Source organism: Vigna unguiculata, chromosome 11 (assembly GCF_004118075.2).
Source record: "Vigna unguiculata cultivar IT97K-499-35 chromosome 11, ASM411807v1, whole genome shotgun sequence".
NCBI classification, from domain to species: domain Eukaryota; kingdom Viridiplantae; phylum Streptophyta; class Magnoliopsida; order Fabales; family Fabaceae; genus Vigna; species Vigna unguiculata.
In genome coordinates, this window is record NC_040289.1 from 25883335 (window position 1) to 25955423 (window position 72089).

Consider the following 72089-nt stretch of genomic DNA (forward strand, 5'->3'; position numbering starts at 1 on the left):
TAATTATGGGCAACTTTCTAGAATTTAAGCACCTGCGAAAGACTCCCTGACAGTCTCCACTGCTCTCTTCTGCTTATCTCGGCCATTTCGCACATGACCATGGTAACAGTGCCACAATTATTTGATTTTCACAATCCCCAACAACAATTTTAGTGCAATCACAACTATTACATGCAATTCACCAAAACCCCCGATTCTATCAACCCTAACATTCCAATATCGCTACATTAACTTAATTCTCACGCACCACGTGAATTTTCACAACTTATCATCTCTATATTTATCAATCCATGATTACCACTTTATTTCCACTAATCCAAACAGCCTAGAAAATCAGCAAAATTCAAATCCAAGCCAATATGGCTCCCGTCGCCTGGCGGGTCAATTACCACCGCCAGGCTGTTCATAGGAAACCCAGAAACTGGATGGTGTGGCTTACGTCGCCTTGCGGCCAGGGATATGCCGCCAGGCGGCTCTTCTGCAGGAAACCAAAATTGCCTAGACTGTGATGCGTCGCCTAGCGGAAATTCATCACCTGCCAGGCGGTTTCTGAAATTTTTCAGAAACCCAAAAAATTAACATGAGCGTAGTCATGCAAAATAGAATTATTCATCATACAATTAATCCAGGCATCTGCTCCTACGCGTCACTCAATATTTCTTGCTAACTAATATAATTCGATAATTATGTCATCATTCAATATGCTCAATCATATTATTAAAACAATAATAATTAAATAACACACAATAGGCATACATAAGACTTGAACCCAAGTCCTCTCACACAATTAAGTACTCTTAACCACTTAAGCTAGTACTTTTCCACGTCACTTTTATAAACATTTAATGCCATAAAGGCTCCCACTACCCGTATTTATTAATTAATTATTTATCTAATTAATTAAATTCCACGGGTCTTACACGTTGAGCGGTGTGGGAACGACGTTGAGTGACACCTGTGCTGATGTGGCAAAATTTAACCTATTTCTTCTGGATTCTCGAGGGGAAACCATCTTTGGCAGTGGAAGGTGCGAGCAAACTCATTTTGGAGAGCATGGAGGTGTGCTAGGGCTATTGGGAACAACTTCTTCTTCCTCTTTGTATCTCGTTCTCTTCCATTTCTTCCATTTGTAAGCTTGAGCTCTCCATGACAATGGAGGGCTGAACCCATTTTTGTTGGGGTTAGATGTAGCCACTGCACTCTTATGTAATTGCAATGCTTTGAATATATAAATCCCTCTTTCATTGAATGCTAGTCTTCTTATTTCTTCACTTAATGCTTGCATTGATTTAGCCATCCATTGCATGATATTTGGTTCATTGGGTGTGGAAATATCTTTTGAAACCTTGATTTGGAATAAGAAAACTCAGTGGGGCTTGTATCTAGGAATGAGGCTTGACCCATTGGTTGTCTTAAACCCTAGTGCATAATGCAGATTTGCTTATTAAGAGTTCAAGGGATTAACTCTTAATAAGAAAATTTAGGCTCATTCCACAAAGGAATTAGGGTTTGAGTAGAATTGTGGGTTGACATTAACATATTGATGTAGAGGATGTAAAATTGTAGTTGCATGAGAGCATAGTTGGTGAATTCTAACCCTGATAATATCAATTCATATCATTTCTAATCTTTTCCATTCACTAAGTGCCTTTAACTTCCAAAGTTTAATTTTAATCATTTATGCAAAATTTAATTTCTTACATAAAACTCAAAATATGGATTCATTCTTTAGTTTAAATTAGTTATTAACTACGCAATTATTTAGTATACACGAGTCTCTTGGGACTCAAAATATGGATTCATTCTTTAGTTTAAATTAGTTATTAACTACGCAATTATTTAGTATACACGAGTCTCTTAAGAAATGATATTCCGATCTTACCGGTTACTACTTGCGCAATCTGGTACACTTGCTGGAGTCATAACATTTGTCAATCACACAAATACATTAAGCTCACACTAATAGTTATTAGTTCACCAAAATCAACTAACAATGTAACACAAATTATCTCGTCACAGATGCACTAGATATCATGAACCCACTTAGTCTCAAAGACCAAATGAGTTACTAAGACCAAATGCTTCATTACCTCTAGAGACTCCTACTCACACATGAATCAATATTTGAACATGGAAAGTTCATCTCAAAGATTTCTTCACATCCTAACAATCCAAATCGGACAAAGATTCATTTAGAGCCCTTAGATGACACATACAAAAACTCAACACCCCACATGTAACAAATCAATTTAAAGACTTAAAAGATAGACAAAAGATGAACTTATTCTATTTAAGAAATTGATCGGGTAGGATTGTAGACCATGCTGCCATGAATCCTATAACATACTCTGATATCCAAACAGGTAGATATAGGAGTTAGAATCTTGTAGAGATATAATGATTTTTTATAAAATGGAATTTCATTAGCTATTTTCTATTTATAACTCAAGATTTTTAATGATAAAATAACCGAGTGTATCTTATAAAAGTTACTTCTACCATAAAAGTATTTTCTAAGTCCTTCCAATTTATATGATTTTACCTGTGATGTATTTTCTAATTCGTTTCTATTTGTACGATTTTACCTTTTTCATAGAGTATATGATTTTCCTCAATGTAAAAAATGTTTTCAATGTGTCCAAGTGTACCTCTATAAGATATTATCTATGTCTCTTTGACCCATTATTGACTTGCAAATCTTGTGTGCCATTCTAAAGACATCCATTTTGTTTTGCTCCAAATTATGAAATAGAAACAAGATGAGAGAAGTGATGGAAAGAAATCATCATCTACTTACTTGACATTCATATATTTGTGTTGAATATTACTATTTCATTATTTTTTTACATAATAAATAAGCTTATTAGATTATTTTAATTATGGTAATATTATTATAAAAAGTGTGATTAAGTGAAAGTTTTAGCAGGTTTTTCTAGAAATTTAATAGACTTGGACGTATTGTTATTTTTTGTTTTTTTAAAGAATGAACCTCCTCTCCTTAAAAGAAAAAGGTGAAATATTATATTTTCTTTCTACTTATTCTACGAAAATAATTTTATTATATGTTTAAGAAAGAAAATGTCATTTACGTATATTTTATATAGTATTTTTATATATGCATCACTTTAATAATTTTATTCTAATTAAATCTAACCTAACGTTGATATGCATGTGATATCCATATCTATGGTACAAATTTATAATGTAAACATTTTATTTGAAAAATAATACAGCTTTATCTTATTTGAAATGACACATGAAATGCGCAAGGTGAACTATAGAAGATAAGCTAAATTCATCTTAAATTAGTCTCTTTTTTTTTTCAAAGTTGAAATATAATAACATCCCTCGCTTAATATGGTTATTTAATTAAAAATTTGGTTCCATGAATGCTTTTTATGACATATATAGAAATTATATTCTCTTTGATGTGTTAGAAATGAAATTTTCTATCTTTGGAGCAACGAGAATACTTCAAGAGTGTAATACTATTGTTAGAATTATTACATCTATGCATTAATCATTAATCATTAATCCTAAATATAGGTGTAGAGTGTTGGAAATCTCCGGCCGTATCTAGTTCTATACCTAAGGTTTTAGTGTAGTCTCTTAGTCTTCTATGTATCTTTGTATGAGATTTTCATTATAAGTAGAAGAAACTAAGAGGGGTCATTTAAGCCCTCTAATCATATATTTTTTGTTTTAATCTTAAGTAATATAAAAAGTTAAAATATCAACTATGATATAAATCTAGAGCTGTCATTTTAATTTTCAATCGCTGGTCAGCCTTCGCCCCCTTTGGAGCTAGGCTTCATTTTTGTGGCCTGCACATCAGGGGGTTTTCCAAAGCCCCGTACCCCAAACTGATGTGATCCCAACAAGGCTTATAGCTTGGATCAACGTCAAGGCCTATTCCATGACCCACATGCACCTCAATGCTCAAGTCCACTCAAAGGCTTAATAACAAGAGACATGTCAAGACATAAGATTAGACTTTATTTTTGGGTCCATTGTTTAGGCCATGCTTTAAAAATAAATTGTAAAATTACTAGAAGTAGTTTTAGGTCATAATTGATCTAGCTTTTGCAATTGTCAAGCCCAATTGCAAAAGTCTAGACCAAGTTTACATCTAGCCTTAGCCATGAGTTGCACATTTAGCACATGTGTTAAATGAGGAAAGTGTGACATGCCACATGGCATGTGATCCACTTTTTGTGGATCTTATATCTAGATCTAGATCTAGACACATGTGCTTCACATGGCCACCTTGCATTTGCATTTCATTTAGTCTTGCATTTGGTTTTCATTTTAGGAGATGCTCTCTACTATAAATGAGAGACTCCACACTCTTTGTAAGGTTACTCTTGAATTGTTAATGCAAATACATGTTGAGATCACTCCATGACTTGCATTTTTTAGAGTCCAAATTGCTGGAGCATTCTCCAAGATGTCTCCTCTAGCCCTCCTCCCTAATTTGGCCTAACCTCTTAGGAACCTTCACCAAACCACTTTCACAGCCACTACATCGGCAACCTTCGGTGTTTCATCCATTTTGCTACAAGGAAGCTTCAATCAACCATCAAATTCCACCATGGAGCTTCATTATATGGCATCTATAGCCATTTCAAGTCATCTCCATTGCGGTTTGAGATAAGTGTTCGATCCTTGCTTCAATTTTTGTCATGTTCATCACTTGTTTTTATTGTCTTGTTGTTTTCCATCCTTTGTTTTGAGTTATTCACTTGGTTAGTGATTCAAATCCATATTCTACTTGAATCAATCGGTGCATATCATAGGATTTCCATTGGTTTTCGAATCTACAACGTTTTTTTTTATTTCTAATTGATTTGTTCTTCATTTTAATCAGTGAAATCTTGTTTGTTTGGTTTCAGTTTTCGTTTAAGCATCTATACATGTTGTCTAAGTCATGTATTTCCTTAAATGTCATCTTTCCATATGTTTTTACCGTTTGAATTGAGTTCTACACTTTGAATCTTGGCATATAAGCAAAAGTGCTGACATAATTCACGTGCTGGAAAGCAATCTGTTTTGAAGCCATTGCTAGGCCATTTTCACTGAGTGGTTCATCTTTGATGTTTCTTATATTTTCTTGAATAGTTCATGCTTGATATTATATCATTATCAATTTCATATCCTTCCAATTTGTCAAGAACATTGCATTTTCCCAAGAGCAAATGTTCTTCTATTTTCTGAAATTCTCATTTCACTACACGAAAACTCTTTGTGTTTGAATTTCTGTGAGCAATTGGATGCATCAATTTTAGTTTTGATTTTTGCCTTTGAAAGCTAAGAGATAGACGAAGATTTAAAAAAAAATCAACGAAAAATTTTGAAGAATAAAAAAATGAAAAAAATGTGAAGTAGAGGTTGTGTTATGTGTTTTCTTTACTAGCAATGAACGATAAATCAAACTTAAGTGCATTTTGGAGCTGCTTTAGTCCTACTTCGATTAACCATGATTAAGGTGACTTAATTACCTTGCCTTGGGTTTAAAGTGAAGGATTAAACAAGTTTCATAGTTGTGATTTCAATCTACTTGCTGTTTTAAATTTATTATTCTCATTCTAGTGTCATTCATAGGTTTTATTTGATGTGCTATACTTTGTTGAATACTTTTAATTTTGTTGCTTGTCATTGTTGGCTAATCTTCCATATTGTCTCATATAAACTCCCATTTGGTTTAGCTTTTATTGTGTTTGTAACCTTTTTCTTGCTTTATCCCCAAGTAGTAGGTTGGGACAGAGCTAGTATCGGGTTAGCCCCTTCTCCTTCGTTCAAAACCTAAATATTATCTTTCTGCCAAATCTTCTTCTTCTTTATCATTCAAAAATTCTTCTTCTCCCTAAATATACTTCACCCAAGTTCAAATAAAACCTCATATTTTCCAACTGCCATCGTCTACGGTTAAGCTCGGCAGCAACATACAGTGGTACAAGGCGGTGGTGATAGCAACGACCCGAGTGATAGAATAAGAGAATTGATGATAAGGTTAGTGTTTCTTTCAAATACTTTATGCAATATTTGATTTATATTTATCAATCGGCAACATCGATTCTTTGTTTCATTATTGGGGTCTTGATATATATACTTGAATTTCTTCATTTCTCAAAGGCAACATCGATTCTTTATTTCATTATTGGGGTCTTGATATATATACTTGAATTTCTTCATTTCTCAAAAGCAGTATGGAATGATGAAAGAGAATGCAGTAGTTGTTGGGTGAGGCATAGTGATGATAGAGGAATAGGTGTAGCAGTTTTTCTTTTTTAATATCGTGGTTCAACATAAAGATTTGTAACTTTTAATGGAACTAGGATTATAGTATTTTTTTTTTAATGGTTGACTTTAAGTGCCATATGAGAAATTTTCCATTATTTTGGTGTATTCGTTTAGGTTAAATACCCTTTATTGTTGGTTAATAAGTATGCTGTAAAATATTTTGTAATATTTTTTATTTATTCATCTAGGTTCATCGCTTGAGGCTTTTTGGGGATTACCATCATTTAACTTGAATTACATTTGTTGAATTTGCACTGGTAATTACTTACTCACTTTTCAAATGTATTGTTTTCTTTTGAGTGAACTCTTGTTTACTTGGCTATTTTGTGTATTGCTTGTTGTGGGTACACTTATGTCAATAATTGTGATTCATATTTTCATAGTTAACTTATAATAATTGCACATTGCCAGTTGAAATAGCTCTAAAACAGTCTTTTTAAAGAAAAGAATCAAGAGTGTAAAGGGAGTCGTGAAGATCCTTCTAATTTTTTTTAGTAGAGTGTTAGTAAGTTATACCTTTAGAATCACCAAAACATTTTTTTAATGTTGGGTAATTTAGTATAACATTACTATTTATTAGTGTAAAATGAGAAACTAAAACTAAGATTGTAAGAGTTGTGGAATTGCCAATCTTATCAAGTGTTTGATTTGGCATCTACTACCATATATGCACATAAATGATGCAGATCTCAGAAACGATATAAATTTGCTTCTACGTTAAATTAGATAATGATATATTGTGGTTTTCCATGGACAAAAAACCACATACACATTTAATGTTGTAGTGAGATGCCATTTTGGTTGTGGGCCAAAACCAATTTGCAGAGAAAAGAAAACTATATCCATCTTAACACAATTCCTTGTTTGATGTCATCTCTCAATATGTGTTATATGATCGGTTTGTGGTTGATTTTTTCTTGTTGACGATGGACAGATGGAATGTGGTTGTTGGAATTTGTTTGTGTATCATAGTTGCAGTTTACCAATTATCTCCTTCAAAGTTTAAAATTAGTTGTTGTGGGCTGCTAGGTGTGGCCCATACTAGTTTGTTTTTTCTACATTTTTCCAAACAATATCTCCCTTTTTACTTGTAATTAGTTTATGGTTTTTTTTTTACTGTGTCAAACAACATTATACTAGTTATGGCTAATAGTTAACTATAGGAGGTGTAGAAAACATGTCCATTTCTTATGTTGTTTTGTAATGTATGACTATAGATAAATAAAATTTTCATTTATATTGGAGCTATAATTTTAACTTACTCATAGGTTTCAATTGACTTACGTATTTTTGATTGAAATTTAATTAAATCTTAGTAACGAACTAATGATTTTTAAGATTATTTTTCTTATTTGATATCTTATATATATACATATATTACTATAAATGTGCATAATAGGTAGGATCTTATGATCTTAAGGACTTAAAACACTTTAATCTAATCTAAGGTGAAGGTCAAAAGATCAACAATTATTTTTGTAAGCATTTTATATTTAGTGTTTAACTCTTTGGAAAGTATGGAATGATTAAAGAGAATGCAATAGTTGTTAGGTGAGGCATAGTGATGATATAGGAATAGGTGTAGCAGATTTACTTTTTTAATGTCGTGGCTGAACATAAATGAGACCCAATGAGGAAGTGAGCAGTTGAATACCAACCCCTACTCTGTTTTTGTTGTATACAATAAAATAAGAAAGAAATCAAGAAATTTAAGGTAGGATCAAATAAAAGAAAAAAAATTGAATTGATTTGAATCCTATATTTTTTGCATTTGTTTTGGTTTGAGTTACCAAACTAGATGTCCTTTTGTAGCGTGTAATCCTTATTATTGGTTGCATGTAACACTTTTGGCTACTCCAAAAGCATTTTTTATGCTTTGTCTATTCTATAATGTATTCTTATTCTAATTTATGGCAAAACAAATGTTATAAATCATATGGTTTCTTTTATGTCCACAAATCCATTCTAATTGCACATAACCCTTTCTCGTGTATATTATGTAGTGAATTTGAACCTGAAGTGGTTATTATTAAATATAATCTACTGTGGTTTTGTCTTTCTTATCAAATGGCCACAAACCAGGATGGCAATATATGCTAACACATGACCTTCAAGTTCAAGATGCATTAAATTATGCCATCAAGACAATCCAGCAAAAATCTAATTCATTGCTATCCTATGTACTTCATGAGGTTGTTGATGCAAAGGCTGAGGTTAATGCCTAGTTCTCTTGTTTAACTCTCACTCCTTTTTCCTTCTTTCTTAATCGCCTCAATTCTAATAATCCATTATTTCCCTCACATCACTTCTTCTATAATTATTATCATTTCCTAAAGGAAACTTTCTTTATAATGTTTTTGGTTTGGATAGTATTCTCATTACTAATATGGCATCAGAGTTAACTGTTAGCAATTGTGGGTGTGTACTTTCCAAATATAGATGCTCCATTCTTCTTGATCATGTGCAAATGTTGATTTGTACTCAAAGTTAGTTACACGGATTTTACGAAAATCCAGTGGTAAGTTTATATATATTTTTTTTAAAAATTATTATACATTAAATAATTAACTCTACACTAGTAGTTTGATTGTCTTTTAATTGTTTTTGAGATAGATGAAGTTGTGCATGATATTTTTGGATATAAGGGAATCACTTATGAGTTTAAACTTCTTGAAGATGTTGAAAATTGAAAGGTTTGATTACAACTTCACATGAACATGCTTTTAGCTTTTGTTTGCTTCCGAAAAACATTAGTGTTTAAGATTCATACATTTTACATAATGTTACAGTACATGTAAATGTGTAACGTATATGTTTAGTATTTCCTAAGGTTTTTTGGAAAGCTTGGAGAGTATGAATTTGTCGACATTTGTAGGTCACAATTGTATGTCTCATGGTTGAACAAACAACATGAAATTCATTCAAATGTTTGTGCGGGTCTTCTCTTGCTAATCCATAAAATTTGGGCAAAAAGGTGGATTAACTCATTTTAGCTCACTTTCTTCATATGGGCATTGGATGCACATGGTTGGGGTAGTCACATTTGGTGCAACTAACTGTCTTAAGGTCTTTTCTGCCATGTTGTTTATTTCAATTACAGATTCGGATAAAGGATCAAAAGATATGTTTATCACTGTAGGTGGTATAGTTTCAATGCTGGCTTTAGATGATGAAGATGCTCCCTCAGTAGAACACCCAAATGGAAATCTCCTACACAATTTATGCAAGTTCCTTTCAACCTTTAGGTCAATTTGATGGAATTCATCTGGGATGGCTCAAGTCATGCATTACGCAGTTCACTAAAAATTTTCTCTGATTTTGTTTGTTTTCTTATTCTTATTCTTTCTTTAGAGAAAGGTTTTTAAAAGAAATAAGTTAAGATGTCGTTAGGTTCACTCTCAGAAAAGATAGGTGTGTCACAATGGATAACTTAAATACCAAGTTTTTCCTAACCAGAGTATTCCCCAACTAGTCTAAAAAACTCCTCAAAAGAAATTCTTAATCAAAACAAAAACATAAATCTTACTAGCAATTTAAAATAAATAAAGACTACAAAAATACAAACTAAATTCAATGTATACACGTTAAACAACTAAAAATAAAGAAATAAAATAAATCTCCAAGTGGCAGAAGATAAATAAGAATGGAAATATTAAAAATAGTAATTGTATTGCTCGACAATGCTAAATTTGATAAGTTGTCGTTGATGCTATCAAATTAACAGTATTTAACTATAACAACTTCAGTATTGCTAAGTCGTATCCCAACGAATACAAAATCGGTTTTTAACAATTTAATTCTTACAAAACCTACAAAAATGATTACAAAACAAACACAATACAAATAATAAAAGATAAAAATAAAGATCTAGCCTAAAACAATTAAAATTAGTAAAAATTAATGATAAGCAAAAATATGCAAAAGATAATATGCCTAAATATCTACAAAAAATGAACCTTAAAGAATATGCAAATGCTTATGATATGTTAATATGAATATGTCTAATACTATTTTAAGGAAAATATGAGGTTTTGATACCCAAAAATATAAAGAGTGAATTTAATAACAATGAAGGGAACAACAAATTAATAAAAGACATTAAAACAATCATATTGAAATAGGTTGATTATCGTTTTAAAAATTATTGTTATGCATTTTAAAAATAGATTCATTACCGATTATTTAAATATTATTGTTTTAGATTTTCAAATCAATCAATGTAACTTCTCAATTAATTTGATAGTATCCTTACTTTTAACCAAAGTAACTTCTCAATTAAAACTGAAAAATTTAAATTATTCATATCAAATTTAACCAAAGTAATTCTCAATTAAATATTATTATGTCTAATCATTTCTATTATTTTCCCTCTTTTGTGAAGTAAAAGTTAACCAAATAAACTAACTTATTGATTAATTCTAATTAAAGTTTTCCCCAAAAATCAAGGTAACTTCTTAATTAACATTAAAAGTCCTTGAACTCATATGATTGTTATGCATATAGATTAAACACCGTGCTAACTAGCTACAATATAAAAAACCATTAATTTTACTTGATTTGGAGATAAAAGACATAGAAAAAATATAAACCACAACAATAATCAAAAGAACAAACTAATTATTGCATTCTAACTTCAAAATTTATTAACAAATTACAGCGGAATCAACCTTAAAATGATATAGATCATGAATGAAAGAAAAAATGAAAAAGATAATGGAAAGAAAGTGAGAGATGTTGTGGATGGCAGCTGCAAAAAATTCGAGTTGTTAAGACTCTCCCTTCTCTTCTCCTAGTTCTTTTTATATAGAACTTTGACTAGACTTTAGTTCCATCTTTTCTGTTGCTCAAATATACTTTCTGATATATTATCCAAATATCTTTTTTAAATAATCATAAATGTCATATATATTTTTTGTGATTAAGAATACCTAAAAGATTTGGTTGAAAATCTTCTAGAATTTTTCTAAATAAAAAACTTTGTTATCTGTATTTCCTTAGCTTCATATTCTAGTGGAGTCTTCTGTTGAAATAAATAAAATGCCTCTTACATTTTGGATGAACATGAATTTCATTGCCTTTTTATTAACATGAAAACAAATGTGAATGACATATAAGTGGTGGGTATATGGATCCAAATTTGCCAATCATTCTATGAACCTTAGAGATACTAAACCCTATCTTAAAAAAAAGTCATATAATTGTAGACAATTCATATAGACCCAGATCCAATTTGTTAAACCTGCAAATTTGGTTGGTTTAGTCGTCGTATTCGTTAGTTAGCTAGTGGAATTAAAACTATAATGTTTTAGATAAGAAGTTACAAAAGTGACAAAATAAAAATAGAAATTTCATTTATTTTGGTATATTTTAGTGTGATAGATTTTAATTTGGTAGATTTTTAGTTCAATAGATTTTATCTTTAACAAATCAAAGGAAAAATAACTTTCTTCACAACTAACAAGAAAAATATTCTTTTTGTTATGAAATAAAGTTAATAATAGAGGAGAGAAGAAAGGAAGAATAGAGATCGAGAGAATGGGAGATAACTTTTTTGTGTGTCTTATTATTGATAGGAAGAGTCATATTTATAGATATAATATGTAACCCATAAAGGATACAAATCAAATATTTAATACAAATATTTACATAAAAAGTAATGAATCATATGATTATCAATCATATCAATCATATGAGTAATTGTATCAAATCTGTAAGACCCACTAAATTTAAATAATTAAATAAATAATTATTTAATAAATGCGGGTAGGAGAAGCCTTTATGGCATTAAATGTTAACCTTCATGATGTGGAAAAGTGCTGGCTCATATGTGGTTGAGAGTACTTTGATTGTGTGAAAGGGTTTGGATTTGAGTCCTATGTATGCCAATTATGTGTTATTTATGTGATTTAATATTTTTATATATATAATCATGTTGGGAAATGATATAGTAATTAAATTATATTAGTTAGCAAGAAACATGAATTGGCATGATGGTTTGGCATTGATTTGGCATTTGCATAGTTGTGGGTTCAAACCTTGGGGAACCCAAATTTGAACTTCATTTTTGGCTATTTTGGCTTTGGAATGGAATTTGAAGGGTTAAAGGAAAACTCTAATGGACATGACAGCCAAGGGTGGCTGAAAAATAGAAGTTAATTAGGATATTGAATGGTAATAAACTTAGGATTAATGCCATTTTCGTTTTCTCACATTAAACCCACTTTAGTGATTTTGTGTAATCATGTAATGTATGAAACTAGTAAAGCCTGCATCCTTATTAAAATCAAGTTTTGCTCGCGTTTCTGGATTTTTCCAGAAACCGCCTGGCGGTAGGGCATGAGCCGCTAGGCGGCCTATGTGTTTTAGTCTGTTGTTTGGGTTCGCTTATGAACCGCCTGGCGGCTGAGGATGGCCCGCCAGGCGATACAACTTGTGTCTTCCCATTGTCGCGTTTTGATTGGTTTGTTAGTGATGTTGTGATATTTTGGGTTGTATTTCTATTGCACCAATTTAATTGGCATGATAAATTATGGTTTGTAGTTACTAAATTGATGGAAATTGCCTGAATTTTAGAATGAAATTGGGGGTGAGGGTTTATGCGGGAATTGGGGATAATATTCATGAGTTATTTCAATGATTGGTGCGTTGATTATCCAGAATTGACTGTAATATGAATATTGTATGAACCTTGTATGGTGTGTGTATATAGAAACACGTTAGGATGAAGGCGGGTACTGTAATTGGAAAATTGGGGTGAAATTCAATGTTGGAAAATCTGGGCGGAACCCAGATGTGTATGCACCGCCTGGCGGCGCATGAACTGCCGCCAGGCGGCCTAACAGTGCAGCCTATTTTGGTTGATTGACATGGATTTCGTGGTGTTGGCTCTTCAATTAGAAATACATTATAAATATATATGTCTAAAATGGAAAATTTAGATGAATATGGCATGTTAGGGATTAAGGAAGGTTAGAGATAGCGAAGGTGGGAAAAGTGATATAAGGAAATGGATGTCATAAATGTTTTGCCGTATGTGCTAAGATATATTCCAGAAAGTATGCTAATTTGGTAAAACAAGAAGTGTGAATTGCATGGGGCATTATTGTTAGAGAGAAGGTATGCTAATAAATGAGAAAAATGTCAAATGCAATGTGTGAATTTCAATTCAGTTTTATGAACATGTAGGGATGTATGAAAATTATGTTTATTGGGTGTTGTAGTTGATATGCTATATTGTTTGTGTTATTTTAAGAAGTTTGTGCGACATTGGTAATTACAATTTACTTGATTAAAAAGGCGTGTATGATATTCTAGTGATAGAACTATGCTTGGTGTGTCATAATTGTTCTATAAGTTGGTGTGTGGTATGATTTAAGGTCCACTGGGATCTGTTTTAAGTGCCAAAAACCAGTAGCATTGCGCTACTGGTATGGCGCCTGGCGGCGAGAGCGAGCCGTAGGCGGACGGAACACAAATCAGTGACAGTGGCCATTGTTGACGCGTGGCGCCTGGCGGTAGGGAGGGTTCCGCCAGGCGGAATGGAACAATAGAGGGGCTGGAAGGAGACTGGCGCTTGGCAGCGCGAGACGGGTGCGCTAGGCGATGGTGACGAGTGGCGCCTGGCGGCAGGGCGGAGTCCGCCAAGCGGTGATGGTGCAGTGATGATTTTGCAGGCGCCTGGTGCCTGGCAGTGTGTGATGCCCGCCAAGCGGTTTGGACCCAGTGTCCGCCTAGCGACGTGGGATGCGCGCTAGGCGGTTTTGGTTCAGTGATGGTGCGCGAGGAAAGGTTTCTACACAACTTTAGGTGATGTTCATGATGCGACGTTTTGGTTGGGGGTCCAGTTACGAGTGTAACCCGTATTGGAATAACACGTGACCACTCTAGGTTGTAGCCTGGTGGTTTAGGAAGTCCAGTGAAGTGTGCGAGTTGTGGCTCGTACGGCGAGGTTCGGGTGATTGCCCTCTTCAGAGTATTCTGATAGAGTTTTGGTAGTCTGGAACATCTACAAACTTTATGTTTGTTTCGGGGAGCTCCACTTGGTGTCACAGTGAGATGTTGTGGCAAGGTTATTCCCACGTGTGGACTATCAGGTGGTGGCCTGTAGTCGGAGGGGCGAGTAGACACTCGTGCAGCGAAGATCGATCATTGTTCTCACCTAAAGGGTATAGAAATGTTAGACATCTAAATGCAAGTGCGGGAAGTGGAGAATAAAGGAAAAAGGGAGAATAATACTAACTCGGGGTTTTAATGTTGCGACGTTGTATTTAATATTATATTTGTTTGATTTTATTTAAATGAACTCACCCTATCTGTGTGTGTGTGTGTGGCGATGATCATGTAACTTGTTACATGGGAGCAAATGTTAATGCAGGTGAGCATGCAGATACGTAGAGACGGAGTGGGGATCACGACGGGATTGTTTACTCAGTTTTATTATGATTTTCTTTTATAATTTTTATGGTTTGGTTTTCTAATAACTGAATAGTACGATTTTAATTACTATGGAAGCGATATTGAACTTTTAATTTTTCCCGTGTTTTTGGGAAATTGCGAGAATAAATGCCATGTTTTACAAATCTTATTTCTTATTTATTTTAATAAGTAATTTCCGGCGAGGACGTTACAAAATCAATGGACTATCATTAATTCATAACACTCTCCCTTGGGTGTCCATTGATAACAGAATGTGCATCTTTAAAACCTTACCAGGAAAAACCCTTTAGGATAAAAACCTAGGGAAGGAAAAAGAGTACAACATTTTGTATTCTTTAATACAATATTGTTCATCACATATTCTATTTTTGCCCCTCGTGTAAACTTATATCATTAAGATGTCGGCGTCTGAACTTGTGAATCATTTGTTCAAAAGTTCTTCTTGGCAAAGACTTTATAAATAGACCTACTAGATTTTTACATGAATGAATCTTTTAAATATCTATATCATTCTTTCAATTAAACAATACATTATTGTCTACATATATGGTTGTTGATTCCTTCTTTGTTAAGGATAGCCACAAGTTTTTTGCACATGTTAAATTATAGACCTTAACCAAACATATTCACAACTTTTCTCATAATTTTGTATGATTAGATGATGTTTGTGTTATGGTTTGTTTCATATACCATCATGAAATCATTGTGCTATCACATGTGAACAAATATCATGTTTGTGATGAACCATTATGACATTGTGAGGATATATAAAATAACATATTCATAGTACCCTTAAGGTAACATGGTATATGTTTTACTCCAATCCATTTTCTTCTTGTAGTTATAGAACTATGTCTTGCTTAAAAAATTTACAGCAAATGCAATATCAGGTCGAGTATAATTAGTGAGATATATTATTGTTTCTACGACACTAAGATATGGTACTTCTAGACCAAGAAGATCATCATTTTCTTGAGGTCTAAGAAGAGATTTTATCAACATCTAACGACCTTACAACTATTAATGGACGTGACTTGTCCATTTAGAACATTTTAAACACCTTAATTATATAAGTCTCTTAATGTATAAAAACAACTTGATTTAAATACTCAATTTTTAATTTTAAACAAGGCTTTTCCTTTCAAAGATCTTTCATCTCAAATTTTTTCTTTGTGCAATCAATTGCCTTTATGAGTTCATTAGGAGTTCCAACGATGTTTATGTCATTACATAAACAATAATTATGGCAAATTCATTTTATAATATTTTCATATAAATACAAGGATAAAAAAGATCATTTCTATATCCTTCTTTTAACAAGTACTCAATAAGACGGTTATACCACACACGTCCTGATTACTTTAATCAATAAAAAGTTTTGTTCAATTTTATTGAATAACCCTCTTTAGAATTTACCTTGTTGGGCAAATTCAATCCTTTAGGGATTTTTATATAAATATCATTCTCAAGAGAACCGAACAAATAGGTTATGACATCATCCATTATATGTAAATGCAGACCTTGTTGTGCAATTGGAATAATCAAATATTGCAATATTTTTGCATCCAATACTATTGAATATGTCTTTTCACAAATCAATATCAGGTTTTTGTGAAAAACCTTGAGCAACCAATTCTACTTTGTATATAACAATTTTATATTCTTAATTTGTTTTTGCGCAAAAATTCATATGTACCCAACTAGGGATGGCAACGAGGCGGGGCGGGGACGAGTTTCGCTATCCCATACCCATCCCCGTAAAAAAAATTCATCCCCATCCGCATACCTAAACCTAACGAGTATCAAACTTTTGTCCCATCCCTATCCCCACCGGATAACGGGTATAATCTCGTACCAATACTCATACCCATTTTCTTACTACTTTTTATTAATTTTTATAAAATAATAAAAATTTACGGTAAAGTAAACATAAAATTATCAAATATTCAATATTATGAGGATGGTTGTTTCTTCAATATCAAATACTTTGAAATAAATTATAATTGTTTACATTTTAGATTAGAATACCATATAAAATTTCATGAGAACCAAAACATTTATTAAATTTGCATACATTAGTGAAACCTAGTTGATCAAATTTAAAAATATTTTTAAAAAGATATAAAAGGAAAAAAATATTCAAATTAAAATATATTTTAAATGTTTGTTTACTTCAATTTTTTAAATTATAAAGAATCTTTTTTTATACAATAATAAAAGTTATAATACATCACTTGATCAAAATGACACAAAGAATAAATAATAAATATAATAATAAAATTTTAACATAGATCTTGTATCTTTTGAACTCCAATATATGGTGATAAGAAAATGTTCATGACAATTACATTAAATTTTTATATTGAAGTAAATAAAAAATATTTACACAATTATAGTGAAAAAAATTAAAGTATTATTGTAATGAGTTAGAAAATAAAAAATAATTAGATAAAATTTATCGAAATAGTATTCTACACGATGAAAATAAACTAGAAATAAAATATTAAAAAATTAACAAATATGTGTCTTATAAACAATTTGGAGACTATTGAAAGGAATTGCACAAAAGGAAAACAAATGTATAATTAAATGTATGATAAGATGAAAAATATCTTAGAGATCTAAGAAAACTTTTCAAATATCACCATATATACTCAATTGAATGGTTGAGAAATAACAAAAATTGTTTTACAAAACAAAAAAGTTCTTCAAATGAAACAAAAATTAATAATAATAAGTAAAGCTTTTTTTATATTACCTAGTAAATGAAAGGTTTATGCTATTAAACACTTAAATTGAGAGTATTAAACATTCTAATGTGAAAGGAAAATATACAATAAATAAAAATATTAAAAAATAATAGAAATATTCAAATGTTAGACATCAAATTTTTTTAATTGACATACATCATTTTAACATAATTACATAAAGGTTATGATAAGATAAAAAATATATTGGAGATGCGAATGAGTTTCGTGACAACCCAAATAATTAGAAGAAATAAAAAATAGAAAGTATATATATATATATATATGGTTATTTAATTAATTGTGAATATTTTAATAATTTAAACGATAATAGAGATATGGTGGGGACGGGTATTATGGCGGGGATATGTACATCCCTATCCCTATCCCCATACCCAATTGAAAAAATCGGGGATTCCCCATACCCATTGATGTGACCCCAACAAGCCCAACCTCAAATGCATCAACAAGCCCAAGTCCACATCAAGGCCCAATCACTAGAAGCATGATGAGAAAGATTCACGCGGGCCTCTCACAAGATGATCAAGTCAATCATGGGCTTTTTACATTATCCACATGGGCTTAAGAAATCTCTAAAATATGAGATGATGCATGAAGGAAGTAGTCTCGATTTAAATTGGGCCATTGTTTAGGCTTTGCTTTCAATAAAAGCTAGAACACTTTTTGGGATCAATTGGGCTGAGCCCAATTTGCTACCTTTGGCCAAGAATTACTTGAGTGACTCTCCATTTGGATGCAAGCAAAGCATGAACTAAGCAAGGAGAATGTGATGGAAGCATGGTGCGTGTGACTTGGGCAAGGAGAGTGTGATATGCCACTTGGCATCATCAAGACTCATCTACTACATCACATGGTCTACAATCAAGCTTCTTCTCCAAGCTACATTTGCATTTCATCTTTGTTGCATTTTCTCTTCATTTGGTCGGCCATGTGCCTATAAATAGAGCCACTCAAATATTGTAATGGTTACTCTTGAATTGCTAATAGATGCTAGTGTTTGAGATCACTCCACACTTCTATTAACTTGAGAGCATACATGGCTAACCTTCTCCTTCATCTCCTCTAGCCACCTTCCATACCATAGCTCCACTTCTACTCTTCATCTTCACCAAATTCTCCATTTCTGAGAGCTACTTTCATCTATTTCTCCAAATTCCGTTGCACTCCATCTCCTCCTCATCATTCTCCATGGATTTCCTTCCTCTCCTACACCAATGACGTCCATCAATTGGTATCTAGAGCCATCCAAGCCTTTGGTGCATCCATTCTCTTGGTTTGGGTAAGGTTCTTGGTCCATACTTGTCTCTTGTTTCAATTTCCATTTTGTCTCTCTTCTCCACTGTTTTCTTCGATTTTGCTGCTGTTTTTTTCATGTTCTTGTTGCTCTCCACCGTTTGACATTGAGGCTACATGAATCTCCATTGATTCATCTTGTAGTACTCCTTGCTTCATTGGTGCTAATCTGTTTTAGGTTCCATTTTCGTTTTCCACCACTTGTTCTTTGGTTCTTGAGTTTTCTGCATTTTTATTCGGTGAATTCAGTCCTTCTTTGCATTTTATCATTCCAATTATGTTTAAGTCATGTTCTATGCTTTGTTTGTGCCTTAATTCCTCTTTTCCACCGTTCAATTTCATTGCTTACTGATTTGGTTGAGTTTCCGAGCCACATCTCACAACCAAAACACTATGATCCTTCAAGGAAGTGTGTGGATGTTTAAGGCCTGAATCCTCACTGTTTTTCATCCATTTCACCGATTGGATTGTGCTTTTGTGTATCTAAGATGTTCTTCTATGATTCATGCTTGATTTCAGTTCATAATCAAGTTCTTTAGCTATGCTTTCTATAGAACATCTCCTCCAATTTCAGAGAGCAAATCTACTCCAGTTTTCTTTTATTTTCTACCAAATCACTGCATGCACAGTCTCTGTTTTTTATTTTTTGTGAGTAACTCAGTGCACCAAAATTCAATCTGATTTTTACCTCATTTAGTTAACATCTAGACGAAAAATACAAAAAAAAATGAAAAATCACGCAAGTTGAGGCTCATATTTCTGTTTTCTAGCACTGCAGTTTCCAAAAATTCAATGTTCCATTGTTGTTTTGTGCGTGTTTGTGTGTTTTTAGTGCTTGTTTTCACATGAATTTTGGCTTGAGTTTGTACTCTATATTGCTTCATTATTGATTTGCTTTGGAAGTCAATTCATCACTTCATTTGCTACTGCTTTGCAATGAGTACTTCAGCCATATGATTGAGCACTTTTGTTTTGCTGTTGTTTTTGTTTTCATCTATTCTAGTGCCTTTCTAGGTTCCTTTTGTGGTGCTTGTTTTTATTTTCCAGCCTTTAATTTTTTGCTTGTCACTTCTTGAACCTCCTTCTAGTCATGTTTCATTTCAATTCTCTTTTGGTTTAGCATTTCTAATTAGCTTTTCTTACTTTCTCCTTTGTTTGGGTTTATCTACTTGTCTCTCGGTTTTGGTTGATTAATGATGCTATGGAGTTTAGAATGGTTTGTATGATATGGTAGCATCTTAGGTGGTGGATATTGAAGTAGAATTTTAGCTTGTGTGCTTATCCTTTTCCTCACCTATTGAGAGTTTTGGACCTATTCATTTGAGAGTGTGTGTGCTAACTCCATTGCTTGGTATATTTTTCTTGCTATTTTGTTTTTTGGTGCAGGTTTGGTGGCTGTTTTGGCCTTAAAACCAAGGCTATAGTTGTTGTTTTGCACTTCATTTGTGTGGCTTAAGGTGCTTACAAGTGCCTTACTTGGTGGTGGTCTTTGTTCAAATCAAAAGGAGGCTACAAGCCAAGCTCTTGGCTCTTGATTTTGTGCAAATTGGCAGCACTTTGGTAGCACATTTGGAGTTGCATTATTTCTTATTTTTGGCTTTATTTCTTTGTACTTTGTACTTCTTTTTGGCACATCTTATTTGGTACCATTTTGAAGCCTCCTTGATTGTGAAATTGCATCTTTTGAGCATCAAAATTTGAGATATTAAGTGGCTTGAGGTTGCTTCATTTTGAGTACCAAATTAGTGAACCAAAAATGCTTTCAAATTCTCATTTGTATCCATGGCCTATTTAGGTGTCTTGGGGAACCAAAGGTGTTCAATCCCATCTCCTAAGTAGAACCTTTTTCATATTATAGTAGAACCAATCCCATGACCAGAGTCTCTAAAATTTGTGCCATTTAGGGGTCCGTTTTTAGTGTTAGTCTTTTCTTTTCTTTGAGTCTTGTTTGTGTTTGTTTGTGCTTAGTGTCTCAAGTGATTCTATCTACTTAGCCTTAAACATTTGTGTGATCTTTGAAACCTTTTGCAAGTACATCTTGACAAGGATTTGCCTTGGTACTTAAGAAGTCTTTAGACTCACCTCGCCTAACCTGGAGGTCTATTTGTGCTTGGTTCCTTCTTTCACCATTTTGTTAAAGTTTTAAGTTCTTTCAATCACCATGAGCACTAGAAGGGCTACTCGTGCTAGTACCCAACATCAACAACATGATGAAAACAACCTCCACACAAGTGGTGATGAGGAGGTTGAGGTTGATCCTAGAGTCCTAAATAATCTCTCTCAAGAGGTTAAGGACCTTAAAATTCAAATGGCTTCCATGCAAGCCAATCTTCAATTAATTGCCAATCAACTTACCCCTCTCAACCATAATACCTATGCCTCTCCTAGGCCTTCTTGTGCCCCTTCAAGGCATGAGTATGATTTTGAAGAGGAGGAAGATGAGCGCATTAACCTTAGACAATCGCCTTATGTAAGAAGGCAAAGGCGCATACCTCCTCACCTAAGGGAAGTCAAAATTGATTTGTCTCATTTCTATGGAAAGGATAATGTTGAGGTTTTTCTTGATTGGGTTGCCAAAGTAGAACAATTGTTTGAGAGTCATGTTGTGGAGGAAGAGAGGCGTGTGTCTTTAGCTACTCTTAGCTTTCAAGGGCATGCTCTTAATTGGTGGACTTCCTTAGTCCTCCAAAGGAGGAGAAAAGGGCTACATGATATTGAGTATTGGAATGATCTTAAGGAAGCCCTTCATGCTCGCCATGTTCCCTCCTACTATAAAAGAGAGCTCTTGGATAAGCTCCAAAGGCTCCAACAAAGATCTATGTCTATAGAAGAGTATAGACAAAAGATGGAGCTCTACATCATGACAGCCGAAATTGAAGAAGAAGAGGAACTTAGCATTGCTAGGTTCTTAAGTGGACTCAATTACAACATAAGAGATAAAGTTGAGTTGCTCCCCTACCGCAATTTTAATGATCTTGTTCAAATGAGCATCAAGGTGGAGCAACAACTTTTGAGACGTCCTTCTTGCAAGGATTCTCCCTCTTTTTCTAAAAGTGATTTTCAAAAGAAAGATTTTTCAAAAGAAAAAGAGTCCACTCATAAGAGCCTTACAAAGGTAAGTGACAAGGGTGAATCCTCCACCAACAAAAGAGGTAGTGACATCAAATGTTTCAAGTGTCTAGGTAGAGGTCATGTGGCCGCTCAATGCCCTACCAAACGCACCATTGTGCTTAAGGGCAAAGACCTCTACACTAGCCAAGAGGAGTCATCTTCAAGTGACTCCGACACTTCTCATTCTAGTGATTCTCAAGAACATTCATATCCAAATGAAGGGAAACTTTTGATGATTAGGAGGCTTCTCAATAACCAACCTAGCATTCCTCTCAATGATCAAAGAGAAAATATTTTCCACACAAGATGTGAGGTTTTGAAAAACACTTGTTCTTTGATCATTGATAGTGGGTCTTGTTGCAATTGTTGTAACAAAAGATTGGTTGAGAAGTTGAATTTGACTTTGTTACCCCATCCCAAACCTTACAAACTTCATTGGCTTAATGAAGATGGGGATCTCAAAGTTGAACATCAAGTAAAAGTCAAGTTCTCCATTGGGAAATTTAAAGATAAAGTTTTATGTGATGTAATCCCAATGGAAGCTTGCCATATTCTCTTAGGGAGGCCTTGGCAATTTGATCATAAAACCTTACACAATGGCCACACCAATGAGATCACCCTCCAACATCATTCAAAAACTTTTGTTTTGCATCCCCTCACTCCTAGCCAAGTTGCTAGTGATCAAGTTCAAATGCGAGCTAGGAGAGAGGAAGAGAGTTCCAAGAACTCTAATGCTTCTAAAGATTCTAAGGACAAGACAAAGGTAGAGGAAGTTTCTTCTTCTAAGGATGTTGCTCATGAAGTTTTTTTAACTCATAAAACTCTTTTGCACACTCTTCATAATGAGCAACCTCCCTTCCTCTTACTTTGTCAAGCAATCCTTACTTGTCTTGAACATCCTTCTCTTAAGGATCTACCTCCTTCCATTCGTGCTCTCCTTCATGAATTTCAAGATATTTTTCCAAATGATGGCCCTCATGGTCTCCCACCTTTTAGAGGGATTGAGCACCAAATTGATTTTGTCCCAAGGGCAAGTCTTCCTAATAGACCCGCCTATAGGACAAATCCAATTGAGACCAAGGAGATAGAAACTCAAGTGAATAAGTTGCTAGACAAGGGATGAGTTCAAAAAAGTTTAAGTCCTTGTGTTGTGCATGTGTTGTTGGTGCCCAAGAAAGATGGAAAGTGGCGTATGTGCTGTGATTGTAGGGCTATCAACAACATCACCATAAAATATAGGCACCCAATCCCAAGACTAGATGATATGTTGGATGAATTACATGGAGCACAAATATTTTCAAAAATAGACCTCAAAAGTGGTTATCACCAAATTCGTATTCAAAAAGGTGATGAGTGGAAAACTGCTTTCAAAACAAAATTTGGTCTATATGAATGGTTAGTCATGCCCTTTGATCTAACCAATGCTCCTAGTACATTCATGCACCTAATGAATCATGTCTTGCGAGATTGTATAGGAAAGTTTGTTGTTGTCTATTTTGAAGACATTTTGGTGTATAGTACAAGTTCTAAGCTTCATGTGGGTCATTTTAGAGTTGTGTTATCTCTTCTCCGAGACCACCAACTCTATGCTAACATTGACAAGTGCACTTTCTGTGTAGAGAGTGTCATCTTTTTGGGATTTGTGGTCAATAAGAGTGGGGTGCATGTTGACCCCGCAAAAGTCAAGGCCATCCAAGAATGGCCTGTGCCAAAGAATGTTGGGGACATTAGAAGTTTTCATGGATTAGCAAGTTTTTATAGAAGATTTGTCCCCAACTTCTCCACCATTGCTTCACCCCTCAATGAACTTGTTAAGAAAGACATATCTTTTGAGTGGGGTGAAAGACAACAAAAGGCTTTTGATGATATCAAGACTAGGCTCACCCAAGCTCCAATTCTTGCTCTTCCAAACTTTGAGAAAACTTTTGAGCTAGAATGTGATGCTTCTGGGGTGGGAATAGGTGCGGTTTTGTTACAAGAAGGCCATCCAATTGCCTATTTTAATGAAAAACTAATGGTCCTTCTCGTAACTATCCCACCTATGACAAAGAGCTATATGCTCTTGTGCGAGCTCTTCATACTTAGGAACATTATCTTGTGACAAAAGAGTTTATTATCCATAGTGATCATGAAGCTCTCAAGTATTTGAAGAGCCAACATAAATTGAATAAAAGGCATGCAAAGTGGGTTGAGTACTTGGAACAATTCCTTTATGTTATCAAGTACAAGAAAGGGAAAGATAATGTGGTGGTTGATGCACTATCAAGGAGATATAATCTCTTAGCCAAGCTTAGGTCCCAAATTCTTGGATTTGACAACATATGTGAATTGTATATTCATGATCCCTTCTTTGCTACCATTTATCATGATTGTCTCACTAAGTCCCAAGGGGGCTTTTATCTCTCAAATGGATATCTTTTCAAAGAAGGTCGCCTATGTATTCCTCTAGGTTCTCATAGAAAACTTTTGATCAAAGAAATGCATGAGGGGGGACTTATGGGTCACTTTGGGGTTGCCAAAACTTTGGCCATGCTTAAAGAGAAATTCTTTTGGCCCCATATGAAAAGGGAAATACAAAACCATTGCGCTAGTTGTTTGAATTGTTTGCATGTTAAGTCTAACGCAATGCCTGCAGGGATGTATCTTCCTTTGCATGTTGCTTCCACCCCTTGGGAGGATATAAGTATGGATTTTGTCCTAGGGCTTCCAAGGACTTCTAGGGGTGTTGACTCTATATTTGTGGTAGTGGACCGTTTTTCTAAAATGGCACATTTTATACCATGCCACAAAGTAAATGATGCTAGCAACATAGCAAGGTTGTTCTTTAGAGAAGTGGTTCGCCTCCATGGTTTACCCAAAACAATTGTGTTTGATAGGGATGCTAAATTCCTAAGCCATTTTTGGAGGACCTTGTAGTCTAGGCTAGGAAAAAAACTTTCTTTCTCTACCTCTTGTCACCCACAAACTGGTGGACAAACCGAGGTAGTCAATAGATCCCTTTCCACATTGCTTAAGGTTTTGCTTAAGGGGAATCATAAATCTTGGGATGAGTATCTTCCCCACATTGAATTTGCTTACAATAGAGTGGTCCATAGCACCACCAAACTCTCACCCTTTGAGGTAGTTTATGGTTTTAACCCTCTCACACCATTGGACTTATTACCTCTTCCAACTTCTTTTGATTTTGTTCATAAAGAAGGGGTTTCTAAGTCCAAGTTCATAAAAGATTTTTATGAGAAGGTTAAACACCAAATTCAAGCCCAAGTTGAAAAGATTGCTCATTCTAAAAACAAGGGCAAGAGAGTTCGGTCTTTTAATGAAGGAGATTTAGTTTGGTTGCACTTAAGAAAGGAAAGATTTCCTAATATAAGAAAATCCAAACTTAGTCCCCGAGGTGATGGTCCATTCCAAATCATCAAGAAGATCAATAATAATGCTTATCAATTGGATCTTCCTCCAGAATATGGTGTGCATCCTACTTTCAACATTACTGATTTGGTTCCTTTTGTAGGTATTTTTGATGAAGAAGGTGACCACCAAGATTTGAGGGCAAATCCTCTTCAAGGGGTAGGGGATGATGTGACCCCAACAAGCCCAACCTCAAATGCATCAATAAGCCTAAGCCCACATCAAGGCCCAATCACTAGAAGCATGGTGAGAAAGATTCACATGGGCCTCTCACAAGATGATCAAGTCAATCATGGACTTTTTACATTATTCACATGGGCTAAAGAAATCTCTAAAATATGAGATGATGCATGAAGGAAGTAGTCTATATTTAAATTGGGCCATTGTTTAGGTTTTGCTTTCAATAAAAGCTATAACACTTTTTGGGATCAATTGGGCCGAGCCCAATTTGCTACCTTTGGCCAAGAATTACTTGAGTGACTCTCCATTTGGATGCAAGCAAAGCATGACTTAAGCAAGAAGAATGTGATGGAAGCATGGTGCGTGTGACTTGGGCAAAGAAAGTGTGATATGCCACTTGGCATCATCAAGACTCATCTACTACATCACATGGTCTACAATCAAGCTTCTTCTCCAAGCTACATTTGCATTTCATCTTTGTTGCATTTTCTCTTCATTTGGCCGGCCATATGCCTATAAATAGAGCCACTCAAATATTGTAATGGTTACTCTTGAATTGCTAATAGATGCTAGTGTTTGAGATCACTCCACACTTCTATTAACTTGAGAGCATACGTGGCTAACCTTCTCCTTCATCTCCTCTAGCCACCTTCCATACCATAGCTCCACTTCTACTCTTCATCTTCACCAAATTCTCCATTTCTGAGAGCTACTTTCATCTATTTCTCCAAATTCCGTTGCACTCCATCTCCTCCTCATCATTCTCCATGGATTTCCTTCCTCTCCTACACCAAGGACATCCATCACCCATACCCATATCCATACCTAGTCAATGCGGGGATTTCCTGTCAAAATGGGGACGGGTTCGGGCAATACTCACGCGGACGAGTTTATTTGTCATCTCTATACCCAACGGGTTCCACACCCTCAAGTGTGCTAACTATAGGTCCAAAAATCTTTCGTTTAGTAAACAAATCTAATTATGCTTCTTTGTATATTTTCATTTTGGCCAATCATTTCTTCGTTGACAATCTTTAGTGAACATTGGTTCTTGATCCTCATTGTCATTCATAGCATCCATCGCTATATTATATGTAAAAGTTTCGTCAATATTGACTTTATTTTGGTTCCATATTATATGATTCATAATATAATTTATTGAGATCTCATCATTTTCAATAATTTCAGGTACCCGAGGTTCTTCTAGAATCAAATCATTATGTCAAATAAATCTTTTGGGATTTCAAATAGGTCATCTTGCATTTTAGCTCCCTTTCTCATTATAATAAAGGAAAGAAGTAAAGGAAGAATAGAGATTGAGAGAATGTGTGTCTTATTATTGATAGGAAGAGTCTTATTTATAGATACAACATGAACATGTAACCCATAAAAGATACAAATCAAATAGTTAATACAAATATTTACATAAATAGTAATAAATTAATAAATCATATGAGTATCAATCATAATCACATGAGTAATTGTATCAAATGGAGGACTTCACATTTTATGTTTTTTCTTTTGTTACTTTCTTCCATAAACTAAAAGTAGTCTACTAAAATTTCATTTTGAGTAGTTTACTATCATTTTTCAAATCTTGGTAAATGGAGTGATATTTAAAAAACCCGTGTACTATAATTTGAAAGCAAATTATTTATTTCATCCATTATTTATTAAAGATATTGTGAGTGACAAAAATAGAAACAAATTTGCGGGTTTTTTAATGAAGCAAAAGATCCAGTTACATTTAAATAAATTAATTGGCACACATTAATTTTAAAAGTGGGAAAGTAGATTTTTAAATTTAAGAAAATAAAAATAAGAACAACGGATAAAATTAGTCTTTCTATAAATAAAAATTACTTTATGATGAACAATTTATAAAAATATTTTCTATCCACTTCTTATATTTCCTAACTAATATATAAAAGTAGTATAATTTTTTTTCTTTTATTTTTAAATGATAAAGTGATGTAAAAGAATTCTTTTCCAAATATATACATAAAAGAAATAATTGAACTATGTGTGCTACAATGATAAAACAATAATAGTTATAGTACAAAACAATTTCCTTTCGGATTTAATCATAAATTATATTAGTTTTATAATAATTACTCTAAAATCATGTCACTTGACTTCGACCGTGTAACTTTTATACCAGTCGACCAAAATCTTTGGCAAAATTAAAATATATTTAAAATGTATATTTTATTTAAAATAATTAGCTCTAAAAGTGTAATTTAATATCAAATTAATCTATACGCATCATAATTTTGTGATAAAGTACTATGCAATTCTGGCTAATTTAGAGTAAATATTCGCTTAAATTTGCATTTTGATATTAAGAGTTTAATGCGGATTTTATTGGAATGCAGACTTATGAAATTTTATGAGTTATATTACAATATGGAATAATATAGGTTATATAATTACAATATCAAATATTATGAGTGTTAGAAATTTGTAAGGATTATGAAAATATGAGAGATATAGACATAAGAGATATGTTACATGATAAACTTGTTATTTTATGTCATTCATATGAATAAATTGAAATATTCTCTTTATCTATCATTGGATTGGATCAGTTAAATCAAACTAAGGGTGTGTTCTTCAACGTTCGGCATATCTTATACAATGGTCAATTGACAATCACGTGAACGAATTGAAAATAGTTGTCAAATAACTTGACGTGATTTTTTCTGAAAATAAAGTTACAAAATTATTGATCCTAAAATTTTCTCTTTTTAGATGCATATTTAAACCAGATACAAATTTAAATGAGCGTGAACTTAAATGAATGTTTACTGTACCTATTCATATTCATAAACTAAATAATAATTAATAATAATAATTTTAATTTCTTTAAATGAAATTATGACTGAATTACTCTTTCAAAACAACGGCAACAATGATCGTTTGTCATAAGTTCTAATTATAATCAAACAAGAAAATGTTATAACTTTTAAAATAATGCGAGTGTACTGCACTGACTAGATGTACTTGTAGATTATGAAATTACAATACAATTATTTAATTATTTCCTAGTACTAGGATCAGTGAATTCAGAAAAAAAAAACAAAAAAAAAAACAACACAGTGAAAACGATCAGCTTCAACCATGGGTCAAATTATAATTATAAAAAGCACAAGAACTAAATTATAAAAAAAGACAAAAGGGAATTCTGAAAGTTAAGATCTACAAGTGGTGGGACCCACTAGCATTCAATATATACTCACCGAAGTCACAGCGCTTACCGCTTACCGTTTTCTCAGCCAATCCTCTGTTTCTGCTTTTTGTGTTCTGTTTCACTGCTTCCGGTTAACTGAGTCATGGCGATTCGCAATTCACTCAAGGGACAATTTTTCCAACGTAGCTCCGTTTTTGGGGCAAGGTTCATGTCATCTTCTTGGTTTCGAAGCATCGAGCCCGCTCCCAAGGATCCGATCCTCGGTGTAACTGAAGCTTTCCTCGCCGATCAGAGTCCAAACAAAGTCAATGTCGGAGTGGTGAGTTCCGTCCCCCTTTGAGATTAATATTCTCGCATTATTTTTCTTTTTGAGAAATCGGAGAGAAAGTAAGTCTGTGAGGATGAGATTGATTTGATTGGATCCGGTCACTTAAACGGCATAGAACTGTTATATTCGTCACAGAAAGTGGAGAAAGTTTATTGTTCTCTCCTTTTTATTGTATTGTCTGTTTGCTTTTTTATTGTGTTCCCAGCATTGATTCATGCAATTTATAGACAGTGGAAAGTAATTTTCAATGGATTTTTTGAAATACATTTTGCATGTTTGGTTGAAGTGATTCTGATATTGATTGTAATTTATTTATTTATTTTTTATTTACAAAAGGGTGCCTATCGCAATGACGACGGAAAACCAGTGGTTTTGGATTGCGTCAGAGAGGCAGAGAGGAGAATTGCAGGAAACCAATTCATGTGAGTGAAATAATATATATATATATATATATATATATATATATATATATATATATATATATATATATATTCATATGTGTGTATAAGTGTGCAAAATTTGTTTTTTTTTTTCTTTTAATAAGGATTCTAGTAGTAAAAACATAAGATAGGAAGTAATATTCTTTACACTTGTATTAAATATTATTTTTCGTTAAATAGTTTCCAGAATGTTGAATTCTACTCTATTTATACATGACGAGATTGTTAGTTTTTGTAATAATTAATTAATTTAGAACTCAGCTGTATAATAACTTTTAATTAGTTCACATAATGAAAATCTTCACCCTAAATGTATATGAAAGTTACTCTTTTATCATTTAAAATAATGGGCATGAAGTACTTATTTGATTATTTACTTGTAAGAGAATGTTAATAAGTATTTTTGTTTATTTTTTTTTTATGGAGATACTCTGGTCAAGAGAATGTGTTATTAATATATCCCAATGTTAGAAGATTAATATGTTTTCTTCTGTAAATTGTAATAAAAAAATCTTATTTAATCATTTCTTATTGAGTGTTTACCCACTTTATATGAACGCAGATTTTAATTGTTTCCATGTGCTAATTTGTGGATGTTTAGTAAAGTTTACCCACTAGGAGCTTTTGCCTGTCTTTTGGTTGTGTATGGACGGTCCAACGCAGTCTCGAGAATATGATGCTACTATTTCTGGACGCATTCTTTGAGAGCTACACTCTTACCTTTTCTAATGGGGAATTACTATTCCTTGCACTGTTTAGTTAGTTGTTTAAGTGTTTTGGGAGTGATAATGTGGAGAATACTACTTTATTACCTGCTGCTTTTCTGGTTTGTAAGCTGAAAACTGTAGAAACCTCATCTTAACTATATCTTTCTATTAGAATGAGTACTTTACTTTTGTCCGAATATTCCTCAAAGTAGGAAGCTGTCAAATTTTGTTCTGAAATTAAGAAAGTAGCATTATTCTTGAAGATATTTAGTGTCAGTTGAGGGTGAAAAATGTTCAGTTTAGTAAGGAGGAGGCAAAAAGGTAAAGTGCCATAAAAAATTAAGTTTAGTTGAATTGGCTTGAGTAAATTACACTCGTCCTTCCTGTAATTTTTTTTTTTTGGAATTTTGTCTGATACTCCTCAATTTTAGAAATCTATGGAAAACTTCTTAATTGTTTTAACAGCTTGCATACATTACATTGACATCTCTTGTACATTACACTAACTCCTTTAAATTATTACAAATATTAAAACATTGTCTTTATCACTCTTATTGTAAATGTTAAAGGAAGCAAAGATAGTTGTTCTATCCAAAATATCTTAGAGCTGATATTATCTAAGTTTCTAAATTAATTTTGAGCATGCAACAAATAAATTTAACTTGAATCCTCGGGATTCATAGAACCACATCTTCATCAATTCAAACCTGCATTCCAAGATAAACTTCTAAGGATCACCCAGCTAAGCAATTAGTGATATTCTCGAGAGTCAGTTTCTATTTTCAATATTTTTGTAACACCTAGCAATTAAACAAAAGTCTTATCATTTAGTAGCAAAAGAACAAGAGTCTTACTGGTCTGTCTATATAATTCTATTCCAGCTTTGCGTATCATTTACTAATAACGGAGTCTATGTCTTTACTTTGCACTGATACAAATGTTCATCAGGGAGTATCTTCCTATGGGTGGAAGCATAAAAATGGTTGAAGAATCGCTCAAGTTAGCATACGGAGACAACTCTGAGTTCATCAAGGATAAAAGAATAGCTGCAGTGCAGGCTTTATCTGGAACTGGTGCATGTCGACTTTTTGCTGCATTTCAACAGAGATTTCATCCTAATTCCCAAATCTATATACCAGTGCCTACCTGGGCCAAGTAAGTATTTAGTACAAATCTTTTAAAATTCAAAATACCTGTAGACTTTATGACCCTTCATTTTTTTAATATCTTTAGGTTTGAATTTTTTGTTGGTCCCATGTCTTGCTTGGATATTTATTTCTAATATGAGAAAATTACAGCCACCATAACATTTGGAGAGATGCTGGAGTGCCTATGAAGACATTCCGTTACTATCACCCAGAGTCCAAAGGATTGGATTTTGAAGGACTGATGGATGACATTAAGGTATATTTCTCTCATTCCAAACACTTGTAAGAGTTGATTTATAGGTCTACTTTTACAGGTGAAGCTTTGCTGGTACTCCATACTCTTATTACTTTTTAAATTAATTATTTATTACGTATACAGAATGCTCCAGATGGTTCCTTCTTTCTGCTTCATGCTTGTGCGCATAATCCTACTGGAGTAGATCCTTCAGAAGAACAATGGAGAGAGATCTCCTCCCAGATTAAGGTAACAATTTACGGAATAGTATTAGTAATGCATAAAATCATTGGGTTTTTTTATTCTGGTTGCTGTTCTTGACATTTTTTCTTGTTCATTAGGCTAAGGGTCATTTCCCTTTCTTTGACATGGCTTATCAAGGTTTTGCTAGTGGTGATCCAGAGAGAGATGCAAAAGCCATTAGGATTTTTCTGCAGGACGGTCATCTATTAGGACTTGCTCAGTCATATGCAAAAAATATGGGACTGTACGGCCAGCGAGTTGGATGCCTGAGGTTAGTAGACTGCTTTAAACTACAGCTCAGGTGCAGAATGCTACATAAATAGGCTCTTCAGTGGCTTTTCTTGTGGTTGGACAGTTAGATATGTTGGACCTTGATGATCCTCCTAATACATTGAATGTTGAGTACCTGCAGCTATATGCCGATTGTATTATGATGTTAAAATTATCCGAAATTCTGTTATTCAGTATAAGTTTAAAAGTTAAATTGACTCTGATACCTCAGCTCCATAAGTGAGGGTATAACAGTGCAGGAGCTGGGAAACCCAACATTCTCAAAGTAATTTTTATAATTATCTGTAGCTTGACTTCAATTTATCTCCGGATGCAATGGAATTCCCGAGAGACTTACTAGAATATTATCATTTCTATTATAATATTAGCATTTTAGAATATTAGTAATTTTGTTGATTAGATTAGAATAACCAATGACTGATTATTAGGCTTAATTAAATAGTTATTTAGTCAGCCGTGTTTACTCTCTGATTGTAAATAATCCATAAATACCACAACACGTGGGTAGTAACACCATTTCTCTCAAAAATTGTGTCTTTCAACTTGACTAAAATTAAAGCAAATAATAAAAATACCAGAACTTGGACATTTTACATGCTTTGAAGGATGAATCTTGGACATTTTCTTTATGTCATCTTTGGACTTTGGGTAGCTTCACAAAATTTATGTCTTGGCTATGAAATATGAACTAGTTCTGCAAAAAAAAAGTGTGCTCATAGTTTAAAGTTCCCTGCAGTTTGCTCTGTGAAGACGAGAAACAGGCTGTGGCTGTAAAAAGTCAGTTACAGCTGATTTCTAGACCCATGTACAGTAACCCACCTGTTCATGGAGCGCTTATAGTTTCAACTGTCCTTGGTGATCCAGAGTTGAAGAAGTTATGGCTTAACGAAGTCAAGGTAAAGAGATTTTATTTCTTAAGGGTTTGTACCAAGTTTTCATTTGTCTTACCTCCTGCGGGTAGTAAAGCTGCTATTGTTGAGTTAAGGAAGGAATGAAGTAAGGTCTTGATATGAAACTGTTGAAGTCTACTCTCTTGGAGAGTTGGTGTCTTAGCATAACCTTCACGACGCACTTGCCTTTGAGAATTTTTCCTCCTGCTGTTCCACTTCTGGCTATGGATTTCATGCTTATTTGAAATTCAAGAAGATTTGGAAAATATTTTATATTTGTCAACTTGCCATTTTGGGTACGTCATGGCTAGATGCTCTTTTGTGTCGTATCATACGGTTAAAACATGCAATAGTTAAATGCAGTAGTGTTCTTTAACAAAATGTTAGGATTTCTTATGTGTCATTGGTTTTTGTCGTTGTGTTTTGTTAACACTAATCAATGTTAATATATTTCAAATTGTATTTTCAAAGGACAATGTCATTAGATTTTAATAAATCGTCAATAGAAATTTACGAGCATAAAGAAGTTGTGGTAATAGATTGAAATTGGACTTACATATATATTATGTTTGCAGGGTATGGCAGATCGCATCATCGGAATGAGGACCACACTACGAGAGAACTTGGAAAAGAGGAATTCTCCTTTGCCCTGGCAGCACATAACCAATCAGGTTCGGTTGTATTTGTTTAATGTTCAAATACTGTTTCATCCACTTCGTCTTTTTTTTATTGTTTATTTTAGTAGTTTAAGGTTTTCTATAATTTTTTTTTTTGTTTTCGTTTTTAATGCAACCAAACATGTTAAGACACAGGGATAGATAGTTGAGTGAGAATTTTTAATTGAAATTTCAACACCATATCCCAAGTACTGCAAGGTTGTTTCTCTGACACTTATTTTGTTATTTATGTAGATTGGTATGTTCTGCTACAGTGGATTGACACCGGAACAGGTTGATCTTATGACAAGCAAGTTTCATATTTACATGACCCGAAACGGTCGTATCAGGTAATTAATTATACACTTCACACTGACTTTTTACTTACATTTTTAGATTTGAGATTCACTATTTTCTGACATTACTTATATATGATTATCACAGTATGGCTGGTCTTAATACGGGCAACGTGGGATATGTTGCTGAAGCTATCCATGAGGTTACAAAATCTTCCTAAATCATTCAATTTACCAATTGAACAATTTATGGTTTTGGGAGGAGAGAAGTCTTCTCAGAACTAAAATAAATTTATATTCATTTTTATTAAGCACTCCGATGTGTATCAACATTTCATCATTTTTGTTATTTAGAACATTTTAAGTAGCAGATTAAGAAATGACAACAGCCAATTTAGAGTGTTTGAACTTCTTTAGATAATTAATATGCTTATATTTGGCCTATGATGTGCAATGCTCTAATCAAATTGATGATACTTTGTTGACATATATCCAGTAGTTAGATCATGAAAATATCGGCCATGTAAGTCTGAAAAATATTTAAAGAAAATAATAATCTATTGGATTATTCTCCAATTTGTATTTGTAGGAAATTTTATACGAGGTAATGTTCATCATATTTCTTGAGTGATTAAAACTCAATTATCTTTTAATTTTATATGAGTGAATTGAATACTCAAATGTTAGAGATTCATGCCTTTCCGTATTTTTAGTAAGTGTAAAAATTGTTTTTTATCATAAAAAGGAGATACTACTATGTTTGTTAAATAAAATTATGGATATTAATGGTAATGCAGTGATAGTATGAAAGAATGTTACATTCTTATTTAAGTACAAATTTTGTCTGTCTGATTTTTGATGTAATTATTATAAAAGTCCACAAATTTATACATATATAATATTTTATAACTGAATTATTATATTATCAGTAAGTAACTATTTTTTCCATAAAATTATGCGAAAAAATCTACACTAAATAATATATAATTTTATGTTTTCCATTCTATACCGCATTTATATATATTTTTTCCCGTTTCTCTCGTATTTACAAGAAGTATTATACATTTTTTAAAGAAAATTATGTCCTGGTTTTATTAGATATTACTCTTATTTGTGTAACACATTTTTCCACTCAATTTTTTGTAGTTGCTTACTTCATTAAATAACGTTAATAATTTTGGGAAGGAAAAAATAATTGTCCAAGATATATTGTCAAATAAAATTCACTTTATAGAATGAAATAGCAAGTGAGCTTTAATAAAACTTGAATAGCAAGTGAGCTTCACAAAACTTATTTCAAGGTTAAGTACAGGTGTATAAGAGAGGGTGTAATGAATAGAAAAATATTATTTTTGATTGCCTCCTTATTTCACAATTGAGCAGATCTTATAGATCTTTGAAGGTGATAGTTGTGTCAAAACTTTCCCCAAGTTAGTAAACTTTATGTTGACACATTTTTTATGCACCGATAATTTATTTGGGATTTAATTACGAAAAATATTTTATTAATATCCAAAACAAAGATAGGTAATAACTGAGAATAAAAAACTTATTTAACCAAAAAAAGTGAAACCTAAATGTTATTTATATTAAATCATTAAGAAAATGTAAGGTTTAAATACTATTTTGATCCCTGATTTAGTTCAGATTGTTCAATTTGGTCCCCTTCTTTTTGCGCGTTTAATTTGGCCAGTGCCACTACCATCACTACCACCCTACAACCACCACCACCACTACTAACACCACAACCATGACCACTACCACACTAAAACAACTGTCGCCGCCAAACTAAACCCACAACCACTCTACAACTACCAACACAATCACTCCCTACAACCACCACAATACTAAAATCACATTTACCACCATTACACTAAACCCACCAACAATAACACTCACAGTGGTAGGTTTAAGTCTCACCCTCCATTTCAACAACACTCATTATGGTGGTGTGGCTATAGGGAGTGATTGTGAATAGTGATCACACAAACCTTTCTCACTCTCATCTCCTTTTCCTTCATGCACACCGGAGTTCTTTTAGATACCTACACTTTGTGTAGCACATTGACCGCCTCATCCAAAGTAAAAGACCTTAATTTTGGAAGCAGATACACAACCAGGGGGTAAAATCGGGTTGGTCTTCTAGCGTGTTTGTGGGTAGTGCTTTCATCGATCTGTGCTCCAAAATTGATGGTGGTAGTGGATTTATTGTGGTGGTGTGTAGCGTGGTAGTGGTGATTTTAGTTTGTTGGTGGTGGTGGTGGTGACAACAACAATAGTGATGGTGGTGGCAGCAACAATGGTGATGGTGGTGATTGTGTTGGCGGTAGTGTTGGTGGCAGCAATGGTGAAAGGTCGTGAAATAGAGGGTGAGACTAAATTAAATAAATTTAACTAAAATAAAAACTTATTTGAACAAAACACAACCAGCCATAATATGACCAATGTCACGTCATGGGAACAATGTCAGCTTGTATATTTTATCATTATCAATTTAAATGACGTTAATGAAAAGGACAAAATTAAACATAATTTAGTACATCAAAGACCAAATTAAACATGCAAAAAGTGATCAAATTAAACAAATTAAACAAAAACAGGTATCAGAATAATATTTAAACCAAAATGTAATTAGATAATAAGAACTTTAGTATTAGAACATTGGATTACGGAAAAAAGTTCATCATATTTTTAGTAATATCAATTTTCTTAATTATCTTTTAAACAGCTAATTTAATTATATTTCAATAGTTTTAATTCATTGTTTCATTCTGATTATCTTCTAGTAATAAAAATATTAATTGTAGGATATATGATGATATATATAAAAAAAATGTATACATTTCTATTAAATTATGAATAATTGTTGACTAAGACTTTATTGCTCTGAGTTGAGTCAGCTGAATGTTGACAACATCCCTTCCCCATAACCACAAGATGGCAATTATTATTGTCCTTATTTTAATAATTTTATATATAACCTAATTACAAGTGTGTTTTTTCTATTAAAAATGTGACCTCGATCATTGTCTCTAATATTTACGTTTGTCAACATATCATTTTTTTATATTTTTATATTGGTTATTTAAAATTGTCCTTGTTCACTAAATCAACATGAAGAGGCACTATGAAATAAAAATAAAAAAAAAATTTGATATTATTATAATAATTTGGAAATTATACAATAAAATAAATATTATTTTTCTATAGATATGATTCAAAACATGGAACGTGAGTTTTTTTCTTATGGAATAAAGAAATCTAATTTTGGAGGATGTGTGTTCTTAAACAAGAAAATATGATTATATATGATTTAGTTAAGATGATCTTATGATATTTTGATCAATAACAATTTAGCTTTGATCATTCAATATAGTCCGAACAAAATATTTTATAGTTTGATATACAATGAATAATATCAAGTTTTGATGAATTAATATTTTTTTATCTAAGTATGATTATTAGATAAAATAATTAGATAATAAAGAGAAAACAAATTTAATATTTACGAATGATGTGTTGACAAAATTCATTAAAAATTTCTTTTGAGAAAATATAAAACACTTAAGATATGACTATCATAACAATATAAAAATTCACTTTTGAAATTATTAAACCGTCTTAAGAGTCATCACAAGTTTGACTTATCTCCTTAAAATTTATGACAAAAAGACCAACTTTTATACTATTGTAGGTTAAGTTTGATGTTGTCAATATAATAAATGAATATTCGATACAAATGATATTTCAAGCATAACAAGTTTAGTGCAATAGAAATCAATTTTAGCTTATATGTTATCAAACCTAAAGTTAGGACACAAGACGACTATTCAAGTGATCTTATTCAAGACGTTTATAAATAGAAGTTTAATTTTGCACCTGACACTCATATTCTATGGATATTGAGGAGAATGAAAAAATTATGCTAGCTAGGTTTCAATAGATAATAAGTTTGGATAGAGTGATACACCGTATTCACTGGTACATTAAATCATTAAGGAATTATTCTAAAAGAAGAATGAATAATAATATTTTTGACTTTTTTATTTTGATTTCTTTTTATATTTAAACAATGTCCAAAAGATGGTCGAAGTCACTTCAAATTATTTTGAAGATGTCTAATGTGAGATAACTTAAAGTTAATATAGGTGGATTCTTAGAGGTTCTTTGGAACATGCTACTATTGTGATATTTTTAGAGGAAGTTATGGTGAATACATTATAAGTTTTTTTCACTTATTTTGGGTTTCAAAGATCATTTTTTGTCATGGAGGCTATTTGCTATTTTAGTTATTAAAATTTCGTGAGATAATGATTATACTCATGTGTAGGGTTTTTCTGTCTCTGTTTTTAGTTATGTATTTTGGAGCAGCAGAACAAGTTTATGACTATTGCTTTAGTTCCATGTACATCTTCTTTAAGGTCTTTTTAATCTTTCATGGATCTCTAGTTATTAGCTGTCATGTTTTGTAAGATTTCGATGTCAAACTTTTGCATCCTTTTGTACATGTTATTGATATTTTTGTAAAAGAGTTAGAGCATCACATAAGTGCTCTTCTTTAACTTATTTATTTTTTGCTGATAAAAAAACATATTATACTCATGTGTAGTTACAATGTAATTCATTCTTGGTCTACCTTCTTTTTTCTTTTTTCTCAATATATTATTTAGATTCTTAAAGGAAGATAGAGGAAATACATTAAAAGTTGTGAAAATATAAGTTCAAGATATGTCACATTTTTCATGAAGACAGATTGTGTAGATAAGATAATAAATTTTGGAATTGATAATATACTTCAGTTGAAGTAGTTTAATGTTTTATTTCTTGTTATTAGTTTAATATCTTTACGAAATATGCGTAAGTCCTAATTTTTATGTTTCCTAACATGGGTTTAGGTCTATACATTTTGTTTTTATTTGTTATTCATGTGATGACATATAATTGACGGGCTTTGAAATTTGAATCTAGTTGAAATGTTAGTATTGATAACGATGCTTAATATGAATTTTATAAAAAGAGAATATTAAAAATAAAGTTAGATTATGGGATTGTAAATATTTAAGGAAAATGTCTATTCAAATAAATGATAAACATAAAATGATAGAATAAATATGTCTAGACAATGATAGAATAAATATGATCCTATACTGAAATACCTGTGGGTCGGATACATGCCGGTCTCGAGGGGTTTTCTTCATCCACCCCCAAGTTTTTCTTAAAATCCAAAATTGTCCTTTGACCAGTTTGAAATTTTAAATCAGTAACTTCTCTCTCTTATTTAACGAAAATGACTCCTCCACTTTCTTTTAACCTAGCAGTGTCGTTCTCGCCTCAAAACCCTCTACCTCATTCTCCTTGCTCGTCCCTCAAGCCACTCCTCACTGGTTTTGTTCTTTGTGGTCTTTCTTCTTCCCCTTTGCCACATTCCTCTACATTAACACAGGTAATGTTGATGTCCTTCGTAGTTTTTCGTTTTTTGTTGCTGCTACCTGTTAGTTTTAAAATTGTTGAAAAGCCAAGAAGGGTGGTTGAATTGGCTAGTTAAAAATTTAGGCTATCTTTGTAAGCTAAAAACCACCTTTAATTGAATTAAATAGATCACCAAGTTAGGATGCAAAAGGTGTTGGACAATATACTTTCAGTCGATCAAAAATAGAGTTAACAGATTGATTTTACTAAACAGATTTTGTTCTGGTATAATCAATCGATTGAAATAGGAAAACAGTCGACTGAAATACTGAGAAAAATGAAGAAATGCAGATTTGAGATTTAAACCAGAAGCAATGCACAAGAATGATCAAGACAAGTTCTAAATGATTATACAAACATGCTCAATGCTGCAAATGTCATGAAAACATGCAAGATCATGAAAGAGATGATTAAAGCACAAGTTCTTTAAACTTTAAAATGAAAATGCATGAGAGAAAGGTTATAGAAGAGAGGAGACACAAGATTTTTATACTGGTTCACTCAAACCTGAGCTACATCCGGTTTGTCAAGGCAACCTGAGCTTGACTTTGCACTATTTCAAAAGATTTACAAAGTATCCATCCTTACACTTTCAAAATATGCAAAAACACCACAAAAGACTCTTGAATCACACAAGAATCACACCAGCACAACAAAAACCCTCTTGCAGACCTCGAAAACCACTAGACACACACATAGAGCTTGAGAAAGATCAAACCTCAGTGGTAGCACAACCCAGCCTACCACAAACCACTTTCTCCAAGCTTCAAACCAAGCCAAGAGCTTCAAGAATTGATCCAAGATCAATCTTCAACTGCTACAAATAGTATGATCACGAAAGACAGAGTTTCCACAAGTTTCCAGAACAAAATCGCGCTCTAAAATGATCAACTGACCTTTCTTTCGAAAATCACAACTTTTATAGTCAAACTGTTACGAAATTCAACAGGTTGATTTTCAAATCAATCGGTTGATTTCACTTTACTTAAGTGAAATCAGTCGATTAAAAACTAAATCAACTGATTGAATTTGTTGTAGTTTAAGACTACTGCAGCCAACCTTTTAACCTGTTAAAAAAATCATTCAACTGATTAAAAGAGACATTTTAACCGGTTGAAAAACTATTTAACATATTAAAAGACACACCTAAGACCAAAAACATCTAATTAATACTATAAGGTCTACAACATGAATTACAACATTAAAATACACTTTCTAAATGATGTAACTACATGGAGAGCACACGTTCCAGCCTTGATCAATATGGTTATCATCAAATCTCCTTTCCTTCATCAATGTAGGCTTCATTCCAATGGTAATGACTTCAAGATAGTTCAAAAAGTGCTACATTTAATCTTCATCAAATCTTCAAGAAGCAAATCACCTTGGCTTCTCATGTCAACCATGTTTGCCATGCATCTATTGATAGGTATAAATAGGTATAAGCATCCTTTAGGAGTATAGATCTGTGGGTAACGATGCTTGAATCGTAAACCACAAACCGGAAGTCGACTTCCGTAAGCCACAAAATGACGGAAGTGGACTTCCGTAGACCACATAAACAGCGTGAAAATGGCATAATCTGAAGTTGACTTCCATAAGCCATCAATACCAGAAGTCAACTTCTGTAATTTAAACCAACTTCCGTGAGATGAGTGACTTTCGTGTTAAAGGTGACTTCCGTAAGAGATGAGTGATTTTCGTAAGAGATGAGTGACTTACGTAACAGATGAGTGATTTCCGTAAAAGATGAGTGATTTTCGTACAAGAGGAGTGACTTCCGTAAGTGTTGTGCCCGGAAGTGAACTTCCGTAGGTGTGCAAAAAATATCACCAGAAGTCGACTTCCGTAGGCATGTGGATGACTTCCGATGAATGGAATTGGCAACGTTGGCTTTACTCACCGAATGTTGACTTCCGGAGATATTCGATTCTGAATGTCGACTTCCGATTTAAATTTTTTAATATTTATTATTTTATCATTGTTGCTATGTAATTTTTTTATGTTACGTTGTAAATTTTTTTGTAATTAATTTTACTGTAAATAAGTTTTAATATTAATTAATTATAATTTGGGTTAAATATGTTTTTGGTCCCTTAACTTTAAGTAAATTTTGTAATTAGTCCATTTCGAAACTTTGGACCAATTTAGTCCTTCATCTTTCGAAATACGTGAATTTAATCCTATTAATCAAATTTTGTTAAGTTTATTTGACATTTCAAGCGCGTTTCATAATAGTATTTGACTTAACATTAAAGAAAAAATGTGTCAAACAGTGTAAACAACTAAATACAATCCTAAAATGTGTATGAAACATCAAATAAACCAAAAATATTTCATCAAAGAACAAAAAATTGGATTTACCTAGTGAATAGAATATAGTTAAAAAAAAGAATTGATTAAGATTGGATTTGATCCATATCAAATATATTATTTCAAAATGGATTCTTGAAGTCATTCTAATCATAACACTAAATTCTTTTTATTGATACATAAATGTACTCACAAAATAAAATATTTCATCGAAACATTGATAAAATTGAATCATTGATAAAATGGATTCAATATGTTCTGTCCCTAAACCAAATTTTTATTTTTTTATTGAAAAATTCTATTTTCCAAAGTTTTTTTTCTTAGTATTAGATATAAATCTACCTATCCAATCTTAGTATTAGTAATAAATGATAGAAATGAAGTTTTAACCTCTCGTCCTTTGCAACAAACGAATCATTCCTGTGAAGAATTTTCTCTTTATTGGAACATTACTTCTTTTTTTTCTTATTATGACTGGAATAAAAAAATTTAGAAATATAAATGATTAATAAAAAATTTCTATGGAATTATGAAAGAACGAAATTTTTTTTTTTATCGAATCATATCATTATATTGACAATTGCAAAAAACTGTTCATACTATGAACGTAGTATAATGGCGGTTGGGCAAGTATGCCCCCATCATCTAGTGGTTCAGGACATCTCTCTTTCAAGGAGGCAGCGGGGATTCGACTTCCCCTGGGGGTAGGGTGTTACGAAAGGAAGTTGATAAAAAATTTTCAATAAAAACTGAAATGTATTCTTCCTATTGTGTTGGGTCGATGCCCGAGCGGTTAATGGGGACGGACTGTAAATTCGTTGGCAATATGTCTACGCTGGTTCAAATCCAGCTCGGCCCAAGAATTTGCCGATCCACTATGAAATTCTATAACCCATTTATAGTTCTCTGGAAATGACTGATGTGCTATGATACGGAAGAATTAAAATATTAAACATATCTAAGGTTATTTCTTTTTTTTCTGTATTCCATATTTCCTTCCACAAATTCAAAATCTTGTTAATAATCGGTATTCATGTCAAGATCTGTAAGTAGAAAATATAAGGAAAAATTGAAAAAAAAAATATTTTTTTTCATTGATTCAATTTTCAATCGATTTGTTAATAGAATAAGAATAAGAAACGGATTACGAGTAATTTGTGTCGATCTCACTAAAGTGGATATCGATATACATATCAATATATAAAAAAATGCGTTTTTTTCATTTACAACAAAAAGGTTCGAATTCGAAATAGAAAAAGAAAAGGTTTGACAGAAACGGTCCGTAAAAATATTTATACAGTACACCCCTTTCCCTGGGATTGTAAATCAATTGGTCAGAGCACCGCCCTGTCAAGGCGGAAGCTGCAGGTTCGAGCCCCGTCAATCCCGTTGGATATAAATCCAAAAAAATAAAAAATAAATTCCTTTTTTGTGTATTTGTAGGGAATCAAATTGATAAACAAAATTTTATTTGGGGCTCCCCCTGCTTTTTCATTTTTTTCGCCGAAAAAGGAAGGAAAGGGATTTTGGACTTTCATCAAGAATAAATGTTTTTTTGTTTTATTTAGTATGGATAAAAGATCTTCCTATGTTATACTATTTCATGGGTTGATTTGATAGCTCAGATTTTGTGATTCATGATATTGATCCGATTTGATATCATTGAAATCCAATTTATACCATTGTTGAAAGATTGAACATTTCTATGGGATTAAATCCCGAATTTTTTTTTTAGAAATTTAAGAGAAATAGAACATAATAAAGATTATGGAAGTAAATATTCTCGCATTTATTGCTACTGCACTGTTTATTCTAGTTCCTACTGCTTTTTTACTTATAATTTATGTAAAAACGGTAAGTAAAAGTGACTAATTTCACTGAAATATGATTTCTTCATTTTTATGAATGATTTAAAAAAATGATCGTACAATCAGCGTAATCCAGATAGTAGAAATCAAATTGATTTCTACTATCTGAGAATTGCGTCCAATTTTTTTTTTCAGATTCTTTTTACAAACAATTCCGGTATCTTAGGAAAAAAAGGGGGTAAAAAAACAGGAATGGTTATTACACGGTCCGCCATTTTCCATATATATATATATATATATAACCAGGTTAAGCGTCAGTTAATCGAAATAAAAATTTTAAGAAAAATTTGATTGGAATAGGAATCCATTTCTTCTTCTTTTTGATTCCCTTGTTTTTCTCAAAATAGGAATATGGGAATAATGAAAATATTTGTTTGATTGAAAGAGTATTTTCAATTCCTATAAGATACATAGAATACATTACACTACTAAAATATAATAGAATCCAGATAGATTTTCTATTTGAACTCAATTAATTAGTATTAGTTTAAATGAAATATTTTCATTCAATAGTTTCGAAATTCAAAAATTCAGGTAGAAATAAACAAGGTTACTTGGATCCCTTAACTCAATTTTTAGTATCCCTATAGCCCACTTCTTCCCCATACTACGAGGGAAAGGGAAAATGAAAAAACTACCATTAAAGCAGCCCAAGCAATACTTACTATATCCATGTAAATTTTGTCTCCTATCTCTATAAATATGAAGGAACTATTTCATTATTTTTTCAAATTTTTTATTCTATTCTTTTTTTTTGTATTATTCGCTAAAAATACTATAATAGTGGAATTGCTATTACAGAGTCAAAAAAAGGATTCTGGGCTAACATTATTCACGAAAAACAAGAATTCATTCTATTTATTAGTTATTAGAACATCTAAAAAGTTTTTTTTGATTATTTTTAGTAAAATCATAAAACATTAAACATAAAAAAATTATAGGAAGTTATAAGTCAATGAATGTTACTACCAGGTGGGAATATTAAGATTTCTCTTTTATCATTTCCTTAAGGATTTCATAAAAAAAGAATCAAGACAGATTCATTTGCATACTTATACTCTTCTTTCTATTTGAAATAGTCCCTTAAATGTCTCCCAATTCGTTCTCTAAAATAATTAAAAAAACTTTTTTTCTTTTCTATTCTATTTTAGAATCAAAACTTTTTAATTTTATTAGAATATAGAATATGAAAATCTAAAGAATACTCTTTTTGAATATTACGAAAGCGAATTAGCTAAATTAAAGCTATTAAATAGAATTGATCTAAATAATATTGATAAAATGTGGAAGCACTCATAAACTTTAAATTAGTCTGTATAGAAGGTTTTTCTTCTGCCTTTTCTCTACCTAAAAATGGACTTTCCTATCCGACTTATTCTTAATCCAATCTAATAAAAGACCTAGTCAGGAGACAGACACTACAATAGTTGTGTAGTGAACGAACTATCATTTCTAAATTTATGGATTCCTTTTCACTACTAGAATCTTTCCTTGAATTCGAGACAAAAATATTTACAACATTTTTTAAGCTACTGATGTTTATAATTTCGAATCAAACGCAATTCTCAAGACTCCTTTTCCCTTGCTTGCTTCTGTTGGAAAAAAAGTTTTCTAAAAAAACGTAATATAATCTTTCATTTACCGTTTCTTATCGATCAGGCGACACCCGGATTTGAACTGGGGAAAAAGGATTTGCAGTCCCCTGCCTTACCACTCGGCCATGCCGCCAATAAAAATATAGATATGAAGTTTTTGAGAATACTCCCCCCTTTTCTTTCTATTGAAAAATTGAAAAACAATCTTGAGACAAATCGCAACCGTTAACTATTCTTTTATGAATTATTCTTGAATATTTGAATAGAAATTTGTTTTTTTCTTAATGAGATCAGAAAATAAAAATTGATACATAACCAATCAATATTGCTTTTTTTTTTAACTTTGTTCATTCTAATTATAACAGCAACTTTCAATATATGTAAACCCTAGAATATCAATTTGATCTGTTACACAGATATTATCTAATCGAGTATCTTATCCATATCTATATAGATATAGAATACCAATACTATACGGTATTTGCAAGAAATTATCGTGCTTATCCTTTTTTTTACAATTTTCAATAGAAAATTTGTAAAAATTCACACAACATGTTATGTGTTTGTTATCCTGAACAAATATGACTGCAATAAAGTTAGAGACAGATCTATAGCTGCAGTTAAATATATGCATGTTTCAAAAATACAAGCCTTATTACATTACACATAACATACTCTAATCATATTCTCCCCAATTCTCTCCAAAATACTTCACTTCAAAATATATCTTTTCTTGACAATTTCGAATGGATTTTTTTTTTTTGTATCCAATTGAATTTGAATATGTAATATCATAATAATGATAGAAATGAAATGCATTTTTTTATATTCCTAAAAAAGATATTGAAATGCCCGTAGAAATTTCCAATCCTTTTTTAGATTCGAATTTCGATTCTATCTGTTTGTTTTGTTGCAAATTCCTTCGAAGTTGAGTATCAAATTCTAATATTTCTTTCTCTTTTCATAATAGGTATTTCATACACTAAGAAATATTTGATACACGGGATTAGGTAAGATTTCATGTAATTCAGTATAAAGAATAGAAATTATAGTATTGCTAAATGGATTCATGTGATTTGATGAAGCATGACAGCAAATCGTGGAATATTTTTCGATAAAATTCACGGGGAAATTGAAAATGCTTGGGAGTGAAAATGAAGAAATGTCTACACTACCTGGATTGAATCAGATACAATTTGAAGGGTTTTGTAGGTTCATTGATCAGGGCTTAACAGAAGGGCTTTTTAAGTTTCCAAAAATTGAGGATACAGATCAAGAAATTGAATTTCAATTATTTGCCGAAACATATCAATTATTAGAACCCTTGATAAACGAAAAATATGATGTATATGAATCACTTACATATTCTGCTGAATTATATATATCCGCGGGATTAATTTGGAAAAGTAGTAGAGATATACAAAAACAAACTATTTTTGTTGGAAATATTCCTCTAATGAATTCTCTGGGAACTTCTATAGTAAATGGAATATACAGAATAGTAATCAATCAAATATTGCAAAGTCCTGGTATCTATTACAGTTCAGAATTGGACCCTAACGGAATTTCGGTCTATATTGGCACTATAATATCAGACTGGGGGGTAGATTAGAATTAGAGATTGATAAAAAAGCAAGGATATGGGCTCGTGTGAGTAGGAAACAGAAAATATCTATTCTAGTTCTATCATCAGCTATGGGTTCGAATTTAAGCAAAATTCTAGAAAATGTTTGTTATCCTGAAATTTTCGTGTCTTTCCTAAATGATAAGGATAAAAAAAAATTGGGTGAAAAGAAAATGCCATTTTGGAGTTTTATCGACAATTTGCTTGTGTTGGTGGAGATCCGGTATTTTCTGAATCTTTATGGAAAGAATTACAAAAAAAAAAAAATCAACAAAGATGTGAATTAGGAAAAATTGGTCGACGAAATATCAACCAAAAGCTTAATCTTGATATACCCCAGAACAATACATTTTTGTTACCGCGAGATATATTGACAGTTGCAGATCATTTGATTGGCATGAAATTTGGAATGGCTCTACTTGACGATATAAATCATTTGAAAAATAAACGTATTCGTTCTGTAGCAGATCTATTACAAGATCAATTTGGATTGGCCCTGGTTTGTTTAGAAAATATGGTTAGAGGAACTATATGTGGAGCAATTAGACATAAATTGATACCGACTCCTCAGAATTTGGTGACTTCAACTCCATTAACAACGACTTATGAATCTTTTTTTGGATTACACCCATTATCTCAAGTTTTGGATCAAACTAATCCATTGACGGAAATAGTTCATGGGAGAAAATTGAGTTATTTAGGCCCTAGAGGATTGATGGGGCGAACTGCGAGTTTTCGGATACGAGATATCCACCCTAGTCACTATGGACGCATTTGTCCAATTGACACGTCTGAAGGAATCAATGTTGAACTTATTGGATCTCTAGCAATTCATGGGAGGATTGGTATTTGGGGGGCCATAGAAAGTCCATTTTTTGAAATATCCGAAAGATCAAAAAGAATACGCATGCTTTATTTATCACCAAATATAGATGAATATTATAGGGTAGCAATAGGAAATTCTTTAGCACTTACTCGAGATATTCAGGAGGAACAGATTGTTCCAGCCCGATATCGTCAAGAATTTCTTACGATTGCATGGGAACAGGTTCATCTTCGAAGTATTTATCCCTTCCAATATTTTTCTATTGGAGCTTCTCTGATTCCTTTTATCGAACATAATGATGCGAATCGGGCTTTAATGAGTTCTAATATGCAACGTCAAGCAGTTCCGCTTTTTGAGTCCGAAAAATGCATTGTTGGAACTGGATTGGAATGCCAAGTAGCTTTAGATTCAGGGGTTTCCGCTATAGCCGAACACGAGGGAAACATCGTTTATACTGATACTGACATGATCTTTTTATTTGGTAATGGAGATACTCTAAGTATTCCATTAACAATATATCAACGTTCCAACAAAAATACTTGCATGCATCAAAAACCCCAGGTTCACCGAGGTAAATGCATCAAAAAGGGACAAATTTTAGCAGATGGTGCTGCTACAGTTGGCGGCGAACTCGCTTTGGGAAAAAACGTATTAGTAGCTTATATGCCATGGGAAGGTTACAATTCTGAAGATGTTGTACTCATTAGTGAGCGCCATGATTAAAAGGACTAAACTCACGTATTTCAAAAGATGAAGGACTAAATTGATCCAAAGTTTCGAAATAGACTAATTCCAAGATTCATTGAAAGTTAAGGTACCAAAAACATATTTAACCCTTATAATTTCAATTATTTACGATTTTGAATAATTATAATTTTAATTAATTTAAATTTAATTTAATTAATTATAATTTTGAATAATTTTAATTATAATTAATTATAATTTTAAATAATTTTAATATTAATTAAATATTTGTGTAAATAAAAATTAAATATAAAATATAAATAAATAATAAATAAAGCATAAGTTATTACTCAAACCCTAACAAAATTACAAATTAAAACAAAATAAAAAGCCAATTAATCTATCTACACCTTCCAGAAGTGGAAAAAGAAAAGAAAAAACAATATCTCAACACTTAGCTTCACGCATCAAGAAAAGAAAGAAAGAAAAAAGCCAATGCTACCACATCCGGAGAAACAAATTCAACTCACCACTTCCAGAAGAAACTAAATCTACTCACCACTTCCAAAATAAACTAAATCAATTCACCACTTCCGCAATTGATAAAGACCGGAAACCGACATCCAGTTAATTTCATTTCTAGATGTCCACTTTCTGGAAGACTGCGAAAAAATAATTTCACTTTCGTCCGTTTAAAAGACTAGAAGTCCACATCCATTTTACAAACACTTTCGGATGTCCACTTTCGAAAGTTGAGATTTTTTTATTGTGTTCCAAAAGTCAACTTCCATATATGGTTATTGGATGGGAAAATGACTTCCGTCAAAACTATCTCCACATCCGTAGAACATTAAAAACTCAGCTTAGTTATTTTATTTTTTTTTCATCTAACATTTCAGTACATCAAACATAAACTTATCAAGCATAAGCATTGTAATGCATACCTTTTTTCTAGGATTAAATGAAGCAAAGTGCAAAATCCACACTTTAGACAACAACAAAAATTCTTTTAAATTTTGTAAGTGCAAGTGCAAGTGAAAGAAGAGGGAGAAATACTTGGAAGTGCAGTGAGTACATTTATACAAACACTATCAATTAATTCAGATAGTTAACTACCTATGTCACTTCATAATTGTTTAATTATTAAGCAGGTACATATATACAAATACTATCAATTAATTCAGATAGCCAACTACCTCCAACTACCTCTGTCACTTCATAATTATTTAATTATTACATTTACCTAATTAATTTTTTTTTATTTATTTAATTTTTTAAGAATATAAATAAAAATGAAAGAGCATAAATCTTCTTTGAAGGTACAGAAAAAAAATAGAGGTAGCCAAAACAAAACCCCCGGTCTTGATCAATTATTATACTAATATGGCCGAGTCTCGAACGTGTTTATATCATATTCTAATTCTAATATTGATCTTGTACAATACTTTAATATATTTCAATCAAGTTTAAGATAAAATAAACATATTTAAAATATATATGTATTTTCATTACGTTGATTTGCGTAATTGTTAAAATGTAATACAATATAATAAAACGTTCCTTATTATAAATGAACAAAATACAAATTATAAATACTACAAAGAGCAATAAATATAGTTACCGAAAAGTCAATATTTTAAAAAAACACAATTGAAAAAGTAGCATCTCAAAATGTGACAGTATTGAAAAAAAATGTTTATTAAATATTATAAATAAAATAAAATTTTCAATTAATATAGAAAACTATAAATTGTCTTAAACGTCTTGTCCAATATAGTTTTCAAAATATTGGATTCAAGATACTTCTTTTCATCATTTTAATCAATGTTGATTTGGATAAATTACGTATTAATTAGAAAATACTTTTCATCATCCATCCCTACAATTTCTTTCATTTAGTCCTGTTACATTTTCATTTCATCCCGCTATTCGACAAAAAGGTAGTTTCAATACTCTATTATTGAAATAATAAACTAATATATAAAAGAACTTAAATTACTAAAACTAAATATAAAAACAACCCTATTGTATTCTTTAGGGAACAAGAAAATAGCAATAATTAGAAACAATTACAATTTGCAAGTAAGTTTCTTGCATAAATGTATAACTTAATGAATCCTAATTAGATCAAAACTATTCTTTATCATATGAAAAACTACAAATCAATCAATCAATCAAAGCATCTAGATCAAATTAATATTTTGATTACTGATTTTACCTGATTCGAACCTGTTCCACCAATTCTGGGTGTTTGTGAAATTAGCCAGTTTGTTCAATCAAAGCATACTTGACACCCGCCAACCAGCCATTGATCAATTGAACTGGTAACTTCCATCCTCCTCTTTCATCTTGATGTTCCAACGATATAACATTCAAATATAATGGAATATATATATATATATATATATATATATATATATATATATATATATACACACCCCAACGTATATTGCTAATAACAGGAAGCATCACCTTCAAATAGGGTCACACGTGACAAACAAAATCTTTGTAGAAAAGAGAGAAACCATACCAGAGTATTAAACAGAGAGGAAATTTCTTGTTTTGAATCAAGATTTTGACATAAGCATATTATAAACGACATCATGAATATGATCACATAAAAAACAAGCCAAACTACAACAGGGCCCCCTCATAATTCAGGTGGGCCCCTCTACATGGTTGCTATCATTTTATACTCCTAGCTTTCTGAAATCTGACCAAAACAATATACAGATGCAGGGATAAGTATGCCTTAACTAGAATGAAATACCACTACACAGAATCACCAATTTTCATGCTATGCCGAGCAGCCAGCACTTGTATACATCTTCACAAGGGGGGAAAACTGCAGATTAAGCTGGAACCCCCAATTATATATAGGCCACAATCAGCCCCTCTTTTTGATTCACATCGATTGCTACTCATCGTTTCATTACCCCTTTACATCTATGTACCCGTGGAATGAGGGGAGCTGAGACCAGTCTGCCGTCTAATATGCTCTGGGATCAGCCTATTGACCAGTTCAGGTGATACTCCAGCCAACTGTCGTCAAGTTTTCATCACAGATTCATTAAGAGAATTTTTGGGGTTAGATACTGTTCATAAATTAGGTGTATGAGAAATTGTTAATTGGATTGTTTGGATCTTGAAGAACAATGGCAAAGCAAGTAGTCATAGTAAAAAAAGCTGCAGGCTATACATGTCATGCCACATTTAATGTAAAAACATAAACTATGCTCGTACTTCCTGTTTAAAGTTAAAAAGCGAGGGCAATGGACGGCCATTAGGTAGACGAGCATTTGGCTCGCGGAGCTCATCAAAGAAAGGATGTGCACATGCTTCCAGCTGAAATAACAAAAGCCATTAGTGAAAATTATGCCAATTGAGTTTACTAAATCCACAACATACCACAAGGATTGTAGATCTAATATCATGGGAGGAGTGGAGGTATCATGGTTGTTCAACTCACCGCAGTGCACCGGAGACTAGGTGAATATTGGAGAAGTCTTGATGCAAGGTCAATTGCTTCTGGAGGCATTCGCTTATGGAAAACCTGGAACATAAATCATCAAAATAATTGAGTCAATAACTAGCAAATGACTAATAGTCAACGACCAAGCTTTATCTTACCAGATGAGGTAGGTTAAATCATCAAGCTCATCAGATAAAAAACATTGAGAATGGAAAACACCCTCAAAAACCTGGTTGTTGTAACATGTAAATCAAGCTATTCACTTTAACTTGGACAACTATTTTTCAATCTTTTTAATCTGTATTTAAAGTCTAGAAGAAATTGTTGAATATAAAAAGGAGGATGGTTGAGAAATGACTTTACCTTGTGCCAAGGATGAGCTTTAATCTGAGGGAATCTAAAATCTGTATATTCTGGGTTCATGCAACGAATTTCCTCTCGTGTGGGGGTACCGAGAACCTACAACAAAACACATAAATAATGACCTCTGTAAATATGTGTTTCAAACCACAGAAACATCAATGTACAAGAGAAATCACCTTAATAATTTCCACAAGCTGGTCCACCTGATTTTCTCCAGGAAATAGTGGCTATATAAACATTTGAAACTATGGGAAGTCAATATAATGATATATCTCGGTAAAAAGGCAAAAAACTTAGGTATGAGCAACATTAATACATAGATAGCCAGAATGTTTAACCTGTCCTAGAAGAAGTTCAGCAAGAACACAACCAGCTGACCATATATCAATAGAAGCTGTGTATTCTGTTGCACCAAATATTAGTTCTGGAGCCCGATAGTAACGTGAACATATGTATGAAATGTTTGATTCACCCTTGACCTGATATAATTTTTTTTGTGGAAGAATAATATCATAATAATATCCTAGCAAGTTGTGAACATGAGAAGCTTCATGAAATTGATAATTGAATTAAAAAAATCACATGTTACATCAACCACTTCCATTTATTTTTCATATAATAGAAAAGAAAAAGGATCAGAGTAAATATTCTTGGCATCAGTATCATCACATAAACAGGTTATTAAATCAGTATTGCATTTATGTAAACATCTTATAATAGCTTTAGCATAGCTATGTCCACTGGGAATTATGTGATTTTAGTAGTCTTCCATTATCATGGTGGCATATGAGCATGAAGCAATAATATGTACAAGAACTACGAAGATCAACATACCAGAACTTTGGCACTCCCAAAATCACAAAGCTTAACTTGGTGAGTAAGAGGGTGAACCTGTAGCCATATATGAAAAAAGATTTAGAATAAATTAATACAACTCAGGAAAGACATTGAAAGAAGAACGTACCAAAAGATTTTGAGGCTTCACATCCCTATGGCAAACTCCCAGTGTGGTATGGATATATGCTAATCCCCTAAAGATCTAAACATCAAATTCAAACCCAATCGTTACAAAGTACTAAATCAACACATGAACCACATTGCAAAGACAAAAAATGAGTTCATACTTGATATGTGTACAGTTTAGCATAGATGAGAGGCATCCTCTGGTTCATAGTATTGTAGTGTTTTATAACTCGGTACATTGTCTCAGGGACATATTCCATTACTAAGTTTAGAAAAAGTTCATCTCTGCTTGTTGTGGAGAAGAAACAGTGCTTCAGGCAAATTACATTTGGGTGATCCATTAAACGCATTAACTGCAACTCACGATTTTTGTATCGCCTGTCTTGCAAGACCTTTTTAATAGCCACTGGCTCTCCAGTCTCCAAGCACTTTGCCTATAATTTAGGTAGAAAAAAGAACACCATCCAGTGGTGGAAAACACTGAGATACTTGACAGGAGAGAAAGAATGGGTGTCAAGTTGCTGATTGTTCATCCATACCTGGAAAACTACTCCAAATGATCCAGTGCCAACAACTCGTTCTGCCATGTAACTGATGGTCTGCAAGTGGTATAGAGAAGGAATCACACAAATAAGTTAAGCAGAATAAACAAATTATGAAACTCAGATAATATCACCAATTTTATGCATAAAGTTATTGAACCTTTATAATTAAATTGTTCAAAATTATACATCTTGTAAGGACTAACATATAGTTGATAAATAAAAAGTTATCGTGAGGTAGGCACTGGGGAAATAAGCCAACATTGACGACCAGTATTATATTTTGAAAAGCCTTACAATGGGAAATTTATTAATTTCGATTCCCATCCACTAAATGTCATTCCATTATATCCCCCAAAAAGAAGTGAATAACTATCAAAATGATAATCACTTTACACAACAACACATACAATTTAAGAGGGCATGAATTAAATTTTTTACAAACAATTGTAAGTCAATAAGGAAGGGGGCTAGAACACATTCATACTTGTTTAGGTTCCCCATTTTTGCCTCCAATAGTGGTGGAGATAATGTGGCCTGTGACGGCATCATTCCCCTCAATGACAGTAGCTGACATATCCTGCAAGTTATAGCAACAAATAGATATTTAATGCAGTGATGATAACATCAAAGATAACATGTTTAAAACTATCATCAATAATTTGGTTTGGGATCATCCACAAAATATTGCAACATCATTTGCCTATCAAGTATCACAGGCATGCGGTGGCAGACACACCAAAGAATATATCCAGTGAAGTTAATTTGAGAAGGAGAAAACATAAGAAAGAAACGGTAGTATAGGATCTCAACATAATCCATTGGTTAAAACAAATGTTATACGAGAAGAAAATTGCACAGCGATGGAACATAAAGAACAGAGGGTTACCAGATGAAATAGATCAGAATGTGAGTTGAAGAAAGGCAAAGTGGAAAGAGCTCAGAGAGCACATACATCAGCTAAAGCTAAATCAGGTTATAGAAGCTCACAAGAAAGCATAAAGAAAGGCACCAATATAACTTGAGACACATACAAACAGAATCTAAGGACACTAATTCCCTGAAGCAAAGCAAACTAACCGTTTGAACTTTTGAACAACAATCCACCACAAGGGAAGGAACGACGTCACTTACACACACAAAAAAGATCTAAACAAAATCTATTCACTATTAACATAGCCAAAGACAATTAACAGTATATTAGAGATAAGTCAAATAAAAATGACATGAAACCAAAACAGACTAAAAGATAATTGCTATCAGCGGGAAATTTCGTATTGCTAAATAAGAATGTTTGCTCAGGTAAGCTAAGTACACCTAATCAGAATCTCTTTCCTTGAATTAAAGGAAACAAAAAACTGAAACATGGGATTCCACATTTTTACTTCTTTTGATTCCTTTGCTTTTTTCCAAACACCAAAATCAGAAAAAAAAAAAAAAAAAAATCTTCCTAACTTCAATTTTCTTCAGCGTTAAAGATCCCACCTTCAAAGCATCAACCAAAACACACTCCAAGATAGTCAAACCTAATTTCCTTTCCTACTTTTTTAAATTCGTCAACGACAATAAACATCACTCTCCCAAAGAACAATAAAACCACTCCAATCATCGGGGTCGCCGGAGATTTCCCCGGCGAGCACGTAAAACCGGTAGATCGCTAAAATCCTCCGCGACGCCAAAGCTTCTGAGGCGAATCGACGTGATCGGAGCTCCGGCAAGTCCAAAACCAGTCAAAAGCTTAAGAGAGCGAGAGATAACGATTTGCTATGAGTCCAATGAGCAGAAGTACCTTATCGGTCTCCATATCGGAGCTCCGGCGCGGCACTTCGTTTTGCGGCTGAGACTGCTGCGGTTGTGATGGCTGCAAAGGCAACGCCGGCGGCGGCGGTTGCTGTTGGTGATGGTGCCCCATGGGCATGGAGGCCATATGATGTGAGACACAGTCTTGTTCGTTTCTCTCTCCTCACTTTCTCTCTCTACACCCTTTTTTCGTTTTCTTTTCTCTCTCTCTTGGCCTGTCTGTTTTGTTCAAGGAGAGAGAAAGAGAGGATGCTCACGCGAGTTTCGGGAGAGTGGAAACACGCGTGAATCAGAGCCGTAGAGCTTTAATTTAGTGTGGTAAGGTACAGGGGAACCGATGCTATGTTCTTGCATGCAGGTATGTACTGTACCACCTTTCATGACTACTACAGATAGCACCGAAAGAGAGTTAATTTTAATCGTTGGATCTATCTTATATTCTTAATCTATGATTAAGATCTTTTTGACTTTTTTTTAGTTCCTTTATTTTGATTTTAGTTCGTATTCATGTTATTAGTGAAGATATTTCATCAAAGTGAGAAAAGATTAAATAATTAAATAATTTACTGTACATTTTATAATCAGTTGGATATAGATACTTTTTAGGCAATTTTTTAAAAAATCTAACGATTTAAGTTATGGCAAAATATTGAGATAAGGAATGATTCGTTTTAAGAATCCAAAGACGAAAAGGTTAAAAAGAACAAGAACACATGAGGAAGAATTAAATATCAAAATATGGGTTATGAATTAAACAAATTTAAAAAGAAGGTTATATATATATATATATATATATATATATATATATATATATATATATATATATATATATATATATATATATATATATATATATATATATATATATATATATATATATATATATATATTTTATTTCAATTTTTTATTTTTAACATTTGTTTACATATTTATAAATAAACATTTAAAATATAAATAATTTTTAAATTTTTAATTGATTAATTAATATTTATAATTAGATAAATTAAAATAATTATTACATCTATATGTCAAACGTCAAATTACTCTATATTAACTAATGATTTGAATATAAGTTTAAATTATAATAAAATTGTATATTTACAATTTTTTAAAATATAATATAAAAAAAATTAATTTTTTTAAATTATTTTATTTTAATTTTTAATTTAAAATAAATAAAAAATAAAAATAAAACAGACCAAGGATGGTTTGGTTCATTTTTTACCTATAAATTGAGAGATTAAACAAGTTAGACCAAAACGAAATTAGTGGATAGAAAAATCCTAACTCCAACTTATCCCATTTTGACGAATTAATTTGTGAACCACAAACTAATTATATGTTAGTTACTTTTATTGTAGTATACAGTAACTTAGTAAGGGGAATTATATTTTTTTCCTTTATTATTATTAATAATAATAATAATATAGTACTGGGTGTCAAACAAATTTAAATTTTTTAATTTTTTGTATTATTCATTTGATGTGTTATTAAAATATACAATTTTTTATTTTAAGATACCAATAAAAGTTTGATGTAAAATATTATATACGATGATGTAAAATTTGATAATGTAAAAATAATTTATGTAAGAAATTAAATTTAAAAATGACACCGTGGTACAAGTAGCTATACAACTAAAGTCGTTTCAAAAAAACTATTTCATCTTTTAAAATTTTAAAATAAATCAATTATAATCAAATTCTTGAAAATCCATAGTTGACAAAATTGAAAGTACCTTAATAAAGATAAAATGTTTGATTGAAGGAGACTTCTTAAAAAAGATTAAAATCTGGATCCTAGTTGGATCTACCATAAATTTGAGCATGATTGAATTAAAAAAAAAAATGCAAATTTTGATAGACCCATCAAGATCTTGTTTATCCAAGTTAAACTCGTGATGAGTTTTGTTCACCAAATATATATATATATATATATATATATATATATATATATATATATATATATATATATATATATATATATATATATTCCTTCTTACATCTACCTTTCTACTTAGTGCATTTCCGGTAAATTCTAATTTCCTATTATTTTAAGATTATTTAGATTTTATTAAATTTATGATTAATTTTTAAGATGAATGATTTATTTATTATTTAAAATGAAAAAAAAAAAATATGCTCTTGTTTTTTAAATTTGACTCTTTTCGTTACTACTTCTAAAATTTAAATTATTTATAGATATTTAAAAAAAACATATAATAAATGTGATAGCACATAAATTTACGCTAGTTTCTCCATAATAAAAATAATACAAATAAAATTGTTAAATTGTTTTATCATCTATGAGGAAAATGAAAATTTAATTTTTAAAGATAATTATTTTTAAATTTTAAATTAATTTAAAAAAAAATAAAGGTTATAAGGCAAAATTTCCTTATTTTTAAGAGAAATATATTTTATTTGCCCCTTACTTTTAGAATAAAATGAATTTACATATAATGAATGTAATTTTTCGGAAAATAAAACATATAAACAATATATTTTTTATAATACTTTAATACATATTTATTTATTATGTCACATAAATATTAGTGGGATAAACCACAAGTTTAGTCCATAAATGTGCGAGATTACTTTAGTCTTTAAATTTAACTATTTATTATTATTTTAGTCCTTAGAATTTTTGTTGAAACGTGTTTAGACCAACACTTTGTTTTCGGATAGATAGAAAAGAGAGAAGTTAGTATTCTGTGGGTCCAACCTCAAAAAAAATTGTTTATGAATGAGAAGAGAGTGAAAATTTGTGAAACCTAATTAAAAGTGTAGTTCTAACTCTTTATTTTCATAACATAATATATATATATACACACACACACACTATGAAGAAATATGCCATTTTAAGAAAAAATTAGTTTTGATCTCTCTTCTTCTTTGGCATCCACCACGTTCATCGAGGCATTGCCGAGATGTTTGGTTCTGAATTAAACCACAAAGGACCCGCATCAAATGAGAAGCCAGTGAGAGTAACTTGGCAACATTTCACAGTTACTTCGTACCATGAAGAATTTGATGCCATAATTAACCAATTTGACCTTTCTGAAGAATGGTCTTAGGATTTGAGTGGATGGTGACACTGGGAGACATTATTTGGAACTTATCAAGTTGTCCATGGAGTTTACTGTTGCTGGAAAAAGACATGTTCTCAAGACCCAGAGCAGTGTAAAACTGATTAGAAACCAGCTAATAATGGATAAAACAATCATGAATGTGCACACATATTCATGATACAAGTCTGTCAAGAAGATGGATTCTTATTGCATAATCACAACTAATGCCACTCACACATCAACACCTGTGTTGATTTCAGAATTGCTGAATCAGTTTCAGGGTATTTTTGAATAACCTACTCAATTAACTCCTATTAGAAAAGGTCTTAATCATAAGATTTCCCTTTTGCAAGATACAAATCCACTAAATAAAAGACCACACAGACATGCAGAAAACCTAAAGGATATTTTTGATGAAGTTGTTCAAGAGATACTAGTGTCTGGTTTTATACAGAACAGCTACAGTTCTTATGTTAAGTCCTGTTGTGTTAGTTGGAAAAAAATGTCTATGTTGATTATAGGGAGCTTAGCAAGGGTACAGTTTAAGACAGGTTTCCAATTCCTTTAGTAGAAGACCTCATGGTTGAGCTGAATGATTCAGTTATTTTTTCAAAAATTGACTTGAGGGTCGGTTATCATCCAGTGAGGATGGATCATGCAGATACACACAAAAATGCATTACGAGTATTTTGGTCATGCCTTTTGGACTTACAAATGCCCCTAGGGTCCCCAGAAACTTTTCAAAGTTTGAATTTCTCGGAAAACTTTTATTAGCTTTCTTTAATGATATATTGATTCATAGCAAGAATGATATGTTGAGAATTAAGAAAAATTTACAACCAAGAATCATGATCACTTTGAAAAAAGGAATGCTGGTAGAGCTCAGGATGATGGAGAAACTTGAAAACTCCATGAAGATTCACTTGAAGGAGAAAGCTCAAAAACAAGGAAGAACCAAAGGGTAGATCACTAATCTTTGAAGTCTTCGGATGTTGGTTCAATTGGAAAAGAGATTCACCATGTTTCATTCAACTCTGTAGTTCATCTAGGCATGTTTTAGTTTTGTTGGAACTACGTGTCATCAGTTTAATTTACAATTTTGTAAATTTGGACAGATGTACAATATGAAGCACAAACTCTAACAATGACAGAGGACATGACACAGACATTACAACACTAGGACACAACATATGCACCAGAAACAAAGACAAAGAGAAGCTCAGATTAAATGAAGGCAGTACCATAACAAAAGATCTAAATTTAGAACGTTATTTTTATATTCACTTTTAAAAAGGTGAAATTCTATCTTCAAAGACATATTCTATTCTCATTTTCAAACCAACTTTTAAAGTTTTACATCTATTTCATTATGATAACCATTCTCACAAAAACAAATGAGACACTCTTTCTAATATTGTATTATATTTCAAATTGAATTTTCTAACAGTTTAACAATGTTAGTGTGTCCGACCAATCTAGTGGGATATTTCTACAAAAATACTCCATCTATATGCAAGTGGAATTTCAAGTATGACAAATTTGTTTAACTAGACATCTATTAAGGAGTATCAAAGGCACAATGTATAGGTCTCAGTACTGAAAACGTCTACAACACCGTATACATAAAAAAAGACGACCCTGTACTGCATAAGTTATAGATTATCAGAATCAAAATCGAAAAAATTAAGTATCGCTTTTAGACAAATTGTAACCTCCAAGAGACATAACCATTTTTATGATCTTCTAGTCATAAGGGGAAAACAAAACACAGAATAGCAGTTTGCATCTAGTGTTTTTGCAGAATTTTTGTTCAGAGATAAAATCAAAGAATAAATTGTGATATTACAACAAGAGCAGAAGATGGTCAAAACCTGGTTCATCTAAAAAGGCTTATCTTATTTAGATTCTTTGAACACAACATGGCGCTTCACCTTTGGATCATACTTCTTCAGCTCAAGCTTTTCATTCTTCTTGCTTTTCTTTATGGCATAAAAGAATCCAGTTCCAGCCGTTGAGACAAGCCTAATAACCTTAGACTATGACCACAAGAACAAAAACAGCAACAACAATCACACTTCGTTATCCAGATCAACAAGCGAACAATTAATGAATAACAAAATGTGAAAAGAAAAAGACACCTAATCTGTGACAAATTCACTAGTAAGAAGTTCTTTATGGCATGGTGATTAATAAAGGGGAAAATACCGGTAAATAAAAGGACAAAACTTGTATCTACATCAAAAAATGTAAACAATATTCTTCTTTAAACCCACCAAAGTTACCATTTTCAAATAAAATCCTGATTGAACCAAGGTGCCAGAGTGACCAATACCTTAGATGACCTTGCCTTAACTATTTCTGCGGACTTAAGATGAAACATTAAGGACCTAAAGGGTAAAATATCTTGGAAGACCTGACCCTAATCTATCTGCCAACTTATGGTAGAAACATTAAAGGCCTGATCCTGACCCTTAAATGTTGCTTGTACTATTATGAATTACTAATACCAAACTTCAATTCTAATTGGAGAATCTTATTAATAAGTTTATGACTAACTCAATCTCACCAATTCTTGTAAGGAAATTCTTATACCTCACTTAAGGTCATATTTCTAATCAAAGTGGAATATCCAAAAGAGAACAACGCAAACAATACATTCAATCCTTTATCTAAGTACTGTTCTAGATTAAAGAAAAAAACATGAGCATGTAGCAAATACAACAATGAATGGCCTATTGATTGACAGATAAAATTTGCAGAAATGGGAGCTAGCAAGCTACCTTTTTCTTACTGGAACCTTTTCCGGCCATACAAACAACAGGAGAACGTGTTGGGCGGCAAAACATGTCCTTTGACAAGTAATCTACATGTAATCAAACATCCCCAGAAATTCAGTTTAGTGTTAAGTTAACGATAAAAGGGTTTATGAATTTGCATTACCTCTGGAGAAAAGACCATTGGATGAGAAAGAGTTGAAGGGCCTGAAATTTGAGGGAAGAAGAGTGGAAGAAAAAGGAGAGTGATTGAAATTGAAGATTGAATTTCCTTTACCACCAGAAACAGTGAGCCCTGAAAAAACATGCGCTGTTGCACTCGCCATTTCTCTTCTTCTCTCCCTACAGGATAAGATAAGGTAAAGCCACAACAACCTTTGCCTGCGCCTATTTAAGAATGTCCACTCTATATTTCTGTATAAATTTCGTCATTGTGTAATTTTAAAATGCGTACAAAAATTATATATTTGATGATTCAATCGTTTAAAATTAAACATTAGTTTTCTAATTATTCTTTCATTTTTAACAACAAAATGTTATGAAATAAAAATAACATTAATTTCTCAATTAATTAAGTACAATAATAATATTTAAGTATAAAGTGATAGCGGAAAATATTGTAATAAAATAATATATTGATTAAATATGATGTAATTCAAATTCTGAGTTTTTAGCATTGTTTCTTTAATGAATTTTCAAAATGGACTAAGGTTGATATATTAAAAAAGTTTATAATATATTTTAAAACATTAAAATTGATGTTTACTAATATACTTTGAATCTCAATAGAACGATATTAAAAATTCAATAAAACATTTAAATTCTAGATGTAACTTTAGGGAAAATAATATTAATTAGAAGGATGAGTAACAAACAAAATGTACAATATATTATGAAAATTTGAACTTCATAAACTTAAATAAGTTTTTAAATAAATCTTACCAACCCTAAGTGGATAAGTGTCCAAATCAAATAAAATTTGTCCTAAAATCAATTCATAAATTTACTAGTTCTTGGGTACTTATTATTTTATCTTTGTATATCACTATTACAATTTTTCTATTACATAAGATTTTTCTTATAAATTAATTAAAAGATTTTACAAAAATTGTTTTTTTTTGTCAATTTTTTTAGAATTTTAATTCATAGATAATTCTTTTTTAAATAATTATTTCTTACAAAATTATAAAATTTGCAAAATTTGCAAGTATTTTTTAGAAAAATTTTTTACAAAAAAAGTATTTTATATAAAATATTTTACAAAAAATAATTAATAATAATATTTTACAAATATTTTTTTCACAACAAAATTTATAAATATTTTGTATGAAAAAATTTCTAAAAATAATTGATAAAAAATATGAGTTTCTTAAACGTAATTCTAGAATAGTTAAAGAACAATTTCTTTTTCCTCTCAAAGTCTTAGAAATCATAGCAGATTTCTTTTTTGTTTTCAAAAGCTTCAATTGTGAGAGTCAACGTTCAACCCAATGAATGACCATCATCTCACCAAAACTAAATCAATTGCTAAGAGAAATCTACCTTCTAGTTTAGAACATTACCGATCGATTTTAGGAATTAATGAGCAATGAAATTATGGGAATTAAAAGTTAAGTTTTTTTATTACCAATACACAATAATATAACTGATATTATAATTTTTTTTATTATATTATAAATGTGAGTTAAGTATCAAGTTCATGATTAATGTTTAGTAGAGATTAGTTTATTATTCTCTTTCATTTTTGATGTTATATTCGAATTTAGAAATCAATTTATTCAGACCAAGGAGTAATAGTGATTGTACCAACTTGCAATCTTAAAAGAAGATGAAGAGAATTTGAAAATACATAAATGTGGACTGGGACAAGTAGTGGCCCAGTAGGAAATAACAACCTAAGAAAATCAAAACTTTAAAAGCTAGACATTAACAAGTAAATAACCAAAAAAAAACCACTAACATTAATAACATATAAACCACGACACACGAAAGATGTAGTCAACTTTCGACCACAACCTCGTAATTAATCACTAAAATTCTTTCTTCATCTATAAAACACGTTACTTCTAGTTATTATGGTGATCATCAGCTACACAACATGAACAAAACGGCATAAGCACGATCACGACGATGAAGATGATGATCATTATTTCTATTATTATTGCCATATTATGATCAATTCAGCACCCTGCAGTTCCTTCTGATTTCTCCATTGGTCCCAGTGAGAGGACTAATGTTGCCCATCTTCACCATGGCAGCAGCAAAGTCCCTGAAAAAGGCAGCAGAATTGGCGCTGTAGGTCCTCACAAGGGCATCTTGAGAGCCACCATTGAAAAGCACTTGGTCAGAGTGGAGAAGGCCACGCTGGTTCACAAGGTCAGTGTAGTAGTTGTTGTCAAAACGGGTTGGTGTGACGGTGTCAAGAGGGGCCAAGTTGGTGTTCCCTCCAGAATTAGGACAATTGGCCCTTCTTGTGGTGGCAAAGTTTGGATCAATGTTGGTTTCGTTGTATATGCGAGTTCTGAAGAATTGGCACTGTGCTTGGCCAATTGTGTGGCCTCCCGAGAGCACTGTTAGGTCTCTTGCTGTCAAACCTTTCGCTGCAAACATGGTTATCAGGGTGGCAAGGTCTGAGGCAGGTGAAGGGATTTCGGTGTTGGCTGCATTCTGATTTGCTGTTCTTGAATCTCTTCTTCCTAGAGGCACTGTCCATGAGGGTCCTCCTAGCTGCAAACAATCATGGATTTTAAATTCTTTACGCATACATAGTACTGGAAAAAACACTAAAGAACACATTTTCATCTAATGTTTTCTTTTGTGAAACTCTATGGTTGTGTGTCAGAGAGAGATGTTGATGAACACACTAAAAAGAGAAAGGGAATATTTGGTGAGATTGTAGAAACCTTAACTTTTCATACAGTTTCTTCACAAAGAGATAAGGTAGGCGTGAGACATGAACCTTGATTTTTGTTTTATATGATGATTTTATTTACTGTGTGATATTTTTGGGTGAAATTGTATGTCCCACTAATGCATGATGATAGATTAAGATAGAAAAGTGAAACCGAAAGTGGGGAACATGGTTTGAAAACAGGCTCATGCAGAAGAAAATGGAAATAAAGAGAGAAACCGACATCAAGTAAATTACTAATTGACTTATTGTGAGAATGACTTCACATCAGAATCTCAGTGACATCAGAACGCAGTCTGAATAGGAGAAGGAAAAAGTGTATACTGTTCATATTTTACTTTTATTTTCTGTGCATTGCGTTCACTTTTTCTAACTACTCATGTGAAATAAATTATTCTAATTGGTTATTTCTGTTAACTATACTAATTTTGTTCGCAGGGTTTGGTTATTATATAAATCATGAAGAATTGGACTCACCAGAACTATTCCATCTCTTGTGGCAAGAGCAAGAATATCAGCACAAGACACAGTGGCATTGCAAGCAGCTTCAACGTTGGTTTTAATGGTGTCAATAACTTCGAAGCCCCTTGCTGAATTTCTGTTAGGAAACGCGTTTTTCTCTCCTGTGAATGTTGCAGTGTCGTCCAATAGAATTGATGCATCACAGCCCTGCAAACAAAGAAATAATCAAAACCATAAAGAGAATAGTTTTGAACTATGCACATGAAACCAAAAAAGCTAGAAAGTTAAAGAAAATGCAGAAGATAAAAGTGTAAATTAGGCATCCATTTGGACACATTTGATCGTAATATGGAAAAAAATGTGAGCTTAGATCGAAAGTGCAAAGTGGGGTAGCAAGGTTTACTTGTACAAAGCAATCATGGAAAAACAAGCGAAGAATAGAGGCACCAATCCTAGCTTCTGTGCGAATGGCTTGTATCATTGTACGACGCACTATGGCTTGAAGGTTGGGGCAAGTTCTGGCATAAAAGGTGGAAGAAAGTTGTGCATTGCTTGAAAAGGCAAAGAGAGAAAGAATAGAAACTATAACAAAGAAAGACTTGTTAATGGAAGACATGTTGTGTATAACTAGTTTGAATAGCTAAATAACTCTTTTTTCTGTGAGTTGTGAAGTTGGTTTTAGAAGAAGAAACCTTGCATGATATTTATAGGCAAAAGGGTGTTATGCATGCAGAGAAGAAGAGAAGAAAGAGAGTTAGATATGAGTGAGAAATCAGAAAATGGAAAATTATGCCTTCAATTAATTGTGTTCGGTTCAATTTTCAAACTTGTCTGCTCCTACTTTACATAGACGCGCTTTGCTTTTCCTCTGGGAAATGAAAGGAAGAAAAATTGTAAAATGAAGACAAAAGATATGATTAAAGAGTGGTTGACTTTATCCAAAAGTATGCATGAAAACAAAGGAAAAACTAATAGTAGTAACAACATATTTTGAGTAGTATGAATAATGTAGGGTTTGAAATATTCTTTCATCAGTGTGATACAACTTTAGAGATTACTATATGTGCGTTTAAGGAATATACATATTATTGTGGTTAAAATTGAAGTTATTTATTTTTTGGAATTGTATTTTTTTAGCCTGTCTAAATGGATTGATGTTAAGTTAGTATTTAAATTTATGGGCTGATTTATTTTATAAAATAATAATATTATTTTATATATTAAAATGGTTAATTAATTTAGATCGAGTTAACATAAATTTAATAAATAATAATGTTCATTTTTTTCATTACCAAAGAAAATGTCTACTTATTTACATGACTGAAACTAATTTAGTTTAATGTGGTTTTAGATATTGAAAGGGAAAAAAAACACTTTATATATTAGTTAATGGTAGATTTTAAAGTAGAGTTATACAATAAAAAAAGTATATAGTACAATAATTAGTGTAATTTATAACTATGCTATACAGTTCTTTCTATCATATAAAAATAACTCTTGGTTTTAGCTATTGTATTGGTAAAAAAATTAAATGATAAACAATCTATAAGTAAAATACTTGAATAATATTATCGAGTACGGTAAACAAACACTTTGATTCTTGAAATTAGAACCCGCTATCGTATTTTGAGTCCCGATACTTTTTGACTAAACATATCTTACTTTTATTACAAGTTATTTTCCTTATAAACAAATTATATATCAAATATATATTTGAAATGACATAGAAGTGCTTAGTTACTTGTTGCTATTTTTATTTTTGAATATGTATTAATATAACTATTTAAGTTACATATTTCAAAAAATTATTAATGATATTGATTTATCAGTTTTTGGATATTTTTTTTATTTTAGGAAAAAGATTTTTTGACAATTCTTTTGATAAAGTATTAATAATATTCATATGTCATCACTTAATTAGATCAATATTTTTTTATAAATAATTTATTATAGTTTGAAAAGAGAAGAGAAAACTTTTGTGAACACTTTATCAAAGTTTGTTAACAAGTACTTTTTCGACATATTTATTTTATGGCTAATATGATAGCACCAAAATGATTGATTCATCAAATTATGTCACTTCTTCTTTTTGGATAAATCTTTTCTGGTCGTAGTTTAATTATTTATTTATTTTTATAAAGGAGTAGATGATTGTTGTTACTTTACACATCAGCAGTATTAGTTGCTTTTTATGATTACGAGAAGGAAAAGTATTGCTTGACTCACTTTTAAATCTACATACATTTGACAATTGGTTTTATAATAAAATATTATATTTATTATAATAAAAATAAATATAAACAAAATATATATATGAAATTTTAAGTTGAGTATAACAGAAAAATTAGAGTGTCAAACTAATATGCTGATGAAACTTATTTTGTGTGGTGGGTATACACAATATACAATTAAATATTTTATATTTTATATTATGAATTCACGAACAAGTATAAAATTTATATATTACTTTAAATTTTCGAATTTAACTTAAAAGTTATAAAACCGTCGACCAATCATTTTAGCTGCAAAAGTAGAAATTGTTTCCCATTAACAAAAAGTGCTGACTTTTAATCATTAACGCGTTGTTTTTTTGGATAAGCCATGTGCTGTTCAGTTTGACTACCTATTACTTTGTCTAATGTCTGTGCAAGAGTTTTTTTATTTCTTTTTTATTTTTTTAAATAGATTTTAGTTTTTTGTTTGTTTTTTCTTTTAAAATTTTATTATAATTTAGAAATGCCAAAGTGGTGTAAAAGGAATCTCTACTATTGACCAAGTTATGCGTGCTCTAAGTTTGGGTGTTGAAGACTTTCAAAAATAAACACAGATATGGTATATGTTTAATTAATTTGCTGAAAAGAAAATTATATATGTTTAATATGTTGATTAATTAAAGGTTTAAGTAATTGATAAATTTGAAATTTTTTAATTAAACTATTAAATTTATGTAGTTAATTGAATTTTTTGAAAATTTAAAATTTCAATTGAGTTGTTTTTGTTAATTTTTTTAGTTAGATAATGTTATTGCTAATTAAGTGATGTGATTTTTTTTTTTATGATTTAGAAAGTAGTCCAATAGCATATATGGTTCTATAAATGTTACTCAAATATTTTAATATTATAAAGTTAACCATGAATAGAATTGTATTAAAGTTTTATTTTATAAAAAAAAATTAAAACTTTTCTCTAAATCATCTCTACTGTTTCTCTAAGATTATGACTTAATCTTTTATTTCTTTGAAGATACGAGTTCATTTTAGGACTTCATGTGGTATAGAGGGCAATACAACCAACTAATCAGATTTGTGAAAAGAGTAAGTTCATTAGCTTTCCACGAATCTTTGTTCTTTTGTAATCATGTGTGTGTACAAATCATTAATTTGAATTTTCTTTGTGTAATTAGAGCTACCTGCATTAGTGCAAATGTGATTTAATGGCGCAAACAAATTGGGTCACAATGAAAACGTAGCTAATGTTGACGCAGTGAAACTTTTGAAAATATTGTGAAAGTATAGGCTATATGGTTCAGATAAAACCTAGCATATTATATAGGCTACGGTTCTATAGATGAATCATAACGTGTACTGAGAAAATTTCATTATAGGTTATGATTCATCCAAATAGTTGTAGCATATACTTGTATATGCTACGATTTTATTTGAATTGTAGCCTAAATAAAGTTATTTTCTTCATTTTTTACTTGTTTGTGAATAGTCATGTTACCTCCCGTTGTTACAAAATTTGTTGTTTCCTCCTTTGTTATGAAACAATAGCTTTTTCTTGCCTTGTTTTCTTGGTTTTTGTTAAGAAGCATTGGGGGTGTCTGTAACATCCCGTCAGGATATTACGAATTTAATAAAATAAAATAAAATAATTAATTTCAATGCATTTAATAATACCTCATTTCCCAAAAACATGGGAAATTTAAGACATTCTTATTAATTCCAAATATACTCAAAGTTCGTAAATCATAAAATTGAACATAATTACAAAGCCTCTCATCCGAGGTTACAAATTATTTCAAAACAAAAACATGTAAATCTCCCAGACTATCCCCTCTCTGCTGCTAAGCCTCACCAACTCCACCTGCATCATCACTTGCTCACATGTACCGCGTACACGATCATCGCCAAACACAAGCAGATAGGATGAGCTAAAATAATAAGAAATAATTTTGCACCAAACATATATACATAATATACATTAAAAAAAATCTCATATTTTAATCCGCATGGCCACCACCATGCATGATATCATTCAGCGTCAAAGAACCCCCTCCTTCTTTAATCACATGGCCACAACAATGAAACATTAACACACCTTAAGGAAGCCTCGCTACCTTCCTTCCACATGGCCACAACCATGCCAGCAATGTTATACATCTCCTAATGATTTTCTCAAGGCGCCTTGCTGCCACACCTATCAGCCACAACCAATAGAGCACGTGCGGAAATCATGCTACGGATCACACACCGTAACGCCAGGTGGAGTTCCCAATTAAGAACATAGTCTGTAACGTCCTAGGACTACCAAACTCGTCAGCATATCACTAAGGAGGGCAATCCATCTGGACCCATCCGTACTAGCCATAACTAGCACACTCACACCGGCAACACTCGCCAACCTGAGCCATAACTCAAAGGTTCCTCGTGTTCATCTGCTATCCCGAGCCATAACTCAAGGGAAGTCATTCCGGGCCACAACCCATAGAATGTCACGTGCTTCACCCCTATCCTGAGCCACAACTCAAGGATACATTCCGGGCCACAACCCATGGAACACTAGCAAGCCCACCATCGAGATATCCTTAGAAGCCTTATAGACCATGCTTTACAACTTCCATCTCATACCATTAATACAGCGATAACCCATGCCTTGAATGCACAATGGCACCCTCGCTCGCTTAGGCTAAACGCCTTTGTTTAACTAGTCCAGCCTATCTCGCTTAACCTAGACCCACTAGCTTGGGCGAGCCTCCAACACCTCTGCAGCCTACGAAGTCTCGCTTAAGCAAGATCCTTCTCGCTTGGGCGAGACCCTCAGTCGCCCAGGATTAAAATGCCTCGTCTAGGCGACGAGTTCAACAAAACTACGAACCTTCCCTCGAGATCTCGCTTAGGCGAGAGGCCCTCGCCTAAGCGAGACACACTTCTACTCAAAACAACAATCAATCCTGCCTGCGCGAGATGTTCAATCAAACCACACAAACACCCACGAATTCTCGCTTGGGCGAGGCACACTCGCCTAAGCGAGATGACCTATCGCCCTAGACCAAATCACCCCGCCTAAGCGAGATGGTCGAGCAGGGAAGGTTTTCGAGTCCCTGCATATTTCGCTTAGGCGAGCCTGGCTCGCTTGAGCGAGACATGCAGACTTTGGCACTGTTTCACGCACACAACAATAACATACAAAATTCACACTCCCAAATCATGCCAACCAATCTAGAATAATGCACCAACTATGTACACACAATTCAGACCCAACATAAATCCCAAAATTCATGTTTAAAGCATAAGTTGCACTGTCAGTACCCAAACCCTCATTATTTCCATACAATTGCATAAAAAGTTTGATCCCATGCCACAAGAACAACCAGTACAACATCCCATCAACTGAAGCACGAAAATTTGGCTACACACACAACACAATCATGCAAAACAATACAATTAAACCAGGATTTCGAGTTCAGCTTCCTTAACCTGGATCCTTTGGCTTAGTAGTGGATTACTTGAAAGCTTCCAAAAACACCAACAACTCCCTTCTTTGCCTATCCCTCAATTCAGTCCCAAAACCTCCCTCAATCTGCCAAAAACTCTAAAATTCGTGCCCTCTATTCTGGAAAACAGTTCAGCTTGCCAAAACCCTCAATTTTACCCCAAATTGACCTTTTAGATGAAGCTTTAATGGGGTTAATTAAAAAAAACGAAAACTGGTTTTTATTTCTATTCAAGGCCCATTACTTGATGGTTTTTCAGCCCCTTTGGCCCACAACTAATTTTTAAGCAAAAAGAGTTAAATCTGACTTACCAAGGTTCGAACCCATGACCTTACTAAAACCAAAATCAAAGCTAAACCACCAAGCCAATTAATGTTTCATGTCAATTCACACACATTTACCATCATGTTATCACCCAACACGACCATGTATAATTTTAAAATAAAAATAAGTCAACCAAAACACCAATAACACTCATAGGACTCGAACCCAAGTCTTCTCACACAATCAAAGTACTCTCAACCATTTGAGCTAGTACTTTTCCACATCATACCCATTAGAATTTAATGTCATAAATAAGCTACCTACCCGCATTTATTAATTAATTACTTATTTAATTAATTAAATTCCACGGATCTTACATTCCCTCCACCTTGAAATTTTTCATCCTAAAAAAAGAGAACTTACCAGCAAACAGGTGAGGATACGACTTCCTCATGAGATCCTCCATCTCCCAAGTCATCTCCTGGGTTGCCTCGTCCCAGAGAACCTTCACAGTTTGGATCTCCTTCTCTCTGAGTTGCTTGACTTGAGAATCCAAGATTCTCACTGGTCTAACTCCCATAGTCAGATCCTCGCCCACCTGGACATCGTCCTTCTCCAACACATGATTAGGATCTGCCACGTACTTCCTCTGCTGTGAGACATGGAAGACGTTGTGCAGATTTGCCAAGTGTGGTGGCAAGGCAATCTCGTACGCTGCGGGTCTGATCATTCTCGTAATTTGGTATGGCCCGATGAACCTAGGAGTCAGCTTCCTCGACTTAAGAGCTCTCCCAATACCTGCTGTCGGAGTAACCCGGAGGAATACGTGATCACCCGCCTCAAACTCGAGTGGCCTCCTCCTCTTATCTGCATAAGACTTCTGTCGACTTTGAGTTGCACGCATACGGTCCTGTATCACCCTTACTTTCTCAGTGGTTTGCTGCAAGAATTCTGGCCCAAGCACCATTGACTCCCCATCCTGCTGCCAACACAACGGAGTCCTGCATCTCCTACCATACAATGCCTCGTATGGTGCCATCCCAATGTTGGAATGGTAGCTATTATTGTACATGAACTCCACCAATGGCAACATGTCACTCCACGTACCCAAGTGATCTAACACATAAGTCCTCAACAGATCCTCCAGTGACTGTATGGTTCTCTCAGACTGTCCATCAGTCTGAGGGTGGTATGTCGAACTCATTCTTAGCTGAGTACCCAAGGCATCCTGCAATGACTGCCAAAATCTCGATGTGAACCTCAGGTCTCTGTCTGACACAATACTTGCAGGCACTCCATGAAGTCTGACCACTTCTCTGACATACAAATATGTCAATTTGTCCATAGACATCTTCTGGTTAATCGGCAGGAAGTGCGCACACTTCGTAAGTCTGTCTACAATAACCCAGATCCAGTCATGTCCTCTCACAGACCGTGGCAAGTGCGTGACAAA

The 72089-nt window shown here is 32.4% G+C and overlaps 4 protein-coding genes, 1 long non-coding RNA gene and 1 other non-coding gene across 7 annotated transcripts; 2 read left to right on the forward strand and 4 right to left on the reverse strand.

Moving 5' to 3' along the window:
• The first annotated feature begins 5723 nt into the window (after positions 1-5723).
• LOC114169068 lies at positions 5724-9824 on the forward strand. Its single transcript, XR_003600819.1, has 3 exons — positions 5724-6009; positions 6489-6557; positions 8383-9824. It is a non-coding gene; the product is annotated as an uncharacterized LOC114169068 (long non-coding RNA).
• Positions 9825-28715: 18891 nt separating this feature from the next.
• LOC114168543 (aspartate aminotransferase, mitochondrial) lies at positions 28716-34496 on the forward strand. The gene is made up of 10 exons (XM_028053411.1): positions 28716-29005; positions 29351-29436; positions 31110-31316; positions 31460-31565; positions 31689-31793; positions 31886-32058; positions 32815-32974; positions 33544-33639; positions 33880-33974; positions 34069-34496. The coding sequence occupies exons 1-10, from the start codon at positions 28829-28831 to the stop codon at positions 34139-34141; spliced, it is 1278 nt and encodes a 425-aa protein (XP_027909212.1). The 5' UTR covers positions 28716-28828; the 3' UTR covers positions 34142-34496.
• Positions 34497-45227: 10731 nt separating this feature from the next.
• TRNAC-GCA lies at positions 45228-45298 on the reverse strand. Its single transcript has one exon. It is a non-coding gene; the product is annotated as a tRNA-Cys (tRNA).
• Positions 45299-50834: 5536 nt separating this feature from the next.
• LOC114169927 (shaggy-related protein kinase zeta) lies at positions 50835-55653 on the reverse strand. 2 transcript variants are annotated; one of them, XM_028055327.1, is made up of 12 exons: positions 55429-55653; positions 54127-54219; positions 53637-53696; positions 53259-53531; positions 53099-53173; positions 52969-53025; positions 52473-52613; positions 52311-52361; positions 52135-52230; positions 51769-51852; positions 51543-51644; positions 50835-51341 (listed from the first exon to the last, which is right to left on the reverse strand). In XM_028055327.1, the coding sequence occupies exons 1-12, from the start codon at positions 55564-55566 to the stop codon at positions 51246-51248; spliced, it is 1266 nt and encodes a 421-aa protein (XP_027911128.1). In that variant the 5' UTR covers positions 55567-55653; the 3' UTR covers positions 50835-51245. The 2 variants fall into 2 exon arrangements, with proteins under 2 accessions (XP_027911128.1, XP_027911129.1); XM_028055328.1 differs by lacking the exon at positions 55429-55653 and adding an exon at positions 54529-54594.
• Positions 55654-60174: 4521 nt separating this feature from the next.
• Positions 60175-61683, reverse strand: LOC114168806. Its single transcript, XM_028053762.1, has 3 exons — positions 61450-61683; positions 61290-61372; positions 60175-60545 (listed from the first exon to the last, which is right to left on the reverse strand). The coding sequence occupies exons 1-3, from the start codon at positions 61607-61609 to the stop codon at positions 60405-60407; spliced, it is 384 nt and encodes a 127-aa protein (XP_027909563.1). The 5' UTR covers positions 61610-61683; the 3' UTR covers positions 60175-60404.
• Positions 61684-63083: 1400 nt separating this feature from the next.
• On the reverse strand, positions 63084-65353 carry LOC114168700 (peroxidase P7-like). Its single transcript, XM_028053607.1, has 3 exons — positions 65060-65353; positions 64672-64863; positions 63084-64010 (listed from the first exon to the last, which is right to left on the reverse strand). The coding sequence occupies exons 1-3, from the start codon at positions 65270-65272 to the stop codon at positions 63459-63461; spliced, it is 957 nt and encodes a 318-aa protein (XP_027909408.1). The 5' UTR covers positions 65273-65353; the 3' UTR covers positions 63084-63458.
• Positions 65354-72089: the final 6736 nt, after the last annotated feature.

Excerpts from the sequence above, each read along its gene's own strand:
- LOC114168543 (XM_028053411.1), top strand. The coding sequence starts at position 28,829 with ATGGCGATTCGCAATTCACTCAAGGGACAATTTTTCCAACGTAGCTCC. Across the intron at positions 31,317-31,459 it reads CCAGTGCCTACCTGGGCCAA|CCACCATAACATTTGGAGAG; the intron begins GTAAGTATTTAG and ends AGAAAATTACAG. Across the intron at positions 33,640-33,879 it reads GGCAGCACATAACCAATCAG|ATTGGTATGTTCTGCTACAG; the intron begins GTTCGGTTGTAT and ends TTATTTATGTAG.
- LOC114169927 (XM_028055327.1), bottom strand. The coding sequence starts at position 55,566 with ATGGCCTCCATGCCCATGGGGCACCATCACCAACAGCAACCGCCGCCG. Across the intron at positions 54,220-55,428 it reads CCGATATGGAGACCGATAAG|GATATGTCAGCTACTGTCAT; the intron begins GTACTTCTGCTC and ends TATAACTTGCAG. Across the intron at positions 51,853-52,134 it reads AAGCTCATCCTTGGCACAAG|GTTTTCCATAAGCGAATGCC; the intron begins GTAAAGTCATTT and ends TTTATGTTCCAG.
- LOC114168806 (XM_028053762.1), bottom strand. The coding sequence starts at position 61,609 with ATGGCGAGTGCAACAGCGCATGTTTTTTCAGGGCTCACTGTTTCTGGT. Across the intron at positions 61,373-61,449 it reads CAATGGTCTTTTCTCCAGAG|ATTACTTGTCAAAGGACATG; the intron begins GTAATGCAAATT and ends GATTACATGTAG. Across the intron at positions 60,546-61,289 it reads AAGGTTCCAGTAAGAAAAAG|TCTAAGGTTATTAGGCTTGT; the intron begins GTAGCTTGCTAG and ends TTGTGGTCATAG.
- LOC114168700 (XM_028053607.1), bottom strand. The coding sequence starts at position 65,272 with ATGTCTTCCATTAACAAGTCTTTCTTTGTTATAGTTTCTATTCTTTCT. Across the intron at positions 64,864-65,059 it reads TCCATGATTGCTTTGTACAA|GGCTGTGATGCATCAATTCT; the intron begins GTAAACCTTGCT and ends CTTTGTTTGCAG. Across the intron at positions 64,011-64,671 it reads CAAGAGATGGAATAGTTCTG|CTAGGAGGACCCTCATGGAC; the intron begins GTGAGTCCAATT and ends GATTGTTTGCAG.